We start from the raw sequence: 72,089 nt of genomic DNA on the forward strand, positions 1-72,089 counted from the left end.
TTCCTCTACCCTTGGCCCAAACACCAGCCCTTAATGCCCATTATTTAATCTTATAAAGGACTTGTGGTATACCCTCTCGTACACATGTTACATAGATTAACTTGCTTCATGTTAGGTCTGATGACAAGAAGATTAAGTTTACAAAGCAACAACTCCTTTGGCAAGTTGAAGATTTCTCTGACAATGTGCTCACTGTCAGCAATCACATTATTCTCAATCTGGCAAAGCTCACAAACGGAACTCAAAACCATAAAAGGTAAATAATTTGCGATGCAATAAATCAATAATGTTGTTATAATTGATCATTCCAAAACAAGTCTTTGTCAAAATTGAAATAATCCAGTTTCAGTACCTTTGGTAATATTTTTTAATGTCATTAGTCACAAACAGATTAGATAGAAGTTGGATTTTAAAAAGTAAAAACTAAATGTATGTTTTCCACCTAAAGTGGTGGTTGTAATGTACGTATAGACACCATACTTGTTTAGTTTACATTTCAAAATTACAGCTACAGTATGTACATTTCTGTATCGTCGAACCTAAAGGAAAAATAAGTTTATTTTGAATAAGGGAAAATTATGTTCTGTATTACCTTGTACATAAACTACGTCAGCCATCTGGTGAATATGTCTACAGTCATGTTCTCCGGATGGCTGAATCCATTCCACATACAGAAAAACAAGAAAGTAGACTGCACTGCAAAGATTTTCATCCATTATATAACAAGGTAAATACAATCAGTTACAACAGTTTTTATTTGTCATTTGATGGAACTAAGGTAAATTCACAAATTTTTATTGCAGGTTACAGAAGTGAACATGATCTGTATCTATTATTAATTTGCAATGAATGTAAATACAGTATTTGAATAGTAAAATAGTAAAAAAAAAAGGGGTTGGACGGTAGGGTTAGGAGGTTGGGGTAAGTGGAACTCTAGTCATGAATGTGTATTTACACTTTTATGTTACAGATATGACACATTCTGTGTAGAAGAAGGGGGCTTCAAATGCTAAGAAACAAGTGGCTCTTGACACTCTAGCAGAATCCTTGAAAAAAGATAGCACAACTTCTCAGGTGATCCACATCAAACTACTTCTAGTTGAGGCATACCAAAATCACCAAATTGTATTGAAAAGTGTTTTTTCCAGGCATATCTTGCATGACAAGATATATGAGTATGTATCCCTAAGAGTGATATCAGTCCCCTTCCTCAAACAAGTGATGAAACAATATGTGTGGACTGAGTGGTCTTATTTTCCATCTAGTCATGTCATCCAGAACCATGTTTACTTGGCACTACATATTCTGCCCTAGACCAGGAAAACCAAATGGTTACAGCATGTAAGTGGCAGATCTCAGTGCACATTTCTTTTTGAGAAAGTACGCTGAATCTCGAGATCGGGGACAAAACACAGTCCACGGAAAGGGGATTTCCTCAACCACTGGGATCAACTAAAGACAGCAGTTCCAGTGATGATGAGAAAGCACCTGCTCTTAAACAATGTACTCTGAACACCTCTCTGTTTGTTCATCAAAATACCAAACATAAGAACTCCAGCACTATTGGGCAATGGTCCTTCTCGAAGCCATGTATAGAACAAGCAAGTATGCTTTACCCCTATCCTTGGTTGTCATATGAACTAATGTGGAATATATGCCTGTTGCTGAGTTCATTTGTGAAAATGAAACCAGTGATGCCATTCAATGGAATGTGGGATGGAAGCCAAAAATTCTTCTTGCTGGACTACTCTGAAAAGGAATTCCAGCCACTTAAGTTGACCTTTCCTAATGCCCAGAAGTACCTCTGCTCCTTCCATCAGGAAGAAGTCTAGATTGAATTAACCAGGGAAAATATGAATCTATCTGTTTGTTTGATTAACCCTTTGCAGTCCTATATCGGACCAGGTCCAAAATTACAATTTTCCCTTTCCAGTCCGATATCATCAAAAAGACATAAAGCACAGATCGCCAGTCATTTTTTCTCCGGACAAAGCAGAGAAAACCTTTCAATGGCTGAGTGAGACCGATAGGAGCCGAATGAAGCTGAAAAGGACATATCTAACAGCCCCATGCACCACAGAGATAACACAGACATAAACAAAGGAGATAGCTGCTTCTGCATCCATCGCTCAAAGAATATCACAGAGATGTTATAGTAATAAAAAATGAGATGTTATAGTAATAAAAAAAAAATTACTTGGATCGCATTATTGAGGAGTTTGGTTTTAAAACGAGTGATCAGGAGAGGATTTATCAGTATGCACGTCTATAAAGAGGTATGTGAAAAATACAGCGAACAAGAGGTGGGTCTTGGCTGGAGATACAGTACTAAGTGTCCTTTTGAGATTCAGTGCCTTTTAAACCTGTTTTACTCTGAAAAATATATATTTTAAACACTGCATGTAAAATAAACGGCACATGTGAAAATAAATTGTGCATGACACACCTGACAAGTGCTGAATAAATGGAACACTAAGGGTTAAGTACACATTTCCTTACAATTGGTATAAACATCTAGTGGATGACAACTGGGTATGTACCCTCATACCATAAAAATAATGGTATTTGCAACTATCTTCTGTTTGTTAGACAATGGGCTGTTTTACATGCAAAAATTGCATTATTATTGTAAGACAGGTTTAGATAGCCTTACGAAAACAGGAGGCTCTTTAACTCTGCCTTCCAATATACTGGAGACAATGACAGCAATAAAATAAAAAAATAAATAAATAAATAAACTAGTAAACCAGTAAAATCCTTTTTTTGTTTTCCTCTTTGCATGCAGTCAAACATGTGATGTATTTTCCAATCTTCATAGTCAAAACATAACCATTTCCATTAGTATAACTTAGCACAATAATAAAATATAGTTAGACCATATTACAGGCAGTTTAGATCAGCATGCATCAAATAAATCAAAGAGTATTTAAAATATATCTTGAAAAATAAAATAAATATTGCACACTGTACCTTACTTTATAAATATGTTTATTAAAAATACACTTATACATACACTGTCATCGAGAAATACTGCATCACAACCCACATTTTCATATGCATTTTCTATAAACTGTTCTATCAACAAAAACACAGCATTTTTTTGCAACAAATATCCATCAAAGAGGTTTTAATCGTTGTTTATCAATTAATATCAAGAGAAATTAGCAATGGGTGACTATTTTTAACTGAATTAATCACAGATATAAGGGGACAGTAATTCTGTTTGTCTTACCTTCATAATCAAAACAAAAGTATTAACTTTTGATCTGTCACCTCATTACGATAGAAGGTAAGACATTTTCATCAGGGGTTTGCAATTAAAACAGCTCCCCCTGGTGACAGCTTAAAAACTGTCCTCCAGGCTACATCATTATGAATTTATTTATTTAGCAGGCGTCTTTATCCAAAGGGACTTGCATAGGACCTTGGTTTTCACGTCTCATCTGAAGGACGGAGCAGCACAAAGTGGGCAAGTGACTTGCTCAAGGGCACACAGTGAGTCAGTGCCAAAGCACACTGAATATAGTGTGAGGAAGGTATGGGCGCAAGAGAATGTGACTGTATGTAAACCAGCCCATTGTTAAAAAAAAAAAATTGAAAACTTGTTAACAATTCCCTAAGACTACTCTCTTCAGATAGAAAAGTATACCTAACGTTCGTATAATATTTACAAAAGCTAAATGAATAACATCTTGCATTTTTACAAAACTAATTAAAATAATTAACCCGCAGTCATTGACAAAGTCAGTTACTTGCAGACAAGAACCAAATGTGCATTAATGAACAAAGTGAACAGTTGGTTAGCTCTGTAAGATTTCATTTGCTTCCAATCAAGAAGCTTGTACTAAGGAGATTCAGAGTCTGAGGGTTAACAGTCTGTACAAATTGAAAGCAAGAGTCAGGAACTATGTTGAAAGCAGATGACTTGACATACACCAGGTAAGATAAATAATATACAGCACATGTATTCATAACCTGTATTTATCAAGTCATGGTAAAGGGAAACATTTGGAATCAAAAATACCTCATTGTTGTATGTCAGTGCTTGATGAAGCATGTATCATATTATTTTTGTATGGTATACAACAAATATGATTGCACACTTTGAAATTATCATAAGATACCACTTGATCATGTCATATGGCAAACACGTGGTTGTGAGCTAGTAAACATTTTTTATACTTTTATAATTTTATAATGAAATTATAATTAATGCTTATAATTTATAATTATGCTTTACAGTCGTCACAGCTTAGAATGGGCACGTTTGTTAACATGATTCACCCGAAGTAAGCGAAGGATGGTATAAACTTCTGCACAATAATCTGACATTCAAAATGTCCTCCAATCACCAAGCAAGCATGTATGCGGTTAAAATCTTTATTAATATGCTCATTACACTAATACAAATGATGTATTAAAATGTAATAAAAGTACAGTAATCTGTTGTGTATCCGACTGCGATGGGACCAGAGTAAGGGCGGATATGTAAAAAGACAGATAAATGAATCCTACTTTAAATACCATTATACACAGTTGTAATAATTATGTATTATAGTATTATTGTTTTGAGATTCAGCTTTTATTAGTGAGCTCCCCCAAAGCCCTTGTTTAGAAAGATACAGGGTATTAATGTATGTGACAGAGTAGGTATGTGGTGTGTAGACATGTGTATTCGCTGCTGAGTGACAGTCAGGGGATCGAGGCGGAGGTTGAAGTTTATACGCCCCACAGACGAAGACAATTTATTTACATATTATACACTAAGCTGCGAGGTTTCCAGGAAATAATGAGACAGACAAGTTGCGGTTTAAAGCAGTAGGAAACTTCTGTATTTATAATTTTTTTAGCTTTTAGTAAACAATGGATCTCATTCCACTGCTCTCACTCACGAAATCAACCTCAAACTCAAACTGTCATCTCCACATACACACCCAAGTCCCTGCCCTTTCTTCACTCATTGGATTAACACTTCCTATCTCTGACTGGTCATGTCAGACCTGCTCCCAACCCCCTCGGTGACACACTCACACGCAGGCAGTCTTTCAGCTCTAGTCACACAAGCACCAAAACACACAGAGAACGCTAACAGATCTAACAAGAATAACACAGTTTACAAGCACATTATTTACAAAGTACTCCCATTCCCTTCCCCAGTCCATAATCAGGTCCATTCCCACATTGTCCCCAGGTTTTTGAAGCAACGTTGCACTGTTTGCTAACTGACAGAGGACCAAGCATGCTTTAGAAAGCACACAGCATCTAACAGACATTTTATTTACACTGAATTTTGGTGCTGATGGTCATCTCTTTTCTCTTTCCAGCCATGCTTGCTTGCTGTTGCAGTTAGTGCTGTTTTTTCAAACTGTAAATAAACCTGACACTGTGTATAGAGATTAAATAGCCAAGCTAGAGTACAGGGGTAATCGCTCAGTAACTAGGTGAAAACAGCTGATTTGTGGATTAGTAAGAGCGATTACTACAGTATAAAAGCAGTGCATTTGTTATTTAAATCTGTGTGAATGGCACATAATGAGATCCAAACAGCTGAGTTTGCCCGGAATATACAGCATGTTTAACACAGTATAAACAATGCCTTTGTTATTGAAATCAGTGGGAATGGCAAATGACAAATGCTATTTGTCCAATATAAACGGCTGCCCAAAATAGCCCTGTTGGTGTAAGTGATGGTGTCTGTATGCTATTTTTCCTTGTCTTCATATAAGGCTCTTTGGATTTTCTTTCTGAGCACTTGCTGCTTTTTAAATTACTGTTCAGAGGTGGTGTAGAGTATGTGCACCAGAGGGTTTCAATGTCTCAGTCATCACCAACAATGGTGTAGAAGCAATGAACAAATCCTTGAAGAGCTTTTACCTCAAGATTAATGGTAGTGGTACAGTTTCTTCATTGGTGGACACTGCTGTTGTTGACTTTATACCAGATTTGCTCCTGTCACACACACACACACACACATGAACTACACTTACAGCAGTCAGTACAAGGCCTACAACAAGCTTGTGCCTGAGCATCTGCACAACCACCCCAGAAGTTTTGTTAAGCTGTGTCTGAAAAGGATTGTGTCAGCCTCTCACTACATTAAGAGTGACGCACATGAGCTAGGAGATGATCACATCCACATTTTTGTCACGCCTTTCTATCTAGCTCTCCTGTGGGATTCCGGTAAATGGCGCACCTGAATGTTCAAAAGGTGAATGACGGGTGTTATTTCACCCCTAAAAATAAAGACAATTCTCATAAAGTAATACAAATGCAATTTGATGTATGGTGAACACAAAATGAGGATGCCTTTCTCTGAAGCACATCGTGAGCTATTATGTTTATGAAAATAAAATATTTTATGAAATAATAGAATATTGTACTTGGAAGCATCCATTTTTGTGTGTAATTGTAGTCTTTTCATTTTATATTTCTGTCAATTATGTTTAGTGAGATTTGACCAGTATAACTAGTTGTATATGTTGGATGCATATTTTGTAATAAATCATTACATATTCCACAAATGGCAGTCTCAATGTTAGATTCCTTACCTGAAAACAACAGCATCAACTACATTGAAAAGTGTAGGTCCATAATATAAAAGATGTGCCTTGCTCTGGAAACAATTCTCACACTTACAAACCTTCGATATGATAGTAGCTGTCAGCTATTGTATAATGTATAATCCTATAATGTTTGAAGTCCTGCCTTTCCACAAGTATTTTGGGAGATTTACTGTACCCGCCTGTCCTAAAAAATAACGCTTTCAGCTATCCTGAAACAATTCAAATGAAATAAGACTGACTTTAAAGCAATAAGTTTTGCATAAAATTACAATCTCTGTGTCATTTATTTGTTCATAATTTTTTAGGAAGTATATGACCATACGTTCCCAGGAATTAACATCTGGCCAATCGTTTTCAACCAGGCAACAAGATTGCAACACGTGTGGAGGATTTGTGTTGCTGGTATTTTTTGCTCACCTTTTCCAGAGGTGGTGGCATCAAATAATTTGAAAGATATTTCGATGCTTAAGAGCTCAAACCATTCAAAAGATTTTTACCTAAATTGGCACATGCCCTCTACTCTCTGAGTTATCTCATTTGGAATACTTGACAATGTCACATGACCTCAGTGTGCAGAGTCCAACTGCAAAAAAGGAGAGATATTGTGTCCCATGGACCCCTTATTAAATATTACATGATGTGATATTAGCCTATGATTTGGTTCAGTTCAGACTGTGTTTTATGGCAAAGACAAATAGAAACATACCATATTTTCATCATTGTTATATATATATATAACTTGCAGCTGGTCTGCAAAAAGCCCAATAACCAATTTTATGAAATAAAAAAATGTAAACATATTGTGACATACATTCATTTAATATTGTCTAATTCCTATAAAACAGTTAAAAAAACAATATATTAAATTATACATAGCCAATTATAAAATTATGGTAAAGTAGCCATTTTATAAAAATGGGTTTTCAATGCCTTTTTTAAAGATAGAAAGATTCCCTGCTTTTCTAACTGAAGATGGTAGAGCATTCCACAATATTGGTGCTTTACAAAGGCGTGCATTAGCAAAGAGAATGGGTCTAAGTTTGACTATATTCCTCAAATGTTAAAAAAACACTTTCATATAATATGAGACTCAAAGTGACCCCCAAATTCCTTGTTTCCAGTTTTAGATTTGAAAAATGCTAATCCTTAACTCATGCAAGTCAATATTTTTTATTTAGTCCTGACAGCCCACAAGCATAACCTCTGTTTTGTCTGAATAGAACATTAAAACATTTTGAGACATCAAGCACTTTATGTCAGCCAGGCATGCAATCAATAGCGTCCCAGTAGAAGGGCTGCCTGGATTTACAGACAAGTACAGTTGTGTGTCATTGACGTCACAATGGAAGCTAACTCTGCGAATAATAATGGGAACATATATAAAGAAAATACCAAGGGATCTAAAGTAGAACCCTGAGGAACATCGCTGATAACTTCCAATAATACTGATTTATTTTCCCCGATGGAGACATACTGGAATCTGTTGGAAAGATATGACATAAACCATGATAGAACACTAGCTGAGAGCCACCAAGATTCCAAGATAATTTAATAAAATCAACAGCATCAAATGCAGCACCTAGATCAAGGAGAAATAAAATGGAGGGAACATCAGACTTAGAACATCTGGCCAAAAACTTTGAATCAGGCTCATGGAGTTGCAGTGAGAAGGTTTGTCATGGATAGCCTTATGTGTGGTGTGGTGCTGCCACCATCACAAAGAAGAATCTGTGATATGGTATGCTGTTGTAAACCTTGTCTGCAGTCATCTTGGGTGGCTTGTGATGTATGTGGACGGTGGTGCCACTAAGTGTGTGGATGTCACTAAAAATCCCACGGGTTACTGTGTTTGCCCGATATGCAAAGCCCAGTATGATTAACTTTCCTGGATGTGAAAATGAAGACCTGATTCTTACTTATTTTCTGCCAGACATTTAAAATGTATTAAGATTACTTTTCAATATCCTGACTACTGTCATGCAAGCTGACTTTGTTGATATGGCAGTCTGTTCCTTTAAGATAGAATAATCTATCCTTCACAGATGTCCTACATTTAGGGTGGCTTGTTCAAGCTGTATCGAGACACTGATAGCAGAAATTAAAATCACTTTTGGTACACTTGTCAAAATAACTATTTGTTATATTGTTATAAGTGTATATTGTTTAAGGGCATAGTCCACTAATGTTACATCGTTTATTTTAGACTGTCAAAGTGTAATATTGTAAGTGTTTATACCTACTTAACTAGTGGTAATACTTATAGTTTTTCATACAGTTAACCAAGCACATGCATTGTAACCTGGAGTAAACAGGCAGTAGCCCAGTCTGGTGTTAGGAATGCCAATGCTTTTAATACATTCCTGTACTAAAAAAAGGCAAAAGGATCATTCCCTGACAGAAAAAAATATGCCAAAATGAACATAGCACTTGCTAATGGTACCTCCAAAATGTGTTTAAATTTAAAGTAGGCTAAAAAATGCATGTTGGTAAAAACAGTTTTCAGAATGAATGATAAATAGTCATGTTCTTTTTAATTTGCTAGGCTGGTCCTGCTGGAATTCTTCCAAATTGTGCAATTCATCCATCCTACTCTCGTATCTTGTTAAGTGCTTTATGATGGTGGTCCACTATGAAAGGCGCTATATATATATATATATATATATATATATATATATATATATATAATATATATATAGTAAAAGATCCTCACACTCTCACGGTTCGTTGCCCCTTTAAAAGCAGACCCAGGAAACAGAAATTGATTTTTCTAGCGGTTACACACACTTTTAATAAACACAAATCAAAAATAAACAAAACAAACAAAACACCTAGTTCCTTCTTAAGCACTAACTAAGCACACGGGAACCTAACTACCTTACAGGACGGCTAAGCCGTTTACCTGTCACAAAACACAAACACCATACTTTGCTCTTGACTGCTTTGAAACAAAGCACACCTTCTGCTTCCTACCTCTCAGCAGCCCTAAGCAGTTTAGCTACCTCTCTTAAATACCCTGCACCTGGCTCTAATTTACAATTAACACCAGGTGCAGGGGATTACTAAACAATACAACAATTAAGTCAAGTTGCATTTTCACATGTTTTGGCAGGGAAGGATTTTAAACCCCTCCCTGCTGTATTACGATATATATATATATATATATATATATATATATATATATATATATATATATATATATATATATATAATATATATAAATATATAATATATAACATAAACATTATATTAAACATTATTATATTATATTTCTGATACATGTGTTTGGAACAAACACATGAATTTAGTTTTAATACTGTGCTCAAAACTTGGAATATTTTGTACAACACAAATATTACATATCCTGAAAAATAATATTTTGTTTGTCTTTTAATATTTCACTAACCACCAAGACTTGTACAGTATCATATCCTAAAACATGTTGCCTAATGGAACAAAACTTAAGCAGGCAAGGAGATATGATAGTTGATCAAAATATAATAGAGACTCAGGAAGTAGGAATTTTCTGTTTTCTTTTACGTAAACATCCTCAGTACATTGCAGTGCTATAAAATACCCTCCTGAAAAATGGTTTGATTCTTATGGTTACATTTTGATTTTGTTCATGGTTATTGCTATTTAAGTGCTAGAGGCCAGATACAGCTGAGCAATCTGTATGTGAGTCAGAGGTTATGCCTCCAACCAAGAGGTTAGCTGCTGCATCTCCTAATGTTATGGTTGCTTAATATCTGCCTGTTTGTTATAAAGCACTCGTGGAGGTGTATATTGTAATTAATCTCCAAGACACAAGGTTGTGAAATTTTTATTTTTAGTCATAGAGCCAGAGCAAGTGTTATAAAGAATATATTTTAATTGTGGCTGCAGTAATGTTTGTGCTTTTGTTTTTATAGGATTCTGATGTCTTCTTCAGAGTGATTTGTCTTCAATGTTTCCTTACTACTTAAATACACCGAACAAAAATAATGCAACATGCAACAATTTCAAAGATTTTACTAAGCTACAGTGAATATAAGGAAATCAGTCAATTGGAATAAATTAATTAGGCCCTAATGTATGGATTTCACATGACTGGGAATACAGATCTGCATCTGTTGGTCACAGATACCTTAAAAGAAGGTAGTGGTGTGGATCAGAAAACCAGTCAGTATCTGGTATGACCACCATTTGCCTCATGAAGCGCGACACATCTCCTTTGCATAGTTGATCGGCTATTGATTGTGGCCTGGGGAGTGTTGTCCCATTCCTCTTCAATGGTTGTGCGAAGTTGCTGGATATTGGTGGGAACTGGAACACTCTGTCATACACGTCGATCCAGAGCATCCCAAACATGCTCAGTGGGTGACATCTGGTGAGTATGCAGGCCATAGAAGAAATGGGACATTTTCAGCTTCCAGGAATTGTGTACAGATCCTTGCGACATGGGGCCATGCATTATCATGCTGAAACATGAGGTGATGGCAGCCGATGAATGGCACGACAGAGGGCCTAGGGATCTCATCACGGTATCTCTGTGCATTCAAACTGCCATTGATAAAATGCAATTGTGCTCGTTGTCCGTAGCTTGTGCCTGTCCATACCATAACCCCACTGCCACCATGGGACACTCTGTTCACAACGTTGACATCAGCAAACCGCTCGCCCACACGACGCCATACACGCTGTCTGCCATCTGCCCGGTACAGTTGAAACCGGGATTCAACCGTGAAGAGCACACTTCTCCAGCATGCCAGTGGCCATCGAAGGTGAGCATTTGCCCACTGAAGTCGGTTACAATGCAGAACTGCAGTCAGGTCAAGACCCTGGTGAGGATGACAAGCACGTAGTTGAGCTTCCCTGAGATGGTTTCTGACAGTTTGTGCAGAAATTCTTCGGTTGTACAAACCCACAGTTTCATCAGCTGTCCGGGTGGCTGATCTCAGACGATCCCACAGATGAAGAAGCCTGATGTGGAGGTCCTGGGCTGGTGTAGTTACACGTGGTCTGCGGTTGTGAGGCCGGTTGAAAATACTGCCAAATTCTCTAAAGTGACGTTGGAAGCGGCTTATGGTAGGGAAATGAACATTCAATTCTCTGGCAGCAGCTCTGGTGGGCATTCCTGCAATCAGCATGCCAATTGCACACTCCCTCAAAACTTGAGACATCTGTGGCATTGTGTTGTATGACAAAACTGCACATTTTAGAGTGGCCTTTTTTTGTCCACAGCACAAGGTGCATCTGTGTAATGATCATGCTGTTTAATCAACTTCTTGAGATGCCACAACTTTCAGGTGGATGGATTATCTTGGCAAAGGAGAAATGCTCACTAACAGGGATGTAAACAAATTTGTGCACAAAATTTGAGGGAAATAAGCTTTTTGTGCATATGGAATATTTCTGGGATCTTTTATTTCAGCTCATGAAACTTGGGACCAACACTTAACATGTTCCGTTTATATTTTTATTCAGTGTGTATACACACACACACACACACACACACACACACACACACAATGATACACAAAAGAAATGCAACACTGAGGTCTAATGGATTTAATCAAATATTTTAAACATAGATATCAAACAAAATCACTGAAAATGTGAACAAAAATACAGATCAAAGAATCATGATAAGTTTTCAGTATGAAACATAACACAATATCAAAATGAAAAAACATTACAAAGTTAGTATCGGGCATGACCTCCCTGAGCATTAACACAATCCTGGCAGCGTTGATGCATAGACCTGATTAGCCTCTGAATAGACTGCTGTGGGATGTCCCGCCACTCTTCCTGTGCAGCTGCAGCCAGCTGGCGGAGGTTGGCTGATCATGGTTGTCTCCTGTGGATGGCACTGGCGATTTGGTCCCACAGGTGTTCTATTGGATTCAGGTCAGGAGAAAAGGCTGGCCACGGCAAGACCTTGACATTGTTTTCTTGAAGTTGTGCAACTGTAATCTTGTGTGGTCTTGCATTGTCGTGCTGGAAAATCGACACATTCGGGTTGTCTTGCAGGAACGGAAAAACTGTTGCCTCAAGGACTACGTCAATGTATCACTGAGAAGTAATGATGCCCTCAATCTGCACTAAAGGTGTTCTTGTATTAAAGGAGATTCCTCACCACATTGTCACATTTCCACCACCCGACTGGTTGGCTTGAGCAACACAAAAGTCAGCATGACGCTCACCACGACGTCTCCACACACGTTGTCTTCCATCAGGCTTGTCAAAGGCAAAACAGCATTCAGTGGTGGATAAAATATTCAACCACTCTCTCTGCCGCCACCTCAGATGTTCTCTGGACCCACAGATGACAGCAATTTTGTCTCTCAGCTGTCAACATGTTACCCTTGAATGGCCTTTGAGCATGCAAATCATTTTCATGCAGACGGTGAGCTACAGTCATTCTGCTGCTGCGTAGGTTTTTTTTTCCTGGAATTTCTCGTGCTGTAGCCACTGCAGTCTGAAAACGATTACACAGATGGATCAGTTGGATGTGATGGTCTTGGGCTGGTGTGGTGACCCTCTGCCTTCTAGGGTGAGGCCTGTCCCTCACTGAGCTGGTTTCTTGGTTTCTCTGGACTAGTCTGCTGATTGTTGAAGCAGAATATCTAATTTTCCTTGGAGCAACTTCTCTAACAGACAGGCCGCCTTCAATTATGCCGATAGCAACCAGGCGATCTTCATTACTCAAGCAGGGCATGATCGTCTCTTTCGCTGTTTTTGCGTTAATTAAAATCATGTCTTTTCGAATGGCTATTTATACAGTTTGTTAATCATTTTGGCAATTTTAACAATTTTAAGCAAACTCTGAGCACCTGGCATTTTTATGAAATCACATGACTTGAGCTCAGTATTTTGTTATCCCAAGGAACAATATTACTCAAACTATCAACAAACTGCTCACTATTTAAAATTAAAAACTTTATGTATGCGCCCAGTGAGCTATTGATGTAAAACTTAGGCTTGTATGTTTTCATTGTGCATCAGTATATAAATTAATAATTTTTAGAAATTTTTCAAAAAATAATTTTAGGAAAAATATTTTGTAGCAAAAGTTTTACTTTTGTGGATGAGGAAAAACAGGTGTGTATTTTTCAGCATTTTTTTTTTTGCAAAACTCCAATAAAGCTAATTCAAAAGTATTCATACTCTTTGATGTTTAGATAGTGTTGTCTACAAGGTGCTAGAAACCTAATTCTAGAAAAGTCTAGAAAATGCTAGATTGTAGGTGAACATTCTTAGAGAGTATAAACAACAACAACAACTTTGATTTAAATATAGTGCCTTGTCATGTGCAAACCTACATATCTCAAGGTGCTTTACACAGTTAAAAAATACAATATCTAAAAGAGAAATAAACAAACCAATCATAAAATCAGGACATAAACATGAAAAGCAAACAGATAGCAGAGGACGAGAGATGTTCTTCTCAAAGGCCTTAACCAAATGCGAGACCGAACAGATAAGTCTTAACACCTTTTTTAAACCGATCAACTGACATTGGTTCCTGATGTCAACGAGATGGTGTGACAGAAATACAATGATTCTTGGCTGTAAATCTCCCTCCCGACCTGTGAGGGCGCTAAGCAGTGAGAACAGAGTTCCTTGGACCTGCTGGTCTGACAGGGAAGTCGGCCAGCCAGAAAGGGGGCAAAACTCAGTTGCAATAATGCATTGACCCGGAAGGGAAACAACGTGGCAGCCACAGATCGGAGAGGCGGTTGCACTCGTTTGTCAAGGGGTCATGAGTTACAGCATAAAAGGGAATGGAGAATCATAATCTGTTCCTTCACATTGGTTTGTGTTTGTGAACCAAGAAGGACTGTGAGAGACCCCGTAACCACTGTTTCAGTATCATGAGTGTTTTGTTTGTTTGTCTTTGTATATTTCGTCTTGTTTTGTAAATCACTAGATGGCTAACATGATTCCGGAGCTGGAGCTGTCGTCAAGGGCCAGCACTGCCGGAACAACACTGCACTACTGTCACAAAATAAACTGTATCACCCACCACGAGCATTACTGCAGGTACCCAGGACTGGCGACTGTGTCAGTATTATTGTGGGAATGATACGTGTTGTTTATTGTTTAGGGTCTAGAAGCCCATTATTGTCTACCCCACATTGTTGTGTATTGCCGGGGGATTATTGTTTATTGGTCATCACCTGGATAAAAATAAAGCACACTTTCCAAACTGGATTACAAGGCTCTGTCTGATTAATTACTGTACTGCATCACTCCTGCACCTGTTCCCACTCAGCTACTGTGCCACAGGCGGTAATTCCATAGCACAGGAGCCAGGTGGCTAAAGGAATGGCCTACGACACCAACCCGTTTCACATCAGGAACAACCAGCAGGCCAGCTGGGAGGATCGAAGGGTACAAACTGGTTAGTAAGGACAAAGTAATTCAGTAAGGTATGCAGTACCGGTAACATTGAGTGAGCAATAAGTCAGGAGTAGTTTAAAAGAGATTCGATACTTGATAGGAAGCCAGTGAAGTTTAGCCAGAATTGGTGTATAATGTGGTGGTACTTTTTCGTAACAGCCAAGATTCTGGCAGCTGTGTTCTGAATTATTTGTAATCTATCAATTGCTTTCGATGGAAGGCCTGCACATAGAGAGTTACAATAGTCAAGCCGAGAAGTTACACATGCATGGATCAAAATTTCAGCATCAGTGAGAGAGAGAAAAACGTCAAACTTTGACAATCTTCCATAATTTAAAAAATGAGGATTTGACAACCGAAGAAATATGTGCCTGTGACGGGGAACTCCCCGTCTATACGAATATGTTTGGAACTGGCAGGGAGGGGGTTAAATTTCTCCCTGCCAGAAAAATATGTGAGAATGTGTCTGGAGCTCTAATTGAATAATTATTGATTAATTGGGCTCCAGCCACAGGGGATAAAAGCCAGGGAGAGGGCCTGGCTGGGGGTGTGTGTGTGTTTTTCTGTTTGGAGTGTGTTCCTTTGTTTGGGAGTTTGTTTTTGTGTTTAGAATTAAAGGAGTATCTTTTAAAGACCTGGAACCTGACTGTTTACTTGTAAGTTCATTTTTGATTATTTCTGTTTGAACCTTGTTTTGTTGGCCCTTGTGCCTATTTATTTGATTATTTTTTGTTTAATAAATAATTTTATTTTTGCCTTTAATCTGTCTCTGAGCCTCAATCCACTCGCCAGCCTGTCACAGTACCTCAAAAGACATTGTGCCATCTAAGTGTACCTCAAGGCTCTTTATAAAAGCTCAAGGCTGCAGTAAATAGTTACCATAGAGCCAGTATTATTATTATTTCTTAGCAGTAAGCAGAATTTAAGTTTTACAAGTATTTTGCTGCAAAAAATTAGCAGACATCCAAGATTCAGTGTCTGGAAGACACTTGGTAAGCATTAATATATTAGAAGAAATGTTAGTATTCAGTTTAAGATCTAGCTGTGTGTCACCTGCATATGAATGAACCTGAATACAGTGGTTGACGGTATCAATGGCAGCTGTTAGGTCCAAAGCTAGCAACAGAGAGGGTGCACCCAAGAAAGAGGTAATTTAAGACACAAACTAAAGCCATCTCAGTGTTTAGGCCTAAAGCCAGATTGGAACAGCTCAGATATGTCGTTAGCAGTAAGATGGTCTTATAGTTGTTTGGCCACAATATGTTCTAATGTTTTAGACAAAAAAGATTTGAAGTGAGACGGAAGTTAAGACAGGATGCATCAAGGGAAGGCTTTCTTAGAACGGACAACTATTGCAGTCTTGAGAACAGAAGGAACGTGACCAAACGAGACAAACATATATATAGAGAGAGAGAGAGTGAGTAATACAAATATATTTCACCAATGCAACAAAATTTATAAGACAAAATACAATTTTGTTAAGTTATTTAAATTAATATATTGAGAGACCATACATGCACATTAAAAAGTTAAAATAAATAAATACATTTTACATGTATAAATAAATAAGCCCACTATGAATAATAGAACAACATTAATAGTTTAGTGTCAACCAAATATCTGACTATATGAGACCACAGCTTCAAGTATTTTTCTTCATTTTCCTCCAGAGCATAATATCTCTTTTCTAGTGTAATATCCAATAATGTTAAATTCTTCCACAATATAAGTGGTGGAGGTTCCTTCTCCTTCCAACAAATCATAACTGATTTTTTTGCTGTAAGTAACAGAGTCAGGATTAGCTGAGTTTGGGATTTATTGATATTAAGGTCATCAGTAAGACCTAACAAAGCCAAAGTAGGGGACTTATTTAAAGTTATATTTAATATCGAAGCTATATGATTTATCTATACATTGTATCCCAATATTAACATAATTTCTTGCAAGTCCAAAGCATGTGAAGAAGTGATCCATGTTCTTCACTGCATCTCCAACAAGTGGGAGATTCAAGAATAGTGCATTTATATAATTTCTCTGGACTATAATAGGTTCTGTTTATGGTTTTGAATGGAATTGTTCTTAATTTTGCATTAACTGATGCTTTTTTTAATACTTCCACAGATATTTGACTATTGCACTAAATAAGTAATCTTTAACTCTTTCTCTCCAACTTTTTAAAAAAATTTCTATCATTATGACTGTCTCTAACAAAAGCTTGCGTTTTAGATGCAGTATGCATATTGTTTTTGTTCTGAATCATAAATTGCACTAATTTTGTAACTCTAGGACAGTTACATTTATAGAAATTCCCTAACTAATTAAATGTATAGTATTAACTGCATGACAGTATAAACATTTTCATTAGCTATAATGCTATTTTGTTTAAGTAAGGTTAGTTTCCTTTTTGTGTTGTCAAACCTATAAGTCAATTGTTTTTAGGATACATTTATTTTTCTGGGGAAATACAAGTTTAAATGTTTCCTTGATAAAGCGTTCCTCTTCTTTCACCAACCTGTAGGTTACAGATTTGTTCTCATAAGTAGCTTTCAGCCAAGCAGGAAAACTTTGCCTCATAGAAATCTCGATAGGCAAGTACTCCATCCTCTTCTTCTGTAGGTCGGTAGAAAAGTCACCGTGAAAAAGAATCCTGATAGTGAAGAGGTGATTGTGAACATTTGTAGAGGTGACAACAATTCCGAACAATTGTAATCCAGTAGGAAAGTGGTTTTAATTGTAATCTGGGTCTGACCAACAAAAGAAAAACACTCCGGCAATACACAACAATGTGTAATGCGTGGAGCAAAACAAACGGGTTTATAGTCCCAAACAATAAACATTATCCACCCCACAATACTAAAACACGGTCACCAATCCTGGGTGCATGTAGTAGTGCTCGTGGTGGGTGATAACAGACTATTTTGTGACAGTTTGTGAAGTGCAGTTCCAGCTTGTGCTGGCCCAAAAGCAACAGCCCCGGAATGTGTTTAGCCGTCTAGTGATACAATAAACAAGACAATTACTAACACTCAAAACAAACAAACACTATCGAATATTCTTCGGCAGTTTCTACTGCAGCTCTCAGTCCTTCCAGGTTTAAAGCGCAAACCCCAAGCTAAGGAAAAGATTACCATTTCTCTGGCACTTTTTATGCTACCCCGCATGATCCCTTGGTAAACGATTTCAGCTGCGTCTATAGCTTGCAGCTGCTACCTCATTTACCTTCCAGGTCAATACATTCCTGCAACAGAGTCTCGCTTCCATCCAGGCTGACCGACTTCCCAACATTGGAAACGAACTGTCAGGCCAGTCCGTCCAGATACTTTTCCTTTCACTATTTAGCACCCTCACAGGTCGAGGGGGAGATTTATAACCAGAACTCATTGTATTTCTGTCACACAGACCCATGGTAGCTTGTCTGTCTTGAAAGCAAAGGATCTTTGCAATTACTGGTCTGAGAGAAGAACTGCTGGTGGAGTGTGTTGAAACAGTTTATTTAGTTTCTCTAAAACCTCTTTTACTTCAGTGTTTGATTTGATCAGTTTTCTTACTATTACCTGAATTTCTCGTAGTTCTCCCATTATCGAGTCGCCTATGACTTCAGAACTGGACACTGCTTCAGGTATCTCATGTTAGACGGTGCAAGTTTTCTTTTCTTTACCTACTGTTTTACTTTTCTGTAACCTTGACATTTTCAAAATTATCTTCTGTATATTTTACATTAGTAACAGATAGTATTACACAAATTATTTTATAATATAAATTTCCCTGAGAGCTCCCTATACCTACTGCCTCCTGCTGTTGCACATCATGTGACCCTTTTAATAATATTTAAGACTGCAGCAAGATCCTTCCCATAGTGCTGGGTCAATTTTGAATTCCATGGGTCAAGGGAACAGGTTGTGGGCTTAGTAATCAAGTCAAGAATCTCATCTGGGTTAGTATAGGATAATTGGATACACTTTGGTGTAGTAGGCAACACTGAGGAGGGAGGACAAGTGTAAGTTCCAAAATTAGAAAAGGAACGTATAATGGAGTCAACCTTTTCCTTGAAGGAGGAAACAAAGTTGGTAGCACTAAAAGAAGATGGTGTATTTGGGGCAGTATTTGAACCCAGGAGAACATTAAAGGTTTTAAATAGTGTTCCTGGATTGTTATGACCTTCCCTGATCATTCTAGAGTAGTAAAGTGATTGTGCCTCAGAAATGGCTAGAACACAGTTGTGTGTGTGTTCTGTCCACATTGCTTTACGGACCAAAAGACCAGTAGATCGCCATTTACGCTCAATGAGACGACCCTGGGCTTTTTACTTCACGAAGCTGAGGAGTAAACCAGGGGGAGTAATGATCAGAACAAATTAATCTAGATTGTAAAAGGTGCCAAAGTGTCCAAGATGTTTGTAAGAGAATTGTTATAAAGATCAACTGCATCACCTCCCAATACAGGAAGAGACCCAACTACAGAAGATGTAGAGATTAGATTAGTTGTACCGGCATCAAGGCAATGTTTAGAGCGGTATGAGACACATAAGTTGTTCTTGGAGGAGATGTACTTAGTTAGTAAAGATCAGTTGAAACAAGGTAGTGATCAGATACAGCAATGTCATTGACATGGAGGTCAAGAACAAGATCTAAAATATGGCCGTGGTAATTAATTGGGGATTGAACATGTTGATAAAGTCCAAAACAAATCAATGACACTGAGAAAAGAAGTAACAGGTTGGTAAGTGGGAGAGTCTATATGAAGATTGAAGTCTAGTGGTAAGCAAATAAAGCACAGCTAAAGAATTTGGGATAAGAAGTAGAATTAGCTTTAGGTGGATGATAAAAGTGCCACAAGAATAAAACATAATGAAAATGCAAATCTTATTGCAAGATATTCAAAAAAAGAATAGTTGTCAAAAGATAGGGCAGAAACAGTGTAGGAGGATTTAAAATGTACAATTCCACCACTCCTTCCTGAATTGTGAGGTTTGTCAAGAAAAGAGTAGTTAGGGAGGTGTAGCCAGACGCAAGGAGAAATCTCCAGGAGAGTGCCAAGTTTCAGTATTCAACTATTTTCTAACATATAGTGGTTAAGAAAAATAGCCTTGTTATTTAGGGAACAAGTATTTAAAGGGCTATTGCTGTCATTACCAATAAGTCAATATGGGAAAAAGTAAAGAGCTATCTGAAGACCTTAGACAGAAAATTATTTATTGTCATAAAGCTGGAAAAGGATACAAGATTTACAAGCATTTGAGTATCCCAATTTTAAGTACTGTTTCCATTATGAAGAAGTGCAAGACACATGGTACTGTCACAATGCTCTCTCAGTCTGAAAGAAAGAAGGTTCTTTCACCAAGAACAAGTAGAAGAATTGTAAGGAAGGTTAATAACAATTTGAGATTGACTGCCAAAGATATTCAAAGTGAATTGACTGCAAGTAGGACCGGGGTTTCCATTTCTCAGTGGTGAAGGTCTCAATGGTCGCAGGCCAAAAAAAAAAGCCACAAGGACAATCGGTTAAAGTTTTCAAAACGGCATTCAAATGATGGATGAGTTTTGATCATAGGTTTTGTGGTGTGATAAAACAAAAATCGAGCTATTTGGTCACGCTGATAGTGGTTACATTTGGAGAGAGTTTGGTGAAGAGTACAGAGAAAAGAACACCATACCTACAATCAAGCATAGAGGTGATAATATTCTGCTGGGCTGTTTTTCCTTTAATGGCACAGAGAATTTATTTCCAATACATGGTGAGCAGGGGGTGTAACGATAGGGCAGAAGAAACAGAAAGGAGCAGTTAGTAGGACAGAGTGCTGGCTAGAAAGGACCAGACTTAAGATAGAGGAGCGGGCAAGGCCCTGACTAGTAGCAGACCAGCAGAGCCGGACATGGAAACAGGATAGAAAGATGGTCACTGACTGAGGGCGACGATGTCGACACATCCCAGGGACAGAGGACCCAGCAACCAAAATATTATATAAATATGGTCACTGACGGAGGGAGATGATGCCGACACAACCCAGGGGCAAAGGACCCTGTAACCAAAAACACATGAGGGTTATGACTCCAGTAGCCGCCCCTTGGAGGAATTCGGTTCCGGTAGAATGGGACATGAAAGGAGACACAGAGAGAGAGAGAGAGAGAGAGGGATCCAGCATCTAAGACTTCTGTAAAGGTACGCTCGTTATACCCCCAATTGGCCGAGACTTCATGCTGCCTGGGACCTGAAATAAGGACAAGGCATAAAGGTTAGTATAGGATTGCTGAGGAAGTGCACCGTATTTTGATTAGATGGGGATTAGCATTAGCCTTGAATTTGGGAATGCGGCCACAATCTGCATATTGGAGGAAAGCTGGAGCATTGAAGGATCTGGAGAAGTGCAGTTGCAGATCTAAACAGTAAACTAAAGCAACTTTTGCATGCTGCAGTAGTGAGTAGATCTGAAGAGGGAGTGGAGATCTGCTGTAGTAAGGAGCGATTAACAGTAGAGGACAGGATCTGCTGAACAGAGCAGAGGTCTGAGGAAGAAAACGATGGAGTGCTGTCAGTAGTGTGCAGAGGCCCAGCTGTAGAGAGCAGAGATCTGCTGAAGTGGAGATCTGCAATAGTGAACGGAGGACTGCCATCGGTAGAGTGTGGTGGTCTGCTGTTAAGATTAGGGTTCTGCTGAATGCAGTACATATTGGTCTTTCAGTGTTAAGGCAGATTTAGATAGAGCCAGAGATGGGGCTGCTTTTGGGAGAGATGAAGAATGCAGAGATCTGAGACCACTGCAGAACCCGAGAGGATGAAGAATGTGTTGCTCCAAGGCATCTACAAAACCTATTGATTTGGTCAGTAGGAGGACATTGACTGAAACATTGATAATCGTACAACATGTTTCAGTGACTGACTGGCGGCTCATGTTGATGAAGTGATGACTTTGAAAGTTGAATAAGGTACCTTGATGAAGCAGGTCAGATTGGAGGAGCAGCGCCAGATGAGGAAACACGAATCTGGGAACAGGAATAAGTTACAGGAATGGATACCTGATGCAGGGAAGCTGGACATTACTGTGATGGTAGATTCTGATAGTCTCAAAAAGCAGCTGAGTGCGTTGCTTCATGACCTTGAACAGGGGAAGAGTTGAAATTGAAGAATGTCAGTTGATATAGGTAGGCAAAAGGTTGAGGAGGAGGGGAACTCCTGAGAATCCCTCTTAGTGACAACAAACTGCAGGAATGCATAGAAAAACTGGAGTGTGCAAGCTTCACAGTGATAGCAAACCAGCTTAAAGACTGTATAGAATTTGTGGTGTTATACTGCCACCTATACGTTATGATTGGAATTAACCATTGGGTTGTGTGAAACAGGGTAGAATACATTTGGTTATTGTGATTAAAATCCTTGTCAATGTAGAACAATTGTGTATTCTTTTAGATTTGAATATATTTGTTACATGTTTTAGGACAGTTAGTCATGTGTATGAATATGTTAACACAGTATTTAGATGTCACAACTCGACAAGTTGAACGAGCCCTCACAGGTTGTGAAAGTGCAGCAACAGGAAGCCAGAAGATTGCAGTACTGAGGCACGGCGCTCGCAGTGCTGGATGAAGCTGCCTAGTCACCATGGCAACTTACCACTCCCCACAGTCACTCAATGAGGGTGTTGCCGTGTGTGGCAATGTTGCCCCACCCCCATGTGTATTTCAGTGTTGTATGTTACGTGTAGTGTGTTAATGTTGGTGTACAGTCATTGGTATACGGGATATAAATGGGTCTGTGTAACAAGAGTGTTTTAAAATGTATATTTGTATTTAGGCATGAGGATTGCACAACACTGTAACATGTAATGTGCGAGCATGGGGAATTGCACTTTATTAATTCACATGCAGTTGTACTGAGACTCCAATTGAATGATTGATTAGCAATCGAGTCTCGGTACAGCTGCATAAAAGAAGCATGTTTTCACTCATTCGAGGTTGTGTGTTCGGTGAGTGGAGAACGGGATTGGAGACGGAGGTAATAATAAAGTAAATAATAGCAGCTATAATATTACTGTTTTCCTGTTTGTGTCTTGTATAGTTGGATTGTTTTATCTTTTCTTAATAAATCGAGACAACCGACTCTGTTTACAGCATGTCAGCATGTTTTTATTTATTTAAAGTGATTTTAATACTTGTTGTGTTTTTCATCTTTTTTATTACTTTAGCGGAGGTGCGGGTTCTTTCCCTGACCAGGAAGGGACCAGCCAGGCAGAACACCAGGAGGCAATCATTCATTCCAATGCCAACTGCAGGAGGAATGTATGTATGTAGGGTTGCCACAGTCAGAGAATTTGCATCTGTGTCCGTGTGGCAGGAATTAACAAACTGGGACACCCTAATGTCTGGTTTTAAGTGAAACGCAAAAGAAACATCAACCTTCCTTTAATATTTTCTTTGACATATCGTAAATTTATTTTGGCTTTATTGGCAGTTTGGATCGCCAATAATACTTCCACCAATCAGAGTGTGGTTTACAATGTGCGATCCCGCCCTCTGACAGACTGTGGTATGCAAAACAGGTTAAAGAAGCGTGCGCTGGACAAGGGAAAGAACGGGTGGGATGTCAAAGTGAATAGAAGAATGGCAGGGAGTGATGAAGTAAATTTGCTTAAAAAATTTAAAGCAGACCGGACATTTCCATAAACGGATTTAGGAAATCTGGAACGTATGATGCGATATGAAACTCTGAGGATGTGTAAACTGCACCTGCTACTCTGGTACCTGTAGGACTGTTCTTTTTCAGGTTAAGAGGTTTTGTGTTATTTTTTTGACAAGGGGTTAATTAAGTAGCAGCCAAATTGTTTATGCCAGACAATCTGTAACAATGGTGCAAACTTGCTTTGGATTGCTATTGTTGATACATGTAGATACTATTATTAAGACACCCCCATACAGTTATCGCAATGTCCCCAAAATAAATGAGTTCTGGATCGTATAAAAAAGCTGATTTTGCCAGTGCTTACTATTCTATTAACCAGTTTTAAATTTAAAGTGTTTTAGTTTAGGCATTATTGTTAAAGTTTTCACATGTCGCAATACTCTACTACAGTTACTAAATGATACTTTGATCATTCTATTGTGTTATATTAGTGATCCATAGCTAAGTTTTAAAACTGAGAGTTAGCAAATAGTGTACTCCAGTTAGTAATCCTTTCCAATTACTGGTATCTTAAAATTGAAGGGCAATATAACAATGACACATATTGTATTTATAGAAGGCCAAAATTTGTAGATGCTACAACTAGCTACTGTAAATGAGATACTGTTATCAGACACATTTCATTAAGTAAACAGGTGTTTGAATGTTTTTTAAATTAAAATTATAATTACAAATGGCATTTTTCTTTGTGAACATGCTAGTGATAAATGCCAATTAAAAAACTGTCAAAATCTACCAAGGTAGCAAATCTGCAAATTTTAAATACAGCATATATATATATATATATATATATATATATATATATATATATATATATATATATATATATATATATATATGTGTGTATATGTACAATATGCATTGCATATTTCATGGTAAACCAAAATCCAAAATCGAGTACATACTGACTCATTTTGTCTCTTTTTACTGACACACAATCGACAGTGCCGTCAATATTAACATTTGTTAATATTTATTTATTTTATTTTTTTCCAGTTAAAAAAAAAAAAAATAAAAAAAATAATTTTTTTTTTGTTTTCGGCCACCCTTTATGTTTTACAGTCGTAGAGCTCCACTTCAGAAATTGTACTGACTTGCCATGGCGTTACTCATCACCACAGCTACTTGTCTCGGGTAATATTAGCCTCTAACATACTATAGCTACTATTGCTGCTATAAATATCAATGGTACAATACTGTGTATATTGCATGATTATTGATTGTACGGAGATCTGGTGGTGTTGTGTTAAACTGTATTACAGTATACTGCAGTTCTGATAGACATAGGCTGAAAGAAATATGTCCGGGTTTGGTCTGTGGAAAAAGGTGGCAACCTTAAATGTATGAAAGTTGTATTATTATATATGTAAAACAAAGGACATGTTTAAAAGACAAAATCACAACATCGGTTCAGTATTTAAAATTAAAATACAACAAAGTGCTGTTAAAAGCGATCGTTGAGACGGGGTGGGGAATAAAACACAATCAACACACAAGTAAAAGAAACAGTAAAACCCTAATCTCCACCACTACGTGCAAACTCTAAAAACCCCCAATGTTTTTTTTTTTAAAAACAATGAAATCCTTAAACAAATAAAAGCAACACAAACAGAAGGAGCTTCGTCTGTAAACTTTGGCGCCTCCTTTCTTGTAATTTTTCTATTCTTTACCCCTCCGAATTGGATATCCGCTCCGCTGACTGCTTCCACTCTCAAGCTCCAGATTTGTCTATACAAAACAAACCATGTAAAATTAGTGTGGAAAAAGGAACAAATGTAAAAGAAACAAAGATCAAATGGTGAATTAATTTAAAATGTAAATAGCTAAATGAACGTGTATAAATAAACAATGAAGTGCCACGAGCACGCCAATACAGTTGTGTTACTGCAGATTTTTTAAACAGGTCTACACAAGTTGCCAGCCCATGCCATATTACGTTTTTGTGAAGAATCAAACAATGAGTAATAAGTTGTTTTTTTTCAGTAACGTGCCCAACTGTGTGTATTGGATAGGTTTATTAAGAGGAATGACCAAGGGGGTCGATCAGGCAACCCCCAGCTCCCAATTTCCACTCTAACCACTGCTGGGGCTGAATATTATTGACTTACTTTTTTATTTTTTTTACAAAATTACACACACACACACACACACACACAAACACACTTATAGATAGATAGATATGAAAAAAACTGCTCTAATTAACTACAGCATAATCACAATATCAACTGTAAGTAGTGACTCGCTTGGAACACTAATGATACTACATTTTACTGTTTACACTTCTTCTTATTGATTATTTGGCAGACGCCTTTATCCAAGGTGACAAATCCTCTGTTTAAGGCTGCTTAAGTTTTGTTGGCCAGTTTACTTGCACATCGTTTGCACAAATAATTCATAACTCTCTTTAGTCTGTCACTTTCTAATAGTCGACAGCCAACTACACACTACATATGCAGGCTTCTCATTGTTTTTGTTTTGTTTTTTTGCACAAGTAAATAATTAAGTGATACAAAATTGCTATTCATCCCCCAAATGGAAAAATTTTAATATTGTTCTTTATTGAACAGATGTTATTTAAAATGTGACTATTTCTAGAAAGTTTCGTACATGACATATTGACAACCTATGCTATAAACAGCTGTTTTGTTGGGTGGGTAGGCATGTATGTTGAAGTCACTCACTATTTTTGCAGTTTCTGTGGGGAAGTAGCCAAATTGTTTGTGTTAATTATATCTTTATGAGCTTTTCTCCAACATATTTAAAGCTGTAATTAACTTCAAAAACTGAAACCTGTGCAAAGCAGCTTTTATTTACTGCCTGTCTTAAACCACACATTAAAATATTCACAGCAAGACATCTTAACTTTTAAGCAAGATAAGATATACTTGCAATTAAACTCCGCTAGAATTAGTCTGGGAAGATGGAAGAGAAAAGAATAATAACGTTTTTATAATCTCATATACTTTTGCAACTAAAAATTGTCAAGACAGCTTTATTACAGGCACACCAATGCCCAGAATGACAAATAAGTATGTAAGCTGTTTCCATGAACACTGCTATTCAACTAACTGTTTATAGATATAATCAGTAGGATGATTTAACACCATTCTTAAACAAATGTATATTATATTAACTATTTAATATTGCATTTGTAGCAATCTATCCTCTATCACTTCTACATGCCCCCATTTTAATCTTGGACTGTTTCATTATAAATAATCAAAAGCCCAATTTGGAATGCTTCGTTATGGCGTTTGTTTTCCATGTTTCAATTAAGGATCCTGCTTGACTGGATGCAAAAACAGTTCACATTTGAATGTAAATCCAGAGTGGGCCTCACTCTGTGGCAGAATTGCATGAAATGCTATGGTAAATTGATTTTCACTTTAATAAGATAAATATATCCATGTTGCACTGAGCCCTTTCCCTGTGGTACATCAATTTAAGTTACAAAGAGACATTTCTACATCTTTTTACAAAAGTTTGCTGCCTTAGAATTTTTTTATTCTTGCTTTCTCTAAGTTATTGCTTCTAACCCCCCAGTAAACTGGACGTTCTCTCACTCACTCACCAGTCCTCCAGATCAATGAATAATCTCAGCGGATCCAATCGAACATCTATTCTCGCAGTATGCTTACACATGAATGTAGGAGCAGCCCTTATTTTCATTCCCCTTCAAGCTTGTGCTGGATTCATGAAAATCTACCTACCATGACAATAATTAACGGCTCCAGCCGTCAGTATAGAACTAGCCTCAAATGTGGCTCGCTCTGCAGTGTCAGTATGGAGTGGGCCTCTCAGAGTGGGGCTTGTGCTGCAGCCTGTAATGCCTTCCAGCCAAGACTCTCTACAGGATTCATGCCCAATGTTCAAGACATCATCACGTACGAATAAAACCCTTTTTCAAAGGCACACATTATGATCTAGCATTCAACCTAATGGCAAATTAGGTCCCTTACCCATTTATTAAAGACAAGCATGCAACATCCCCCTGCACTTTCTCCATCCACTGACTTGGTTGGAAGTATAAGGCAAAGCTGATTTTATTTTTCACTTTGACATTATTTACTTTTTTTGTGTTGATCGGTGGCAAAAACTCCTAATTAAATCCTTTTTGATTCCATGTTGTAACACAATAAAATGTGGAAAAGTCCAAGGGGGGTGAGTACTTTTGAGAGTCAATGCATATGCAGCACGTTCATTGTCATGTTATTTATCCCATCCAATCATTTATTTTATTAGTACCAATTCAAAACAAAGAAAACGTGCCTATTTGGGTCTAAAATTGTAACTGCATTTAAAAAGTAAGCAGCAGGTTGTCTGGAGCGAGGTGGCTTTGCTAGACTGTTCCTGTAGTACTGATTTAACAACAACCGACAGGAATACTTTTTGTCTCCCTCTGACTTTCCAGTTTGTTTTCTGAAAGCTGTTTATTTTACGTTCTGTTCAGCAGCCTCTGTAGTAGCCTTTCATTTAATGTGTGATTCTGAAGCTCAATAGCGATCAATTGTATTTTCTCCAAAGACACATTACAAGATACGCAAAACAATTACCTCCATCTGCATGTACAGTTTCTTTGGGAAATATCTTGACACGATCATCAGCCGAAATATACTTTGCTTTGTCGTCCATTTCTGGTATTTTACCTCCAATGCTGAAAACTAGATTTTAGCAACCTAAATCAAAACAATGCAGCACTGACTTTGTCCCACCCCCTACTGTACAGTACAGGTCACAGAAAAGCCAGTACAGACGCACTGATAGGCTGATTAAAACATTGTTGTCATTTGAACAGTAAACAAGAAAGTTAACCGCTTTGGAGTATTTTTTTGTGAATGTTATTTGTCTTTTTTTTTTACCTATGTGCAATGCACACAGGATGCTGAAGGAATAAAAAAAAAAGCCTATCTACAGAAGGAAGATATGTAGTTTGCGTCATTTGTGTTTTACACTAGTTCATTTAAACTATGTTTCTTTTTTTTTCTCTCCGTACTTGTCTGGTATGCATTGGCCCCTAAAAGCAAGGTAGACCACTAGTATTATGTATAATTATACTATGTTCACTCTTTCTTTTTATGCCTGGAGGGAGGGTTCACTATTTTTATGTGCATTCAACAAAATATGTAATGTGGTGTACGTGGTCATAATTATATATTGACAACTTGGTTTTGTTCACTAGGATGAGCACGTTGCACCAGTTTTTAGCAAACTAGAGATTCTCCAAATCTGTCAACCTCTCCTTTTTTTTTTTTGGGGGGGGGGGGGGGGGGTGTGTGTGTGGAGGGGTTAGGCGGAGACGGATTATAAAAAACAAAATGGTCCTACTTGTGTAAGATTATCTAAAGAATAAAATAAGAAACAAAAAGGGTCCACCGTGGTCCTACGAGGACTTCCTACTCTGATCACAAAGTTGAACAAAAAAAACTCTGTAAGATTTGGGATTATAATAAAGGTGGCTATTTAACGCAAGATTGTCCGGACTGAAAGAATATTTTTTATACAAAGATATGTTAAATAATTCAGTGTTTCATGACACAACTCTCATCTTATTACAGTGACAATTAGCTACTCTGTGTCTAGTCCAGTGTAAATTGTAGTTCTTCCATATCCTCAGTGAAAACTATAATTAACAAACTGAAATTGAATTCCATCCTTTACGCAGAAGGTACTCGTCTTTATCTCTTTAGAGATTAACAACCTGGCATTAATCTGCCAGATCTAATTTACCCAGCCTTCAAATGTGGGTGTATGGAGTTGAACTCTACCACCAGCCACCTCCTACATCAACACGACTGCAGCTGAACCTGTGACTTGGATATAGAAAAGTAACTCCTATCACTGTACTCACAGGCATACATTTAGAGACGGAAAAAGCGATTATTCCACACAATTGTGCATTCAGTGTTCTTCACTTTTTTTTAGGAATGATTTTTTCCAAAATCACCGGATTCTATATATAAATAATCTGACATGTTTTAGTTTTATCAGGCCCAATTGTGTTCCATCATTATAAAAGCATGTATATAAGCAAGGGGGGGAAATATTAAAGAACTTTAAAATGAGTGTGCTAAGTGTGAATACAAATACAAAAATAAAACAGCTTACAAACTGCAATTATATAACAATTATACAGTAATTATACAGTATGTTTAACAGCTCACTGTACAAGGGCTTTAAAGTTAGGGGTGAGCTCAGTAAGAGCAATAGGGTGGAGTCAGAACAAAATGCTGAAAATAATGTTAATAATATATATTCATCTAGGAGAACAAATTCCCCCATGCATAATGTAATCCAAAGATACTTCAGACACTCAAAATTGCAAGGCTGACTGGTCAAAAAAAAAAAGAGCATTATATTATATCTTTTAATGTATTTTCTAAACAATAATTAGACTGCACTGCCAACAGTTTCTATTATACCAGGGTAGAGCAGTGCACAATCACTTGTTTGTTTGGGGGATAACCACAAATTTAATATGCAGTATATAGATTTTAGTTACCACAAGGTTGGCTGTTAGGGCATGTCTGTACCAAAAATTTCGACAGATATTTCATGCTCATTCTGCTGTTGCACTGCCTCTGCTTCTCTGGGGCTTCAAAGTTGAATGTTAACAATGCATTTTCTTCTATTGCCAATAGGGATATCAGTAACCCATTGACTTTTAGTTTACTGTGGAGTTTTTTAGAATCAAGTAATCCTAGGCATTTTCAAAAGGATACAAGGCTTAATATATTGGGCTCCATGTATTAAATTAATAAGACATGGTGTGTTAAAGAATGGTGTCCTTTAAAAAAAGAAATACCACTGCCATCTTAGTGATTCAGATTGTGTCAAATGCATAACCTTTTTGAAACGAAAGTATAATTAATGGTAATCCAAATACTACTATATGGCAATACAATGATAATAGATCTCAATAGAAAAGTTCTGATATGCTCTCTGCATGTGCCAAAATATTGAGTCATCTGATTTCAGCTACTCAAAACTCGTTAGCATGACATGTCACCTGGGTGTCCAATAAAATGAGAAGCATGAGTGAGCACTAAACTCACTCCAAGATTCTGCTTAAGAACAACAAACATCACCTTGCTTTAATTACTTGTTTGGAATTATTCAGTCAAGTTTACACCATGAAGGATTGAAACTGAAACAAAAGTATAGTCACAGCCGGTTTACACAGTATGACCATGTGACAGATAAATAATACAATGTGTTAAGGTTTAAATGTATAGTATTGGTTATAAGGAATCTGTCTGTTCTCAGATTGTCGTCTCTTCCTAAACAGGAAAAGACCCCCCCCCCCCCCCCCCCCCCCCCCCCCCCCCCCCCTTATTCTGGCTTCATGCTGGAAGCAGGAGCTAGTTTTATTGTTTTGATTAAACCAAAATGGTCTGTTTACGACAATTAGTCTTTGGAGGATACTTCAAAGACTGGCCCACTTGTGGATTGAAGATATCTGTTGTCTTTAACATTTATAGTGATATTCTACTGTATAGTTAACAGACAATGGCGATCTGTGTACTTTCAAAGTAACCAATTAATTGGATATTATGAAGCTGTTAGTTCTTGGATGTAGCTATGCAAGGTTAGTCACAGACACGTGTGTGCTGAATTCACACATACTCTTTTTATTGATATATATATATGCTCTGAGCACACTCTTAAACTCAGGGGAGACTTTCAAGGAGGACATAAAGATGTTTCGGAGTCCTGTAAGTGGATTGTTCCAAAATGATTATTTGTAAGATAAACTCCTATCTTCTGTTATCCGAAAGGTATTTGCATTCGTTAATAGTAACGAGATAGCTCATTATAGAGAGGATCTTGGCTTTTAAATCGCTGACCATCAAAAATTCCTGCTTGTAAGAGTCAAAACCAATGAGTCATCTTTAACAATACCTGCACAACAAGCAGGTGAGAACAAGGTTACAACATTAGTTTATATTCTCTTATTAAGTTTACTGTTCCAGTTACACTTTATATTATTTTTTATTTTATTGTCTTGCTTATTTTAAATACAACATTATAATAGCTGTATTATTGTAATCTAAAAAAGATTTACTTCTAACTCAGGTGCTCCTTTTAGATCAATTCGTAATTATTTCACATAAAATACATGACTGCCCAGTCATTTAAATTATACATTTGTTTAGCTCCCAGAAATATAGCAGTAGTTCTAAGACTTTAAATTGTTAATTCAATTATTCTGTTTACATCACTTAGAATACTTGCTTTTGAATCAGAGACCGTCTTTAAATCAGACTCATTCCTTTTGTTAAATAAGAGGCTTGACTATAAGTCTGCTCTTTTAACCGGTTACCCTGTACACTCATTTTCTAAGTCTTTTTAGTTTTTCCATTACAAGATTTTTACTATTTTTCTATTTTAAATATCTACACTAACAGAACACGTATATATTTATCTCAAGGTATGTTTTTCCTTTTTTTACTTAGCTCAGCAGCTTTCTCCAGAAAGTTAGCTACCAAGGTCTGGCACCTAAGTCAAAGGGTTCTACTTCTGACAGGCGTCTGCCAAAAGCTGGTTAGCCTGACCTTCCTCTGCATGCTTTTACACAGACTGTACATAACAGCTACTTAATATTTTCTACCAAGTATACAGGTATATTTGAAACAGAGTACATACAGTATTAATATTAATTATTGACTAAGAGTATATCATATTATTTAAATCAATACATGTTCGTTTAGATCATCCAATTCATGTCTAACAAATCAGCCTGTTTCCAACAGAATTGGAACTCTGCGGCAGGCTCAACTCGGGATAGTTCTGCCAACACCACGACAGGCCTGTGCAGATCTGCTAAAAAACATTTTCTAAAACACATTACAGTCATTACAATATTAGTTGCAGTTTGACAAATATTCAATGTGTATCCCAATAACTTGCAAAAACTTAAATCTTGTTAGCTGGGCTCCCATTTTTACATTCTCATTCCCATTGTTAGTGTGTAAATCTTGGATCATCAAAGAACAGCACACCTTTGCAACGAAGGTCTTCCATGCAAAAGGATCTAATGACTTATAGCACAAAAGGGACATGCCAGAACCATCTGTGACAGTGCGCTTTCAATTCTCTTCAACTTCCTCCATATGCTGGCTGTCTCTTGCCTTTAACATCGGCTTGGAACAAACTCAGCTCTGCTGGCTATTCTGCACCTCAACCAGCCAAAAGGATGAGAGAACTTTGAAAGCTACAGCCTACATTAGAGTAACTACCACTGCAAGCTTCCAGCCTGACATCTGACCTGCTGAAAGAAATATTCATGCTTGTGTCCAACTTCCTACAAAAATAAAGCTTTATGCTTGTATCCAACAATCTAACAAGGCCATCACCAAGAATTAATTTATTTGAGGAAATCACAAACAAAATCAATCTTTGAACTTTGCAAAATCTTTGGAACCATGAGGAGTGAACACCTTTGTTACGAGACTCTTTTAAACCTATTTCTAAATGAAAGTTTAGTAACTATATGACAATTTATTACATTTCTTGGTGCATAGAATGTTTGTAACACTGAATTAAACAAAATCCATTTTACTTTTGGACTGAGTTATCTAATTTTATTGTTGGATGTTAAAAATATGATACCTATTACATTAATGGGTAATATTGTTTAAAATATGCTAGGATAGCAAAAAAATCAGCAAACAGAAAAGTAAGAGTATTGAAAGTAAATGCAGTTTAATGCTGTGGCAACAAGTATAATTTAATGTGGTCTGCGGTAGAACTGAAACTGAACTCAAAACACGCCACCTCTGAGTTTATGATCCCCAGTAAATATCTAACTTTTCTTTTTAATAAACAGCTTACTATTGTTGACTTGAAACCATTTAGCCTATAAACATTTGGGACAAATGTGTGGCATGGTTGTGTGGCATGGAGCATTGTCCTGCTGGAAAAAACAATCCTCAGAGTTGGGGAACATTGTCAGAGCAGAAGGAAGCAAGTTTTCTTCCAGGACAACCTTGTACTTGAGGTTTGGAATTGAAAAAAGGAAGGAAAAAGTATAAACTATTCCTGGAAAGTCCAGACGGCAGCAGGAAATTGAATGCTTAGTTAGAGAAAGGAGGCAGTTGAGGAAGCAATGGAGAAAAGCGGAACAAAGTCAGAAGGAGGGACTCCATCTGTTACAAATGGTCATAAAAGATAAGCTTGCAACATTGCACAGAGCTGAGTGCCTATGGAAACATTACAAAAAGAAAGAGCGTGTGAGGACTAACTGATGGAGTCTTTTTACCAAAAGAAAAGGATTCTACAAGCATCAGTCAGTTTCGTCCTATTTCCATATTAAACATAGAAGGCTAGATTTTCTTCAGCATTATTGCATAGAGATTGTCAACCTACCTATTAAAGAACTGCTTCATTGACACTTCAGTACAAAAAGCAGGCATTCCAGGTTTCCCAGGATGCTTAGAACACATCAGTGTAATCTGGCAATAAATTCAATCAGCAAAAAAGAGAGGAAGGAGCTCCATGTGACATTCCTGGATTTGGCTAATGCATATGGTTCACTGCCACACAAACTTCTTTGGGCAGCATTTGATTTTTTCAGCGTACTGATGACAATAACAAATTTAGTGAAAGCCTACTTTGGAGATTTGCAATTTAGTTTTTCAACTTCAGAATTCAGCACTACATGGTAATGCCTAGAAGTTGGAATAATGGCAGGATGTACCATTTTACATATTCCTTTAATTTATGGTAAAGGAATACTGCAGCTACCAATCTCTGCTCTAACTGAGCAGTTTAAGTGTGCCAAAGTCCGACTGGAAATGACATTAGTAGACTCATATGACAAATGTGTAAGGGAGGCACTGTGTTGAAAATTGGAAGAAAATGGATGGCAAAGAAAGCTGTGGAAGATGCTAAGGCTGCTCCTCGAATCGGAGATATTATGGGGCAAGTTCAGCATGGAAAAGGAGGTTTTGGTCTCAGTTCAGTTCCTCCTATATGGCACAAGGCTACCCCAGATCAACTGAGGAAGCTGGTACTCAGTGAGGTCCAAAAGCAGGAGGAAAGGATCAGGTGTGTAAAGGCCATTTCCCAGGCCAAGCAGGGAGAATGGATGAGATGGAAGAGTATGGAACAACGCAAGATCGGCTGGCAAGACCTGTGGACAATGGAACAGAGCCGGATCAGTTTCCTCATCAGATCAGCATGTGATGTTCTCCCATCACCACAGAACCTAAACCTCTGGGTGGGTGAGGATCCCTCATGTCCTTTGTGTTCATCACATGCGACATTAAGGCACATTATGACAGGATGTAAGGTGGGTCTTAGCCAAGGATGGTTTACTTGGTGCCATGTAAGGAGGGGAAACCATTGCTGTCTCCGGAGCCAGAGAAGGAGCCTCTGCCGTCTCTGGAACCACCAGCTGCAGTCAAGAGGGAGGAGGTGAGGAGCCTACCTCCACCACAGCCCCGACCACCTACCCTGCGATACAGTCCGGCGATACTGTGGGTGGTCCCTTGCCCTTTGCTACTGGATACTCTGCCGGTCTGCCTGGACCTCCCTGCGCTAGACCTGGAGCCCAGGAGTGTGCACCACCGGCCTCAGCTCTACCCCAGGTTCCCTACTCCGTTCTCCCCGAACAACCAGACGTTGCTGGGCTGCTGCCAGACGTCGCTGCTTCGCTCCCTTTGGGTGATCTGACATCTATGCGCCGGTCAAACGGTGAAGACCTCTGCAAGAGGGCGAAGATTAAAGAAATCGGATTTTAGGGTGGGTGGTCTTTTAAGGATGGAGGGAAGTGGCCTTGGAATGGCTGATCAGTTTTGTATACTTGAGGGGGAGGATTTGTAACATAGCAGGGAGGGGGTTAATATCTTCCCTGCAGAAAGCACGTGCAGATGCATGCTTTGTTTAATTATTTTATTGTTAATTATCCCCTGCGCCTGGCTATCATTGTAAATTAGAGCCAGGTGCAGGGTATGTAAGGAGAGCAGTCAGTCTGCTGGTGACTGCTGTGTAAAAGGCGGCAGAAGCTGTGCTCTGCTTCCGAGCAGTCAGTACAACAGTAAGTGCTGTGTAAAACTGTTTGTTTTGTTTTGACAGATAGACGGCTTAGCCATCCTGTGTGTTAGTCAGGGACCTGGTCAAGGTTTAGTTAGTGCTCGAAACAAGCTAGGTGTTTATTTTGTTGGTTTATTTCATTTTATTAAAAATAGTGTGTCAGTGTTTTAAAAATCCATTTCTGCGTGCTAAGTCATTTTTAAAGGGGCAAACGAATGCCGTGAGTGCTGACCAGTTACTATATCTATATCTATCTATCTATCTATCTATCTATCTATCTATCTATCTATCTATATATATATATATATATATATATATATATATATATATATATATATATATATATATATATATATATAAACCCCTACAAAAAAAGTGTACAAGGTGGTTGATTTTAAATTTGATTTAAAAGTTACAGTTGGTTCTGAGATGTTCCATCTACTGTCTACTAATGCAGCCTGCTAGAGCTGGAAGCTGATTGATTGGCTGTTGGCACTGTTTTCTAATTTATGTTGTCAAAACTAAATCTTTTTAAGCACAAAACATGTATTCCTTGTTCCGTTATCGAAAACCAGCACAGGCTGAGTAAGTGCTTTGTATTTGCACTTCTCGTTTATGTTTTTTTTTAAATTTTATTCTAAAACGTAGGCTATGTGTTGTGCTTTGTATTTGTATGTTCCTTTAAATATATTTACATTACTGTGTGGCTGTCACAGCGACGGCTGAAGTGGGCGGTGTCAGATTCAGGAAGGAATGAAATAAACAAAGACAGATGATGTGAAATGATGATGGTGCTTGCTTGCGCCGATTTATTGTAAATAAAAGTTTTAAACACCAAAACAGAAACACGGCACTCTACGCCAAAATAAAAGAGACAAACTAAAACAGACTATACTTAACAAAACGGTGCACGGACAGACACACTGATAAACACGGTGAGTTTCTAAATAAACAAGTATCGTGCTGGTCCCAGCAGCACACAGTAGCAATTGAAATTGTAACTCTCCTACTCTCTCTCCCGTTCTCCACTCACCGAACACCCAACCCTGAGTGGGTGAAAACTTGTTGTTTTTATGCAGCTGTACCAAGACTCGATTGCTATTCAATTGGAGTCTCGGTACAACTACACGTGAATTAATAAAGTGCAATTCCCCGTGCTCACATATTACTTTTTACTTGCACGTGAAGTGCTGTGCAATCCTCGTGGCTAAATACAAATATACATTTTAAACACTCATGTTACACAGACCCGTTTATATCCCGTGTACCAATGACTATACACCAACATTTAACACATCACACGCAACATATAACAGAAAATACACACAGGGTGGGCACTTCGCCACAGTGGCCTATTGTAAATTCAATAAGTCCGATAAGGACGCCTGCAGTAAATACATAATACTAACATGACATGAAGTATGCATTACGTTAAGCCCCACCAACCTTATTGTGTTTTTTTTATCTTAACATTTTACCAGTTTAAAAGTCATTACAATATTTAGAGGAGTACTGGAGACAGGGTTTTTGTCTTTAGATTGATATTTTTGTTTTTAGTGAGCCCCATTTTCGATCACATCAGCACTGATGGTTTTAATTATTTATTGTTTTAATAGCAATTAGTGCAAACCCAAGCCAAAGTCTGTGTATCCTAGACCTGTCCAATTTCTTAAATATAGTATCTGTGTTTTATAAAATGACATTATGTTGTGGTTTAGTTTATTTCTGATGCTGAGCCTGCCTGATGCCACCCTGTTTTGCTTTTTAGTAAGGACAACAGCGGCAGTTCCCAGTGCAACCTGTGAGGGTTTGTCTGATGCACAACAAGAGGCTGCAACGATTGTTACAATCATTGTTATTCTATTTATTTCACCAATTACTTTATCCCTGTTTTTTCCTCTCAGTTTGAAATAGCCAACTGTTTGTGCCTTTACTTGATGCGCCACTCAGTAGCCCACTGTTATTCATTTTAAATGATATCGAGCAACATTGTAAACATCTTACAGAAGTGATGGATTGGACTTTGTACCACCTGAAAAATTACTTTCATATCATTGCAATTTTCTATTTCAGTTTCACAACAATCAAAAATCCAATGGGCGCACAAGGCTATACTGCTTCTCAATGAGACTTTCCGAGACCACGAAGATGACTTTTTAGGAGAAGAAATTGGGGCAACCTTTTCAAGCATCAAGTAAATAGGCACAATTGGAAAGGTGCTGGGGCCCAACATTCCCACAATTGTTGCTTCTAACTTGGCTTACCTGCATGTTCTCCATGTGTCTTCCCAAAGCATATTTGTCTGCGCATGTGATGATGCCTCTCTCATTCCCTGTCTGTCTTTCTCTCTAGCATCTGCTAAGTGTGCTTTATTTGACAAAACTGACTGCAATCTAAAATGTCAGGGAGCAGAAAAGGCAATGGAGGAAAAATTTTAAAAAATAGTACTTAATTGCTATGTAGTGCTTCGAAATCTTTGCCAGATATTGACTTCTATCAAGCTGACTTGTTGATGGTCACTCTGCAACACTGGCAGAAGTTCTAATGTCTGCAGCATTATGTTAAACAAAACAATATCTAGCGACTCTTCCAGTCTATCTTCAAATGACATGCACTTCAATCTGGAATTAATCGTGTTGCTTTCATCTGCACTCTCTCCAATGCCTTAATGTCTTTCTTATGATATGGGGACCAGAACTGTACACAATACTCTAGGTGTGGTCGTACCACTGCATTGCATAATTTTAACATAACTGCTCTGTTTTGGCTATATAACATAATTTTTTTCTAGTCTAGTTGGCTTAAGAGATTCATCCACTACTGGTATATAGTCCAAGTCCTTTTTGTACATAGCCTCCTCTATTTTTAGGGCCCTATCCATTTCACGGCCTTGAAAAACATGACACTTCATTGGTTCTTCACTGCAAAATCTGGTCTATTTTGTGTTCTTTTACTATTGTTTCAATTTAAAAAAGAAAGCTGATTGTGAATTGGACAGGATTTATTGATTGACACTTGACAACAGCCAATAACTGGGCTCTACTCACTGATTGGTAGACACGGGCATCCGGGGCCAGTTTAGTATGACCTACGGATCTCAACTGGTAGTACCGTCAGGCAGGTCAAGTTATACCTATATTTTAAAATGAGTGCCTAAAATAAATCAAAAGTGCTACAATCATTACTGCAGCGGATCATGTAAAATATTTTGGAAGCCAAGTATATACGTAGTAGTAGTAGCAGCAGAAAAATACATTAAATGCACCACAGGACAAAAAAATAAATAAAATAAATATGTCAGTAATTTCAGAGACTTCACGTTTATATTTTGTAGCCTCTTGATATATTGTGCAGCTACAGACCCGTCCCTAGTTATCCGGGCATTGCTTCACCACTTGAGTGGGGCGTGGTCTGTGACAAGATCGAATGAATGTCATAGCAGGTAGTATCGTAAAGAGTGCAGTCCTTTTAATGGCAAAACACTTCTTTTTTACTATGGAGTAGTTGCGCTCCCGGGGGAGGGTCTTTTTACTGAGGTGCATGATGGGGTGTTCTACTCCATCTTCCTTTTGGGACAAGACCATCCTCAAACCAACATCCAAAGCGTTGTTGTGGAGGATGAATCTCTTGTTAAAATCCAATGTGATGAGGGTGGGGGTCTGGCAAAGTCTCTGCTTGATCGTGTCAAATGCCCCCTGACATCCACCTGACCATTTAATTAAATTTGGAGCGCTCTTTCTTGTGAGGTTGAAGGGATTGACCTCCGTGGCATTCTCGGGGATGAATCTTTGGTAATAACTGGCTAACTCCAGTAGAGACCTCATCTGAGCCTTGGTTTTGGGGAATGCTGCATCCATGAAAGCCCGGACTTTGGTGACAATGTGTTTCACTTGTCCATTTCCCACAATAAATCCGAAATATTGAGTTCCTGTTTTGGCAAACGCACATTTTCTCAAGTTGGCTGTCATCCGAGCCAGGTCTAGCTGTAAATAACCACATTGTCAGTTTATGCTGCTGCATACTCACAATGTGGGCGTAAGACCTGGTCTATCAGTCTCTGAAAGGCAGCTGGCTCACTATATAGCCCAAATGGCATGGTTATAAAGTGAACAGACCATCAGGAGTAGAAAATGTAGTTTTCTCTCTAGAATTGCAGGTTAAGTGGATCTGCCAGTATCCCTTCGTCAGGTCCAAAGTAGAGATGAACCTAACCATTCCCACTCTGTCGAGAAACTCATTGACCAGAGGCATGGGATAGGCATTGAACTTGGCAATAGCGTTTACCTTACAGAAATCAATGCAGAAGCGGTTGGTATCTACCTTTTTGGCGACTATCACAATCGGACTGCACCACTCGCTCCTGGAAGGTTAAATCACTCCAAGTTACAGCATCACCACCTCGTCAACTTTCTGGGATCCAGTAAGGCCCCTCTCGCATTGTAACACCTGGAGAATTGAAATAGCATAATTAACAAGTTTAGTTCTACCGGGCAAGTCAGAAAAATATAATTGAATTCAATTATCTTACACAGCTCTCTTTGCTGATCTGGAAATAACTGTTCCCCCACTGGAATGTCTCTGGTGCTAGAGGTCTCTAGACCGAGGCCTAAATCATTCTTTACTTCACCTGGGGCTATAAATAAGGCATCCCTTGCCTGCCAGGGCTTCAACAAATGAACATGGCAAATTCTGCATTCATTTTGGTGATCGACTGCTTAATTTCATAATTTACATTTGCTATAGCCCGAATCACCTCATATGGCCCCTGCAATTTAGCACACAGTTTCGTTTCTGATGTGGGAAACAGAAACAGCACTTTGTCTCCTGGCCAAAAGTTTCGAATGCATACATTTTTATTGTACGGCTGCTCTTGCTGGTGCTGAGCCGATTTTAAATTGTCCTGTGCCAATCGACCAACCAAATCTAGGCGATCTCTGAGTAGGAGCACATGCTTCACTTGATTTGTGGAGGGGCCTTTGTGCCGTACAAGAGCTGGAAAGGAGAGAACCCTATCAAACTCTGCGGCACCTCTCTCACAGCAAAATTGAGGTAGGGAAGAAGCATTACCCAATGTTTTTGCTCTTGAATCACAAAACATCTCAGTATCTAATTTAACCCTTAGTGGTCCATTTATTCAGTGCTTGTCAGGCGCGTCAGGTCTAGTTTATTTTCACATGCACTGTTTATTTATTTATTTTTCTGAGTAAAACAGGTTTAAAAGGCACTGCATAGGAAACGGACATCAGTACGGACATCATCTCTAGCCAGTCCCCACCCCTTGTTTGCTGTATTATTCACATACCTCTTCATAGTCATGCATACTGATAAATTCTCTCCTGATCACTCGGTTTATCACCAAACTCCTCAATAATGCGATCCAAGTCATTATTTTATTACTATAACATCTCAAAAAGTTTTGCAAATGTCAGTGATATTCTTTGAGCGCTGGATGCAGAAGCAGCTATCTTCTTTGTTTATGTCCTTGTTATCTCTGTGGTGCAGGGGCTATGTATTGCTCAGATCTGCCCCCCTTTATTTTTCGGCTTCTCTCAGCTCCTATCGGTCTCACTTGGCCATTGAAAGGTTTTCTAGGCCAGAGAAAAATGACTAGAGACCTGTGCTTGACATCTTTTTGATGATGTCAGACAGGGTCCGACATCGGACTGGAAAGGGAAAATTGTAATGTTGGATCTGGTCTGACATAGGACCGCAAAGGGTTAAAGTCTGATTGAAGCGTTCTACCAAACCATCTGTCTGTGGATGATAAACAGAGGTTCAGATGGGACGTATTTTAAGTATTTTGTATACTTGCTATAATCTTTGAGACAAGAAGTTTGTTCCATTATCAGTCAATATCTCTTTGGGGATCCCTACTCTGGCTATAATCTGCACTAGTTCTTTAGCTAGTGCAGATGCACTAGTGACCTCAATGGAATTGCTTCTGGGTACCGCGTTGCATAATCTATCACCACTAATATATGCGTATACCCGGAATCAGAAATAGCAAGAGGCCTACAATGTCCATCGCAATGCATCCAAAGGGGGTGTAAATAATTGGCAGTGAGACTAAAGTGGCGGGGTGCACTCGACACATCACTATAAAGTCATACTCAATAAAATCGAGCAAATATGCGTTCCCTAGTTTTATCGAGTATGAGGTTTCCCAAAAAAGGGATATCATGCACAAGCCTCATGACCTCGGACCGATAAGACTGGGGAATCATTAATTGTGCTTCAGGTTGTCCTGTGCCCGTGGCAGGGTTCACCCTATATAACAGTTGCCCTTTTATAATGAAGTGTGGATACAATAGTCGCCCAGCACCTTCAATAGACCAGACCTGCCCCCAAGTGTGCACCAGTGTGGAATCATTTTTCTAGTCCCACACTAGGTCTGCGCTTGAGTCCCACATGTCTGGTAAATTGAGAGGAGCTAGAGTAGCCTCTGCCCTGGATGGTCCAGTAACCTTGCTCGCTTGGTCACACTGTGTACCAATCCCCTTTAAATGGTGTTTGTTACAAGGCCCGTCTACAAATCAAGTGAAGCATGTGCTCCTACTCAGAGATCGCCTAGATTTGGTTGGTCGATTGGCACAGGATAATTTAAAATCGGCTCCCACCAGACCCTAGCCTCATCTCACTGATGCTCCTTCCCATTTTTCGATCCGTCTCTCTCTTGTAAGAAATATGAAACTGATAAACAATATTATTGACATTAAATATATGTTTATTGGTACAGCTCAGAATAGAATAATTTGAATGAACGTCGCAGCACTCCGGGCTACAGTGATTGAGAACTGAGCACCGGACAATGCAATCACTTTAGTTTTGTAGATTTCAAAACACACCCTTGTAATGATGTCAAGTATGACCTCGCTTTCCTATACCTATGTACTCGTGGCAGATTTCCAAGCCTAACAAACATTCATTTTGAATCAGTTATCTATGAGATTCACCCAGGCCCCCTTTCTCCTTACATTCCTGAGCTCAAATAACACACCCAGCTTCTCAGTTCAGTTTGTTACAGAAAATAACATATTATAAAAGAATAATTAGTTCCAATATAAAAACTGTTACAAAATTCCCTACAGTGTTTTTGTTTTTCTAGGACAGAAAGTGGGGAAAAACATATCATTTACAAAGGGGAAAATCTCACCAATTTGTTCCACTTTCTCCTTTTCTGCCACGTTTATGTGTATGACTGGCATTGCCATTAATTTCACCAATTCCTTATAGTTTGGCCAGTCATGGCCCAGAATTACTGAGAGTGGTAGCCTTTCCTCCACCCTTACTACCAGGCAACGTTTGATCGGATCTACCGATAAATCTACTTTTAGTACGGGGTATGTAGTCATGTCTCCATGGATACAGGAGACAGCCACAGGACCTTATAGCTGCCACGACACACCACCCAAGACAGCCATTTAAATTAAGGTCTGCTCACACCCTGTGTCCACTAATACGTGGATTTTCACTTTCCCTATGACAACAACAAGGCCCTCCAGACATTTTCCCCATTGCTTACCCGCTTCTGATGCCAAATAACATGCCACCACGTCACACTCCATTGTCAATGGGCATGACCTGGCGAGGTGTTTTGACTGTTGGCACCAGAAACAAATAGGAGGGGCAGAGGGAAATGAAGTTAAAGTATCTGTCCTGTTGCTGATAAGGCAATGGGGCAGGGGCAGCAAATCTATCCCAGCTGGGGGTCAACCTTTGCCTCCATGGTGGAGAGGTAAGGTTTCCCATTGGGGTCGGTGGTCTAGGAGGTCTCGGTCCAGGCCCAGGTAGTGGTGGAGCTGGGAGAGGAGGCGGTGCTCAGCTGCTCTATGTTAAGGGAGCGGTAAGTAGGCCGTTCTTGGCGGAGATCATGGAGTCCTTGAAATCCTCTACCAGTTTCACTGCAGCTTCCAGGGTGTTGGAATTGTGGCGCCGTATCCATGTGTGGGTTTCGGCGCCTATCACATGGCAAAACTGCTTGATGACAATAGCCTTGCCCGTTTGTATCCGTCTTCTGGGTGGGGCTTAGCCAGTGCACCTTGTGGTCACACAATTGCTGCGCGACTACCCTGGGGTGTGTCTCCAGCGATCTCTGGTACTCCCTGAATCATACCGTGTTTCCCCTGTGATGTTCAGGCAGCGGAGAATGGCTTGCTTCACCAGGTCATATTGGGAGGCTTCGGCGTCCGTCATGGCCTGGTAGGCTGCTTGGGCCTTCTTGATCAGGCAGGGCCCTAGCTGGCTAGCCCAGAACTCCTTTGGCCATGATGTGGTGGTAGCCAACAGCTCAAACGTGACCAGGTATGCCTCCAGATCATCCTCCGCCGTCATCTTCTGTGCCCAAGCCTTTGGGGCCGTAACTCTGGCCCCTTTCTAGATGGCCGACTCCCACTTTTTCCCTGGAATTAATTGTCAGACCATCCAGTCTGGGGCACTCTGTTCCCTTTGCACAGCGCCTGCACAGGTCGGGATATTTATAACCAAGATTCATTCTTTCTCTGTCAGAGTATGTTAAATAGTAACTGTATTGAGCCCGACAATGCTTGTATAACTAACGCATGATATTAGCCTATTTCTTGCCAAGTGCTTGTCCTGTTTTGATGAAGGTATGGCATTTATAAGATACTTTCTACAAGGATGTAGGTCATGGTGACTTCATATTTTATGATAATGATATAGTACTTATAGTAATGTGCTATCCTTGGCAGGAGAAATATATTACCTTTGTTTTGCAATTAAAGTGACTGTACTTTTTAAAGATAGGCCTATTTGGGATTGTCAATCATTATCTACATATAAAAATACATTTTGCGTTCAAATGTCCTTTTGCTTTAAGGTATATAGTGCACAAGTATTACAGAGATGCAAGGTCTGATGCTCTCAAACAGTGAGCCTTTTTACTGAGCTGTTTAGCACTGAATATCAATATCCAATAGTACTGAACCAAAATAAATAGTACACAACTGTCTATTGATGGGTCTTGCAATGCCCCTCCCCCCATCTATGACTTTACTCTAATTATTGTAATTACATTGTGTGCTTGCTTAAAGTTAAACTACTACAGCATATTCATAGTTTTAAAGTTTAGTGTCTGCTGCACTTCTCACACATACAACAAAAAACTGAATTTATAATTTATATAATATCTCCAATAAAAATACACCACTACCTAATTATAATACTACTAATATTACTACGACTAATAATGCAGTAAAGCTCAATATATTCTTACTGTAGCTTTAAGCAAACGTATTAATAATATACCCATTATTCATTCTCCATGTCAGAAACGTTTTATATGTTTTGAAGTACTGGAAATACTTGGCTGCAGCTAGATCAGCCCTACACTGCCAAATAAACATGCATCAGTAACGAAAAATCTTATCAGTAACGAGATCCAAAACTAGTAAAGAGGAAAACCAAGTTGATGTTCATGAGATGCCATAGGGACATAATTCATACTTGCGTATGCACAGTCATCATATATTTGAAAGCATACATTATATACTGAAAGGCATACACTCGCTAGTGAAATTATATATGCACTTGTGGCAGGAAATGGTGTTGCGGTGACGTCAGACCAGAAGAAGGAAGCACACACAGGTCAGGTAGCTGCATAAATGAAACAGATAAACAAACAAATTACAAACACAAAATACTCAAGGTCCGGTTGGGCAGTAGCCTTCACGGTTCCTTTAAGTTTCACTTTCATTTTAAATGAACCTCTCCCTCTCCCTCTGTACAGCCACCCGGAGTACAGAGCGCAGCAGGTATTTATACAGGTGACCATCTCCTGATTAGCAACAAATTAATCACTTAATTTGGGAGATGGCCACCTTCTGCACAAGTTTTAAATGTGGATGGGGCTTCCCATACACGCTGCAAAACAATACAAAACAAAACGCACAGAGGTTCGACGTCATCTATAAATATACACAAATACACACAATAAACAAAATACAGAATAACATGGGCAGAGGGGGAGACCCTGTTCTAAAAATAAACAAACAATACGATCAAACAGCAGGGCTTTCTTACCGCCCTGCTACAACACTATATACTGTAATACATACACTCCTTGGAGAAATTTCAAATACACTGTACTGCAACATATACACTATCTACTGAAGCACATACAGTCACTACTGAAGTTAAAATGCATGCATTGTAGGGTTTGGTAACTTCATTCATAATTAAACATTATAATTATTCAAATTACACAGTTTATTGATTGATGAAAGATTATTCTTAACAGATGATTATAGCCAATACATGACTATACTTGTTTACATGCATTAGTTATTCAAGATACAGAAACCTCACAATTATTACAACCCCTTCTAGTCAAATAATGGTAGTCACCTAACTTGCAGCCAAACTTTAATTAGCCATTACCTTCAACTAGGAACACCCTATCAGAACAGGTCCGGAAGTCCATTTCAACCCGAGTAATTCACTGAAATATAGTCTCCCCTAAGCTTATAGAACTTTGCATTTCATTTGGCTCTGAACATGTGCAGCCTTAATCCCATAGAATTCCATACATCTCTTTTCTGAGTTTTGAATTGGATGTAAGCAGTGATAGGGAGCCAGAGTAGAAAGCGGAGCAGCGGTGTAGCATGGGATAAACGGGGAAAGGAGAGGTCAAGGCGAGCAACAGAGTTTTGGATGAGCAGATGTGTGCCTTTTGCATAAACCCTAACCCTAACCCTACTGCTAACCCATTGTTACAAATATCATCACCATTAATTTCCCTGCATTAATTTTAGACATATTAAACGCTACAGTAAATCATTAAAATTTACATTGTCTGCACAAATGTCCACAGTAGGTGACAATATTATCCCACTGTCAGGCATCAGTTTTCAATGGTCCTGTTGTCGGAGAGTGAAAAGTTCTGTATGGTCAGCCAGCTGGTTGTCCCTGTTGCCAGCTGAATGTCCCTGTTGTCAGCTGCATGTCCCTCTTGCCAGCTGGATGTTCCTCTTGCCAGCTGGATGTCCCTGTTGTCAGCACAGTTCCTTTGTTGTCTCTGCCCAGGTCCTGGTTCCCAACACTTGAATCACTATCAGAAATCAGCAACAACTTCATTTCAGAACAAACCTTGAAGAAAATCAAGTGGAGTATTTATTATTCTTTTGATAGCATCTGATTTCACTTAGACTTCAGTGGTTCTTCTCCTTTATAACCACCAGAATGTCTGCTTAGTTCTGCCTTGGCTTTTTTCAGAGCTTATGTCCTCCCATATTGTGAACATAGTATAAAATATCAATTTTCAACACTTATGGCACAATTCAAAGTGGACCTGTAGGAGAAGACAATGCCTCAGGCCTGTGTCTGTACTCAGAGAGTAACTCTAAAGATTGTTCTCTATATGGGTGTGATTAGCATCATTCCTTTTTCTGTAACGTCAGGCAGCTGCTTGCACAGTGGCTTGTTTTATCTTTAAAGGTTTATAAAAGCTCACAAAGCCTCTACTGTGAGTGCTGCTTACCTTTTACAAATTGCATATAGGATGCATGTGTTTCTCCGTTGGCAAAACACCTCTCTCATTGCTCTCAATAAACACAGTAAATTAGCTGCTCCACTGCATTTCTGTTCTCCAGCTGGCTTGCTTGTCAGGGTAGCCATAGTAACAGTCAGTCTCTCTCTAACTCTTTATCTCTGTTGTGGCAAGAGTTTAAAAGCACATACAAAGTACATACATACAAAGTAGAAAAGAAAAGGTACAAGTGTTTAAAGGAAAATTATTCAGAAGTTCATGTTTCTTCAATAGCACTCATAGAAATGCAAATACTAACTACCTTGACTGCAGTTACTAACAGCATGTAATTTACCAGATCAGCTACAATACAGTATGGCTCTATAAGTCTGGATCTATTATAGAAATAGTCTGGTAATAAAAAGAAAGTGTGTATATGTGCCAAGCGTGAGAGAAACAGGCTTATTAGGAGCAGCAAGGTTGTGTGTGTGCATGCAGCTCCACTATTTGTTACCTTGCACTATGTGTAATACACTTTCTCTTAGTTATCAGCAGCCTTAATGGCTCCCTGTGCATCATTTGCTCTTTCAATTTGGAATGTTCCCTTCTTAATACTTCATTATCTCTTACCAACAACTTACTATCCCATTTACAAGACGCTGCCGTTGTTACGACTGCCCGTAATACAGACAAGTCTTTTTCCTATTCCTCAACTTTCTTTAATTCATCACATCATCAGTGCAAACTTTAATTTCTGTGCATTGTTTGTACCAGCTTTCCTGATTTTTCTCAGCACAAATGTGCACTGCATAGTCACTCAACAGTTTGCCTTCTTTGTTATTCTAATTCTGTTTTCAACATACAGGTTGAGACTGTGTTTAATAACCTGCACTAATTAATCGATACCCTTCGCTCAGGCCACTTTTTAAAAAAATGCCAAATGAGTGTCAATATTTAATGCTGCCTCCGAGTGATTCTTTTTTATTCCCTCTGTCAGATTTTTAACATTGTCTTGTAACCGGTTATTTTGTTGTTTAAGCTTGTGTCCATTCTCTTGCCATGAACTTCACTTTTTTTTATCTGCACTTTGTGAGTTATATGCAAGCCCAGCAGTGTGGTAGCTATTTTTCTTTTTTTTTTTTTTCTCTCAATTTGGAGCTGAACCCAATCGTTCAGATTGTTTCTGTGCTCCACGCCCAAAAGAAGTATACTTTTGTTTCTAAGTATACTTTGCTATAATTTCTCCCATTTTCCTTTATGGCAAAGAGCAACTATGGCTAATTTTTGGGACTCCACTATCAAGCCCCCGTACCCTCAGATTAAGTTGTGGACTACGTACTATGTCCAGACACTGTCTGTTGTTCAGGCCCTTTTTAGACTTTTTACATTCCAGGTCCCTTTGTGGAGGCTAATTTTCTAATTTAAAGCTTACTATCCAATTCATGCAACACAAATGAAATAAAACCACATCTGGCTTCATGTATAATCATTACCAATACACTTCAATAACACATTTAAATTTTCCTTAAATAGTTTTTAACAGAATAACACTGATGTACAATTATCTTTTAGCTAAAATTATTTACCGTCTATTTTTCATGTAATCTATACCCCAAATATGTATTCACCTGTATCTTAAAAAATAAAACTCGCAAAAATAAACAAACACTTTCTTTTACTCATGAAAATATAACCGGGTACATATCTTATTTTGTGACAGATCTATAAATCTCCTAAAAATATTCCCTCTTTCTAAAACTTTTTCAAACATGCTCCACCCTCTCTATCTCTATCATTGTTCAGCTAAGCATCGCTCTTAATAGAAAACAGCTCTTTTTTTCTTAATTTTGCAGCAGCTTGTAACATATTTTAAACATATTATTGCAATGCCCATGGTTTATACTTAAAACAGCCAAAGAAAAAATAATTTGGTTCAACTGGCTAGATTTCTTTCTAAAAAAAACAAAGCCTTTCTCTCCATGCCCATATATGGTCATGCTCACTTTTTTCTTCCTCTCTGAATCTGCAACTAATGAGACAAGAGACCCTGCGTAGGTTCCCTGAAAATATTACCGACACTTTCTTTTCGAGGTCATTTTCTTGATGTAAACCCTCTGTCAGGAAGACACAGATGTTCCCCATGTTTATCAATATAATCCTGAACATGCTTTCCCATTGTTGCTTTGTATATTTGTGCTTGCATTCTAGGTCAAAGGTTGGCCACCCTTTTTATTCAAACACAATACAAACAACTCATTTATTACTTTTTATTTGACCCAACTTTCTTTTTGCCTTTATATTTTTCTAAGATGGTTCTAAGAAAACAACAAAAAAAAAAGATATGCTTTATATGTAAAAGATCTGTATACCACTTTGTTTTGGACATGTGCGCATGTAGTCATACCTGGGCTTATATTGAATTGCCCTTTTTCTTAATTGGTCAATTAATTATCTGGGTCCAATGGAGCTTATATTCAATCACTCTTTGTTATTAAATTTTATATACATGTGTAACTATGGCTTATATTCCATTGCCTTTATCCTGGGCGAGTTTGTCTCCTCCAGTGTTGCTGCACTTATCCAATCATCCTTTATTAGTAGACAGTATTTGGTCAGTGTCTCTTTTTCGTCCCAGAGTTTATATTCAATTACTCCCTTTAGTCATGCTAGCTAGTTTAAGGAATTGTCCCAGTGCCCCAATCAGCAGTGCATTTCACTGTACCAAGCCTTTCTAAACTATCAGCTTAACTTGCAACGCCTTTCGTTGCCTACTGTGTTTTCCTGTACGGTTTGCTGGGGCTTTCTAGCTAGACAATCAGTTAGAATTTAAAATCCCCCTCTGGTTTGGGTTAGTTAGTCAATACCGCCTTGACAAACTCCTATGTTATTTCCACTGCTGACTGTCTTAACCAGTATCTATTAAAACACATACACTCACTGCTGAAATGAGTCATCAGTCATGTGTTTTGGAGACTTGGCCCACCTACACAGTTACTGCCAGTCATTCTAATTTAGGGGAGTGGGTAAAAGCCAGACCAAGACAAAACTGCCCGGACGGGGCATTAAAATATTGAGAAACGTCTTAAAACCTATACCACACAATACCTCTTTAAAAACAATTATTATATGACACTTCAATATTTTTTTGACAAAAGTAAAAAAAAAAAGACAGAAGTGCCTGGACAGGGATGTAAAAGGGGTCTGATCATCTTATACCCTACACCAAATGATTTCTCCTTCCCTACAGTCTACATATTAAAAAGAATGGTCATTATAACAGTTCTTTTTTTTAATTAGCAAAAATGCTTCCGGAATGAGATAAAAGTGATCTAACTGGCCATTAAAAGTGGTCTGATTGTCTAAAACACATCAAAGTATTACCTACTCCTCATACATAGTCCACATATAATAATAACCATCATTATAGGAGTTTTAACCCTGTAAACCCCAGAACGCCCGTGACTGCCCGTCCTGTAAATTACTAGAACACCCGCCAGCAGCCGTGTTGTTTTTCAGGTGTTGCAATTATCATTATCGCATCAACATATTCAAAACACTCTTCCATATACACAGAAGGGATTCACCTATGACATGTTCACATTTGAACTTTTGATTGAAAAGTCTATGTTTGAAGTATACCAAAACAAAGATGGCTGCGTCTAAGAGATGAAAAGTTTCTGAGATGGTTTCAGAAATGTATTCTGATGAAGAAAATGATCCTGAATTGTTCTCATCTGCCTCAGACATGGATTTAGATGAGCTACAAGTTTCAAGTCAGTAAAACATCGCTGGCATTCTGAATTTATATCCCAAAAGAACACTGTAGAATGCACTGTTTACAAATAATTGAATCATGTGCTAAAAACAAAGTCAAATTTTGTTCTGCTTGATATTTTATTTATAAACACTGGCAAGTATGTACCAGCTTTACACACAGTGTCGGAGTGATTTTGGCCCATTCTTCTTGGCAGATTTGCTCCAGGTTGTTCAGGTTGGTTGGACGACGCTTGTGGACCGCAATTTTCAAATAGTGCCACAGATTCTCAATGGGATTGAGATCAGGACTTTGACTGGGCCACTGAAGAACATTCACCTTTTTGTTCTTGAGCCATTCCAATGTTGCTCTGGCCTTGTGCTTGGGATCATTGTCCTGCTGAAAGGTGAATTTCCTCCCAAGCTTCAGTTTTTTAGCGGACTGAAGCAGATTCTCTTGCAGTATTTTCCTGTATTTTGCTCCATCCATTCGTCCTTCAATTGTAACAAGATGCCCAGTCCCTGCTGATGAGAAGCATCCCTACAGCATGATGCTGCCACCACCATACTTCACTGTAGGGTTAGTGTGTCTTGAGGCATGGGAAGTGTTAGGTTTGCGCCACACATAGCGCTTTGAGTTTTGGCCAGAAAACTCTATCTTGGTCTCATCTGACCATAAAACCTTTTCACACATTGCAGCTGGGTCACTCTCATGCTTTCTGGCAAACTCCAAACGTGCTTTCAGATGGTACTTTTTGAGTAACGGCTTCTTTCTTGCCACCCTCCCATACAGGCCAGTGTTATACAGATCTCTTGATATGGTTGACTGGTGCAGCATTACTCCACCCCCAGCCATTGAACTCTGTACCTCCTTCAAAGTGATTGTTGGCCTCTCTGTGGCTTCTCTCACAAGTCTCCTTCTTGTTTGAGCGCTGAGTTTTGAGGGATGGCCTTTTCTTGGCAGTGCCTGGGTGGTGTGATGCAGCTTCCACTTCCTGATTATTGATCCAACTGTGCTCACTGGGATATCCAAACACTTGGATATTATTTTGTACCCTTTCCCGAATCTATGCATTTGTATTACTTTATCTCTAATTTCTGTAGAATTCTCTTTGGTCTTCATTTTCCTTCAGATTCACAGCTTTACCAATGATCCTTCAGCAGTGGGGTTTTTATCCAGAAAATATGACAGCAACTTTAATGGTTCACAGGTGGAGGCCAATGGTAAGGTAATTGTGTCCTCGTTAGGGCAATTTCTTTCATCGGTGTGTGTGTGTGTGTGTGTGTGTGTGTGTGTGTGTATATATATATATATATATATAGATATGCCCACTAGAGGAATGCAGGTCCCAACCACATGCCCACGGTAGTGCCTGCTAGACAAATAGTTAGTATATAGCAAAGATATTGACAGCAATCAAAGATATTCTGTTATTATAAAATTTGTTTGGCTCATTTCTGAGTAGGAGCAGTCGCACTCAGAACTACGTTCGTGGCTTGTTCCATTACAGAAGAATATGTAAGGTAAAAATTCTTAACATTATTACACATGAGGTTGGGTGCTGGAGATTAAAAAATGAATATATTTTAAGAAAAATGTTTTTTGAGTTTTTGTGAGGCTAAAACTCTTGCTGGCGCCAGGCACTGAAACTTCTAATAAGGGATAAGGGATAAATGAGATGGGTTAATATTTCTTAATCTCAACCCATCTCATTTATCCCTTATACCTAAGGGGATAAAAATAATTTAATTAAAATGTATTTATTTTAAGGCAGTTTAGCCAGTCATTGTCTTCCTCACTCATTTAGATCCATAATTATCCGAGGAAAAATCCCTATTAATTAATGTTTTTTTAAGCCCACAGATTTTCAATTCATGGCATGCTTAATGATTTAGAACATGTTTCAAAAGTTGTTTTAGGCTTTTCTTTTATGCATTATACATCATAGAACTGATTATAAAATTAAAATACCTATACATATATTTACGTACTAAAATAAATTTCAGTTATTTTAACTATAGCCAAATATAGTATATATATATATATATATATATATATATATATATATATATATATATATATATATATATATATATATATATGCTTATTGGAAAACGTAATGGCAGCTGGCAAACCACTATTTGTAACAAAGGTGCGGAATGCAATGAACCAAAATTAAAAATGGTGCACCTGTTCTCTGGTTATTGTAGGGGAATAATTGCATAGAACCATTCCTGTACCTGTTTGTTGCTACCCTGTACTACATTTATTCACTGAGTCATATGTTTTAAAATATTCTGAGTTTGTGATCTATTAAATTTATAGAGATAAAGTAAATGTATTAAACTGCAGACATGTGTAGCTGGGAACCAAACTGTGGGTGGTGGGACAAAAGAAACATGACATTCCACCTAAACTTTTATTGCATTACCATCTACTGAGTTGACTTCTCACTACCTTGTAAAAAGCTGTTCCCCCTTTTTCTGTAAAGGTATAAAAACTGTACGCTAACTCTGTGTTTTAGAACACTGCTCGGGTTTCCTAGCACTGATGTGCTGAGCTGTTCTCGTTTGCACAAACTAATAAAGCTTTATATCTCTGAACACCTGGTGCAGTTGGCTCTTTTAGTTGCGGACCTGAAAAGTTTCACGACATTATATTAACCACTTCAACACCATGATGTATGCATGTATGTCAAATGAAAACCCACTTACAGTACCATGCCATACTTGCGTACATCAGGTTTCCCCATTCTATTCTATCAGCGGTTTCTCAGTCTAGCGTTTCAGGTTTCATTCCCTAAGGTGCTACTACTGTGGAATGTACAATGAAACTTGGGGAAGGGTCAGGTGACATTTATATCCAATTGCGTGTCGTGTAGAGATTCCAGTCTACCTGTGGGCGTTTAGAAGACTATATTGCGGGAAGCCATTCAACTTTTACAACTACAGTGGCTTGCAAAAGTATTCAGACCCCTGACCAATTCTCTCATATTACTGAATTACAAATGGTACATTGAAATTTCGTTCTGTTTGATATTTTATTTTTAAACACTGAAACTCAGAATCAATTATTGCAATGTTTAAGAAAAATAAAAAACGGAAATATCTTGCTTGCATAAGTATTCAACCCCTGTGCTGTGGAAGCTCCCAGTTTGCACCGATGAAAGAAATTGCCCTAATGAGGACACAATTACTTTACCATTGGCCTCCACCTGTGAACCATTAAAGTTGCTGTCACATTTTCTGGATAAAAACCCCACTGTTGAAGGATCATTGGTAAGGCTGTGAATCTGAAGGAAAATGAAGACCAAAGAGCATTCTACAGAAGATAGAGATAAAGTAATACAAATGCATAGATTCGGGAAAGGGTACAAAACAATATCCAAGTGTTTGGATATCCCAGTGAGCACAGTTGGATCAATAATCAGGAAGTGGAAGCTGCATCACAACACCCAGGCACTGCCAAGAAAAGGCCGTCCCTCAAAACTCAGCACTCAAACAAGGAGACTTGTGAGAGAAGCCACAGAGAGGCCAATAATCACTTTGAAGGAGCTACAGAGTTCAGTGGCTGGGAGTGGAGTAATGGTGCACCAGTCAACCATATCAAGAGCTCTGCATAACACTGGCCTGTATGGGAGGGTGACAAGAAAGAAGCCGTTACTCAAAAAGTACCATCTGAAAGCACGTCTGGAGTTTGCCAGAAAGCACGAGAGTGACTCAGCTGCGATGAGGGAAACGGTTGTGGTCAGATGAGACCAAGATTGAGCTTTTTGGCCAAAACTCAAAGCGCTATGTGTGGCGCAAACCTAGCACTGCCCATGCCTCAAGACACACCATCCCTACAGTGAAGTATGGTGGCGGCAGCATCAAGCTGTGGGGAAGCTTCTCATCAGCAGGGACTGGGCATCTTGTTACAACTGAAGGAAGAATGGATGGAGCAAAATACAGGAAAATACTGCAAGAGAATCTGCTTCAGTCTGCTAAAAAACTGAAGCTTGGGAGGAAATTCACCTTTCAGCAGGACAATGATCCCAAGCACAAGGCCAAAGCAACAATGGAATGGCTCAAGAACAAAAAGGTGAATGTCCTACAGTGGCCCAGTCAAAGTCCTGGTCTCAATCCCATTGAGAATCTGTGGCACTATTTGAAAATTGCAGTCTGCAAGTGTCGTCCAACCAACCTGAACAACCTGGAGCAAATCTGCCAAGAAGAATGGGCCAAAATCACTCCGACACTATGTGCAAAGCTGGTACATACTTACCCCAAAAGACTTAAAGCTGTTATTGCAGCAAAAGGTGGCTCTACCAAATATTAATATGTGGGGGTTGAATACTTATGCAAGCAAGATATTTCAGTTTTTTTATTTTTCTTAAAAATATTTCCCAACATAAAACCAATGTCACCTTACAATAATTGATTTTGAGTTTAAGTGTTTTAAAAAAAAAATATCGAACAGAATGAAATTTCAATGTACCATTTGTAATTCAGTAATATGAGAGAATTGGTCAGGGTCTGAATACTTTTGCAAGGCACTGTATATATACAGTGTCTATAGAAAGTCTACACCCTCTTTCAAAATGTTCACCTTTTGTTGCCTTATAGGCTGGAATTAAAATGTATTAAAATAGATTTTTTTTTTTCATTTATCTACATATCCTACCCCACAACTTCCAAGTGAAAAAAATATTCTAGAAATTTGTAGAAAATTAATTAAAAATAAAAACTGAAATAGCTTGGTTGGATAAACGTCCACCCCCCTTGTAATAGCCATCCTAAATTAGCTCAGGTGTAACCAATTGCCTTCAAAATCACACAGCAAGTTAACTGGCCTCCACTTGTGTTAAATTGTAGTGATTCACATGATTTCAGGATAAATTCAGCAGTTCCTGTAGGTTCCCTCTGCTGGGAAGTGCATTTCAAAGAAAAGACTCAACCATGAATACCAAGGAGCTTTCAAAAGAATTCCGGGACAAAGCTGTTGAAAGGCACAGATCAGGGGATGGGTTTAAAAAAATATCAAAGGCCCTGAATATCCCTTGGAGCATGGTCAAGACGATTATTAAGAAGTGGAAGGTGTATGGCACCATTAAGACCCTGCCTAAATCAGGCCGTCCCTCCAAAATGGATGAACGAGCAAGAAGGAGACTGATCAGAGAGGCTACCAAGAGGCAAATGGCAACTTTGCAAGAGCTACAGGCTTTTATGGCCAAGACTGGTCAAAGTGTGCATGTGACAGCAATATCCCAAGCACTCCACAAATCTGGCCTGTATGGTAGAGTGGCAAGAAGGAATCCATTACTCAAGAAAGCCCACCTTGAATCCCATTTAAAGTATGCAAAAAAACACTCAGGAGATTCTGTAGCCATGTGACAAAAAGTTTTCTGGTCTGACGAAACTAAAATGAGCCAAGAACAGCAGGGGACTGGGTGTTTATTACTGATCCCTACCATGATGGCAGTCCTCTATCATTTGATTTTTCACCTGTTTACACAGATGTGCACCCCGTCATGGAACTTGAGAGTTTGTGTTCTCCATTCTGAAATTAACAAAATTGAAGCAATAAAGAGTGAAATACTAAAAAAGTAAAACACTTGGGCTGTCAGTTTTAATGATCAGCACAAACAAATAATATTGACTGGAAAACTGCATCTAAGACTAAAATAAATACAGTTAAGAAGTTTCTTTGCTGTGAGGACATCAGCTGGCACACAGTATTCAGTTAGCAGCTACACAAGCTTGCAAGCTGGCCTGAATCCCTGAATCGTTTTTTAAATTCTCCCACAGTGGGATGATCTATAAACCTAAGCTCAGTGTGTAAAGGGTGGCTGGACATACAGCTAAACATGGCCAGACATGGCAGAGAGCGGATCAGAGAAATCAGAGCTCATTCACAATAAAGCAAGATGAAGATGGGGTAGAACATGTGATGTTACAGTATAACGAAGCCACAAAAAATCACAAGCCTCACACAAAGGCAAACAAGGAACAGCACCGAGGTTTCATGTACGCCTTACCGGAAGACCCGATGTGTCCAGTGTCATCATTTAAAAAAATACTTTTCAAAACTGCCCCCAGGTGCGCCTGCTTTTTATCTATATCCCAGGCATCACCTACAAGAATACCTTGACATCCAGGATGTGTGGTACACATTGGAGCCCATTGGTATTAACTATTTTTCCAAGTCACTCTTAATAAGGAAGCCAATCTATTGTGTACTTACACTAATCGTTGTGTATGTGCCACTGCAGTTCAGCTGCTATCTAGTGCTTCTCTAAAGGCTAGAGAAATAATGACAGTCACTGGACACAAAAATTAAGGCAGTTTAAGCAGCTATTGGGCACCAGCTGAGAAAGACAGGAAGTCCTGGAGTTACATGCTCTCTGGAGTACCGTCAACAAACCATAAACAAAAGGCTAAAACAAACTCCCCTACTCAACAAACAGTGCCACCTACTCAGTGGCACTGGAACAATTTTTAAAGTGGGGGTGCTGAAAGCCATTGAACAAAACTGTAACCGCTGTATATAATGGAAGCCATGCAAAGCCAAGGGGTGCTGCCGCACCAGCACCCCTAGATCCAGCATCCTTGCACCTGTGTAACCAGCCATTTAATTTAGAAAACTGCACCTTACCTGGTTTGAGTCAACTTCATTAATTACTCAAAAAAATGTATAAAATATTTAATTGGAGTAAGGCCTCGTGTCTTACTACGCTCCCAGGGTGTGTGGTTATTCTAACACAACCAACACTCTGTCGTGTCTTATTGCTTACTTAAGGGTCTCAGTCTCCCAAGTTTGGAATTGAGGTTAGTACCTGCCATATCCCTTGTCCCAATGTAAAATAAATGTGTAAATATTATTTTGGTTAATATTTGATACAAACATATGATTTATAATACATTGATACGTATTATAAATTATAAACTTATCATTTATAATACATATTAATTTATTACAAATTATAAGTTTTCTGAAGCGATCGCAATACTTTTGGATGGAAATTTGTATTTTAATCGGTATTGTGAAAATTGTCCCTGTATATATACCAGTAGCTATTATTTTATTTTTATTTTAAATCTATATAAATTCGAAACTTTTGTAACCACAGGTACAATAATGCAGTTGAAGTGGGTCTTCCGAAATAGTTTTTGTAGTTATTTACTGCACAATTCTGCAGACATTTCTTTTGGCCCAGTCTCAGCCCTCCTGGCAGTATTCCACGGTCACACCCAGGTAAGTCATGTCTCCTACACTCCCCACTATGTGTAATTGTGGCAAAGTGCTCCGCCCCCGGGCTATTTATTTGTGTTGTATGTTGCGTGTAGTGTGTTAATGTTGGTGTATTGTAGTTGGTACACAGGAAATAATATGGGTTATGAACACAAGTGATTTAAAATGCATATTTGTATTTAAGCACGAGGATTGCACAGCCATTCACGTGCAGGTAAAATGTAACAATATGTGAGCACGGGGAATTGCACTTTATTAATTCACGTGCAGTTGTACAGAGATTCCAATTGAATGACTGATTAGCAAACTAGTCTCGGTACAGCTGCATAAAAGCAGCATGTTTTCATTCACTCAGAGTGAGTGGAGAACGAGTGTGGAGAGGAGAAAGTAAAAAAGTAAAGTAAATTCAATTCAAGCACATAATTGCTATTTTGTGCTGGAAGGACCAGCACGATACTTGTGTGTTTGTTCTGACTCACCGTGTTTTGTTCGTCTGCTGTTTTGTTAGTGTTAATCTTTTGTTTGTCTATTTATTTTGGCCTCAAGTGCCATGTCCGGTGTTTTGTTTCTCTTTCAAACCTTTTATTTTCTGCTCTGTTTTTAAATGCTGAGCGCAACGAAGCGTTCAGCTTCACCAAACTCCACGTCACTGTCTGTTCTGTGTTGGTCCTTGTTTCTAGTCTGACGTCACTCAATACAGCTGTGTTTGTGACACATGGTGTTATTGGTGGGATAACAGCGCCTCCTGGACTCAGGCCAGAGCAGGTACTGCATGGGGATATTTCTCCTGGATTAAAAAAAAATGGGAAAGAACAGCAGAAGGCAGCAGCCAAAACACCAGTCGGAGGAGCAGCAACTCAGGTGTTACTGCTGCGCTGGGCCGGGGCATTCCAGCACCAATTGACCCTGGTACCCCCTCGGACAGCGACCCCAACTATGCCCCATCTGCAGAGGTGAGCACTCCGTGGCCTGCTGCCCTGTCCATCAGGAGATGGAGGAGCAGGGGTCGCCTCAGTCTCTACAACCAGCAGGGGGTAATAGTCTGCTGCTCCCATTGCCCCAGCAGCAACAGCCACAGCGGCCAGAGGAGTGCACCTGGTGCGGAAAGGAGGATCACCACTGGAGGGACTGCTCTGAGGTGCCACCGAGCTGGTGCAGGCGATGTGAGGAATGGGGACACGACTGGTCAGGATGCCCCTATGCCAGCTTGCCAATGAGCGTCCAGCGCCCAGGCGGGGGGGACTGCAAGAGACCAGCGCCCAAATGGGGGGACCACGAGAGTCCAGCGCCCAGACGGGGGGACCGCGAGAGTCCAGCGCCCAGATGGGGAGACCACGGGAGTCCGAAGCCCGGGAGGCAGCTGTTCCCATATCCACCAGCAGAGGAAGAATGCCTGCAGGTTTCACCTCCGCAGCCTGAGTGGAAGGAGGCCGAACATCCACAGCCCAAGAGGGAGTAGTCAGTGCGTCCACAGCCCGCAAAGGTGGAGTCGGAGCGTTCATAGCCCGTCTCCACCAGCAGAGGGAGAGTGCCTGCTGGTTCCACCTCCAGCGTTGGTGGGAGAAACCCTGCTTGCTCAAAGGCCACCACCGAGGGAGATCTGGGACTGGCTGAAGGACCCTGAAGGGGCCTGAAAAGAGACCTCCTGAAGGTGATTAACGTGCTGTGGGCCCGAGATGGAAAGCGTTGGGAAACCTGGGAACAGCAACATCACCCAGTGTCCCTCCGAGACATCGCAGCCATGCTGCTCAAGTTCCTGGCTGCAGATACGGGAGGGGTCCCGCTATCTCTGGTCTCATCAGGAAAAGCCCACCAACTGTCTCCAGCACCCACCTCCGTCGCCAGGAGGCTACACGCCACTCCCACCTCCGTCAGCAGGAGGCTACACGCCACTCCCACCTCCGTCTCCAGGAGGCTACACGCTGCCGCTACAGCTGCCTCTGCCTCCGCCACCTCCACCAGTATATATATATATATATATATATATATATATATATATATATATATATATATATATATATATATATATATATAGATGGGCTTCAGTGAGTTACAGGAAAATAATTTCATCTAGGGTTTCTGTGACATCATAAATTACAAGACTGAAGGTTGAGTAATTTATAAACTGTCACAGAAACCCGAGATGGAATTGTTTTTCTGTAACTCATTGAAGAGGCCCATCTATTATTTTGTATAATACATGGATACCCTTGTGATACTAAGTTCAGCAGTACAGTTGTTTTTTTCTAAACGTGGTGTTTCAGTGCTGTACAGACGTTCTATGTTGTTATCCGATGATTTTCTTTACCTTTTTAAATTTCCTGTTCCTCTCCAGTTTCTCTGAGATATGAATGTACCAGTTTTACGTCTTCTTTTTAATGTATTCTCATTTTGTTGATCATTAATTAATATTTCTGTACTGCGGGTGTTGTTGAGTGATTGAAAACAAGTCATTTTGTGTTTGAATTGAAAGTGATGGTCTCGAGGAGTCGAATGGGTCAAAGTTCATCTAGAGGTATTATCACTTTTTGACGTCACTACTGAGGTATTATGCCTTTTTTTTTTTTTAGAATGGCTCAGCATGCAAATATAGCCTTCATCCATGTATAATATATATATATATATATATATATATATATATATATATATATATATATATATATATATATATATATATGATTGGTTAAACAGCATCACATGACACATGACCGTGCGTACATATAGCGTATACCATGGCTTGCATACTAATGAGCCGCTTCACACTGAATAAATCACTATCACCACAACATTTTAAATTCCATGACAAACTGCCATTTTATTTGTTATTAGTTACAAAACCACAGCCAAAAATGAGTGGCATTTCACATATTTCCTTTAATGTATATGGGGATGAAACTCCACATGACCAGTACAACACTGACTTTCTGAGGGAAGACAACAGTCCATCTGAAAATATTATTATTATTATTATTATTATTATTATTATTATTATTATTATTATTATTATTATTATTATTATATTATAATAATAATAATAATAATAATAATAATAATAATAAGTGCACCAGCAAGAGTAGTCACATAACAGTAGATGAGGAACAGCTAAATGAAATAGAAGAAAACAAAGATTGAAAAACCACAAATAATAATAAAAAAAAAACTACAGCATGGACTGCTTAATGTACTTAAAGAAAAAAATATGGACATTCATTTTATGGAAATAAGTCCAAAAAATCTCACTGTCATAAGGGGACTTTATGCCAGTGCAAGAAGTTCAACTGAAGACCAGTATTCAGTCTCCAGTTTTATAGCGTGAGCTGGACTAAATACATATTTTAACAGTAGAAGTTTTAACATATCTGCTGACAGCGAGTTTAAAACCAGCAACAATGTATTCCTGTCAGTCAGGAAATATCTTAGAATAGCAGGTAACGACAAATCCAGACTAGACCCCTCGAACTGCCAGCCTGGAATTTAAGCATCTGCGGGAAACTGAGGTATTGTTCCTGACACCGCGGTCGGATTGGTGCGCAAAGTCTGGTTCGATCGTCAACTTAAACTGGCACAACTTGGACGCGAGGGTGTCCGACAACTAACAAAAACATATTTTGCGATCCAAAAGGCTGAAAACGTACTAGAATATGTGTGCCTCGTACATAACGAGTTTACAAACTCACCTAAAGATCCTGCTTCTGTCTCCATCGCAGCTGCTCTCCTTACTTCATTAATATCATTTGAAACTCCGCCCATCGTCACAATTTGTATCGAGTCCTCCAGTTTCTACTGAGATGGCACTTTCGTTGCAGAAATTCGCAATAAACTAACGTGTGCAATTTATTTTTTAATAAGCAAACAATGAATTAAATTAAATTAAATTTGGGACTATATTACACTGTGGATGTTTACCCAATAAAAGTTTCTAGTTTTATTCATAATTTAAATGTGTTTTAATTATTTTAATTATTTTTCTTCACACAAATGACAGGTAGCTGTGTTATAAGCGGTATAAACCACTTTTGGCCATGCGGTTCCGATGATATACCACTTCTGGGGAGGTATATAGCATGGGAACCGCACTTCCCATTATGGTTTATACCTTACATATACAGTGCCTATAGAAAGTCTACACCCCCTAGAACTTTTTCACATTTTGTTGTGTCAGTGCCTCAGAGTTTCATGTATTTAACTGAGGATTTTCCACTTATCTACACACCATACTCCACACTGTTAATGGGAAAAAAGTTTTTATTGAGAACAAAATGAATATTAAAAATACAAAACTGAAAGATCATAATTGAATAAGTCTCCACCCCCCTGAGTTACTACTTGGTGAAAGCGCATTTAGCAGCAATTACAGCTGTGATTCTGTTGGAATAGGTCTCTACCAACTTTGCACACCTAGATTTGGCAATATTTAGCCATTCTTTGCAAAACTGTTCAAGCTCTGTCAAATTCCTTGGGGAGCGTTGATGGACAGCAAGTTTCAAGTCATGTCACAAATTTTCGACTGGATTTAATTTGGGGCTCTGACTGGCCCACTCAAGGACATTCACCTTTTTGTTTCTTAGCCACTCCAGTGTAGCTTTGGCTGTATGCTTTGGGTCGTTGTCATGCTGAAAAGTGAACTTCCATCCCAATTTCAGCTTTCTTGCAGAGGGCAGCAGGTTTTCCTCAAGGACTTCTCTGTACATTTTCCCTGCTATCCTGACAAATGCCCCAGTCCCTGCTGAGGAGAAACATCCCCATAACATGATACTGCCACCTTGATCAGTCTTCTTCTTGCTCAGTCATCCAGTTTGGAGGGATACATCTTCCACTTCTTAATAATCATCTTGACCGTGCTCCAAGGGATTTGACTCATCTGTCCCTATAACATTGTTCCAGAACTCTTGAGGATCATCCAGGTGCTTTTAAGCAAACTTGAGACGAGCATTCATGTTCTTCTTAGTGAGCAGTGGTTTCCGCCTTGCTACTCTGCCATGAATTCTATTTTTGCCAAGTGTCTGATGGTGGAGTCCTGATCACTGACCTTAGCCGAGGCGAGAGAGGCCTGAAGAACCTAGATGTTGTTCTAGGGTTCTTTGTGACTTCTTGGACGATTGTACGCCTTGCTCTTGGACAGATTTTGGCAGGACAGCCACTCCCGGGAAGATTCACTACTGTCCCAAACTTTCTCCATTTGCACAGTATGGCTTTGACTGTGGTTTGGTGGAGCCCCAGATCCTTAGAAATGGCTTTGTAACCCTTTCCAGACTGATAGGCATCAACAACTTTTTTTTCTGGAAGTTTTCAGGAATTTCTTTTGATCTTGGCATGATATGCCCCTAGAACCTGTGTGCTGGCAACTTGACTCTGAGGGTAAGGGCCACAGTTAGTCAGATTTATATTGGGCAGGGCAGGCCCAAATCAGGTCTGATTATTAACCAAAGTAATCAAACAGCTGACTCTAATTATCCCTTTAATTGGGTTGCGTTAACTAGGGGGCAATAACTTTTTCACACCTGAAGATTGCATGTTTGATTGCCTTGCACACCAAGAAAATGAAAGAAGCACCAAACTTTGATGTCATTTTTTTCTCTCAGATTCCCTCTATATACGACTACTACCCACAAAAAGATCTGACCAAATTCAATGTGAAAAATGTGCAAAAATGCAGAAAACGGGGGGGGGGGGGCAAATATTTTTTCACAGCATATATATATATATATATATATATATATATATATATATATATATATATATATTATATTGATATATATATATATATATATTGATATTTTAGTACGTAATTTTTATAATCTTAATTAACTCTAAAATCAATATCCGATGCTCCTCTGCCTAATCATTTTTGTTCACTGGGATGAACACGTTGCATAGATTTATTATTTTATTGTTTTATATTGTATTTTATTGTCATTTATCAGGCTGCATCGAGATGCTCCAACTATTTTTATTTACCCATTGCTTGGGTTCAGTGTTTATGGAAAGTTCTAAGATTTTGTATTATAATACAAGTGATTCTTTTTCCTGACTGTGTTCTTGGTTTTTGAGTTATTTTATTTGGATTAAACAAGCAAAAATCTATTTTTTTGCCAAAATTACAAGGAATCTACAGAAGGGTTCTATAATTATTCTGGGGTCTAAAGGGTTAAAAACATGTTAATGCTTCCAGACCAGTGTTGTAGAACAGTGTTGCCGTAGCCACACCTGTGACATGTCAGTGATTTCTATTGGCCAACACTGATATGTAATTTGCAAAAAAAAAAAAAAAATTGTTAATGCATCAGTTAGGGTTACAAGAAGCAGAATGTGCAAGGCAACACAAGCAACCATAAATAGTCATCATCATGTAAAATGAACAACATTAATCTCTCTGCAGATAACACTAGAGACATCCATCATCATGGTCCACTAGGTGTATGTTCACTGCCGTGCCAGTGTGTTCTCCTTAGAGACCTACGAGTAGTCTTGGAGGATGGACACTTGAAAACTCTTGGTTGATCTGTATTATTGGTGCTGCCCTCTCAAACTAACATAAGACATCACATTCCATTCGCCCATGTAAATAAAATTTCATAACAGTGGACCCCACACACCTCCATTTTGCTGGTGCCAATATCACTTGTGTCATGCATTTGTTACATGGGTGTCCTGTTTTTGAAGGGCTCGATTCCCCCCTTTCCATGTTACTAACTAAGCATCAGTCAGTGTTAAAGTCTCAACAGCAGACTGACATCCTGAAACAGCGTCCAGTGACTAGATAGTTTTCTCCAAAAAACCAGTGGAAGACCAGAGGGATTCTCAATGAATTATACAATGCATAAAGGCAGTTATTGCTTTACTTAAAAACAACCTGCAAGGTCAATGCTACAGTCCAAATGAAATTATGCAAGTGCTCAATGTGACCTGATAAGGTTAAAATATATGCTCAATATATATTACACTCAATACTTCATAATAATAATAATAATAATAGTAAAACTAATGCTTACTTAGTGTTGTAAACACCAAAAAAAAAAATGGAACCAGCGCTAGTGAAGGAGAACATCTTTCAAGATATGACGCCACATTGTGGCAAAATACAAGTTCACCAAATGGCACTATAATGTACATCTTACAATTGCAAAGCAACCACTCAGAAGTATGCACACAACTAAGTGGGATATGCCCGTCAATGGCAGATAGCTGGTATGAACAAGTATGCAGAAGTATATGATAGAACAATCTCTCAGAGGTAGTCCAACATGTACTCACCCCTGTAAAAAGGAGTTCCAGACACCACAAGCTCAGAACATCAGAATATTGCTTATGAAAATACGTTTCCCTGGTTAACAGAGAAGTGGTAACAAACAAGGTAAGCAGCACCATCTACTGCACAGCTATTTTTTTTATGTTGCTGACAAATATTAAGACACCAGACTTGTTTGCTATGACTGAATGGTTGAGTTATTTATAAAACATTAGATGCAGACAGTGTTGTTATTTCATCACAAACAAAAATATACAAAACAATTAAAAACAAAGCATTAATATCATACTGTTATCATATACACACACATTGCACAATAACACAAAGCAAATTAAATAACACAATGCAAAGCAAGTTTTCGCATTTTGTCCACAACACAACCAGGTTAAGCGATCTTTGAGCAAGAACCCATCACCTTAACCACAACACAAAAACAGACCCGGTCATTAAAAATGGCAGAGATTGAAAATGTTTACGCAGCTGTTGTGAGTGTTATTGATGAACCAATAGGTTGGTCATGTATGTAACAGTGACTAATGTCATAGATATGTCTGTCAGAAGTTCTATATCAATAAATCAGGCAAAATATAGCTCTAAACATCTCTAGGCATCTATAGGTAGTTTGTTCAAAGTGCTTTTATTGTATTTCACGACAGTAATGTGAAACCTTTTATTAATAATAATACTACTAAAAATAATACAAACTATGATCAACATCTACTTTGAGCAAACAAATTGTATATGTTATGTTGTTTTTAGCAATAATGAAATAGAATAGTTTCAGGTATCCTGGTGCCAATTTAATTTCTTAAACCAAAACAATATTTACATTTATAGTTGAGTACTGTATATGATACAAATAGTTTAAAACAATTACAAAAAAACAAGCATGTCCTGGTTTAATTTTTACAGATAACTCTAAATCAGGGTTGTGCACTTCTTAAAAAGAAACTTGCCCAAGGTACAGAATGATAGAAAAATCTATTTGTCCTTCTTAACAACCTACTTTCCCCATCCCCATCGCACAATACAGACATATAAAAAGTAAAATATACCTTGTAGAATTTTTGTTTTATTTAACATTGAATACAGTTAATCAGTTAGTGATTAACAGGGAGGGATCTAGAATGATGGGTTCACTAAATTTTTCAAGATACACAAAAGGTTCCCTGTGACCCGACCTCACATCAACAAATTTATAACATACTTTAAGAAAATGTTCCTTTCAATGCAGTTTGGAATAGAACTAGTAAATTTAAGTAACATACTAAGAGTAAACTATAAAAGGTTAGGAGTTATTCAAATACAAAAATAGCTTCTGTCTGGTTTTTTCCACTCTTTGTCCATAAGCTGAATCCAGCTCCTGATGTACAGGTGTTTTAGTTTGTTGAATCACAGATACAAAAACATTGCCAACTGTGACTGCTGCTTTGTGGCATTCTGATTTTTCTTGACTTCTTTCAGTTTTGTAACTGCTGAACGCCCTGTCAAGTTGCTTTGCATAAATTCATGCAATATTTACGTTCTGCAAATACAAAACATGCTTTTTTTAAATTTTTATTTCTATTAAATATACTTATTTTAAACAGTATACAACATTTTACAGCTTTTTTCCTCATCTAACATCGTGTCCCATGATGGCTAACTGGAACACTGTTGAAGCAGGGTTATCCCGGTTCCCTTTCAATGGAATGACAACCATTACCAAATGGGAAGAGCCCTCTTTGACCGTCAATCGCTGAGCATATATAAAAAAAGCTGCCCTATCAGGGCTCTGCTGTGAGGAGAAAGTCCCTCCCACCTCCTGCTGAAGAGGGTCATCCTCACAGTAGCATATCGCCATTTTCTCTTTCACTTCACTGAGACAGGTCACAAATTGCCTTGTGCTTTCTTTGTCCGAATTTGGCTGATTTGTTGGTTTTTAAACCTTCAAATTACTTTGTATACGGTAATATTATGCTTTTGAGCATTGATTGAGAGTGCTCCTGCCTTATTTTCACCTCTTTGAAATTGGCAATTGGCCATTACTCTACCTACCATTACCTTTTGTAGTTTTTCGTCCGTGTTTTGAGCTGTTGTGGTGCTGTAGGGTGTTCTGTGCGGTACCGACCTCGACGTCGATAGACTCGGCACCAATAGACTCAGCACCGACCTCGGCACCGATTGACTTGGCACCGACCGTGGTCGCTCTTGGACCGACCGCGTGTTCGACGCCGAAGCCGATATACTTGCCGCTTATTATCAGCCCAGCTTTGTCCACGCTCTCTGGGCACCAACACCGATCAGTGCACCCTCGACGCTGACACAGACGCCGATTAATCAGCGCCAGTTAACAACACTCGGCACCGACACGTCACTCGGCACAGACATCCTGCACCATGTCAGTGCGCTCCACTGGGTCTTCCGCTGGCTTCCACCTATGCAACCAGTGTGTGGCGAAGCTGCCCAAGCAGGACGAGTATTCGACCTGCGCCAGATGACTAGGGACAGAATTCGCGGCCAGGGTGCTGGTGAGCGAGCTGGACTGGTCTCCCTGCCACAAGTTCTCAAGAAGAACTAAGCGCAGGAGGGCAGCTCTTTCATCAGCAGAGTCTCTCCCCAGAGCAGGGGAGAATGAGACCAGTGGTTCATGGCCCCACGCAAAGGTCCCCAAGAACCTCGCCTGCCATGGTGACCAGGGACACTCCTGGATCACCTTCACCCTCTCCGCCACAGGTGCAGAGGTGCAGACATCCATCCATAGAGGAGAGATGGTCGCCCCACAGATGACACCACTTAAGGGGACGTTCCCCAGGAGGTAGGAGGTGACTGAAGAGGTAACGCTCTCCTTCCCCATGAAGGCGCAGGCGCTGTCCGTCGGGGTCACCATAGAAACACCATAGCTCGGCTGAGCAGCATTTCCAGGAGCTGGCAGACACAGTGAGGGCTCAGTAGACCTTGCTGGAAACCCTGTTAAAATCTCAGGGCAGACGGTCCCATACCACCGGGCAGCCCCAACCACCTCAGTCCCGATCGCCATCTCCAGCACACAGACCTAAGAGCCCAGGCGAGCTGTCTTTCATAGCTTCAGGGTTGGACATGTCTGAACCTGCTACATCAGTTGGGCAGGCTACAGTGGGGGGCTCTATACCGACCCTTCCACAAGTATCACATAGGGAGGAGTTCCGGGCATTGATGCAGCGTACATCTGCTGCCATGGATGTTCCATGGCCAGCTGAGCAGGAGGGAAAGGGGAATCGCTTCCTAAAACAGAAGGGTCACCCACAGCATGCCCTCCCCTTGTGCCAGGACTTTCTTGAGCTAGTGCATTCATCCTGGAGCAACCCAGCATCCGCCCCCTCAGCCTCTAAAACAGCAGAGGCCCTGCTATATACTGCAGGAGCCCAAGAAGGTAGTCTAGACATGTTCCCCACCATTGGGGACACACTCACAGTACTGGTGCAGGGGTCTACCTTCACCAAAGGGGACAAAGACCCGACCTGCCCATCCAAGCCGTGCAGAACAACAGACACAATGCTGAGAAAGGTATATATATCAGCGGCACTCAACCAAAGCGGCCAATGCTATATCCATACTGGTCTTGTACCAGACATAGCTGGCTGAGAGGCTGCAAGAGAGGGCAATGGGGATGGACACAGGGGAGCTATTTGCGGTAACAAGACTGATGACCGACTGTGATGAGTCAAAGGGATTTCGGTCTGTGATTCAGCCTCCCGACAGCAGATGGCATCAAACCAACTCAGGACTTCCCTTACCAAGATCTCGTGACCATGGCAAAAGTCATCTTTTGAGGGGCGGCACCTTGGTGAGGGGCTGAAGTACGAGTATGTAAATTCCAGCCACTGGAGTCAAGTGAAGGATAAGGACACTTGTCAGTTGGGGATTGGTGTTCCACTGACTACAGAGGCGGGACATTACATACTAAAGGGAACATACTACTGTGTTCGGGGTTGGTCCGAAAGTAAAATAGGAGGAGTAACGGGTGGAGGGAGAGACTAGTTTGGTGCAGCGGGATTTTAAAAAAAAAACACTAACATTTCTTTTGTCTTTTTTTGTTTATGTATGGTTTACCACGAAGATGATTAAAGACGAGTTATCACGATCGGTTTTGGATTTCACCCCTGCACTCCTTCCCTCACACCATTTTGTTTTCTTTTGTTATTTAATTATTTTGTTGTGTATAGATAATAAAAATAAATTATTTTATTTCTGTACACATAAATTACTGTCTGGACATTCCATTTAATACAGTCTCGCCTCACACCGACCTAGAGACGCTGGTAGCCACCCGAACACCTGTGGCTAACTCAGGCCAAAGTGATAGAGACTGAGAAGGTAGTGTTATTGGATTACACTGGGGCAAATGTTTGGGGCGACCATTGATGTGAGCCTTGAGAGGTCCCACAAGGCCACGGAGGTCGCTTCCACATTTTCGCGCCTTCCAGCTTACCACCAGCACCAAAGGTGGCCTTCACAGCCTGCAGGGGCAACTGGACCTGAGCACCACCCTCCACTCCAGAACAAACAAGCAAGCAGAGGAAGAGCCGGTGGCAAGGGACCGTTGCCGGCAAAGTGTAACCAGTTCTCTGGCTGGAGACCGAAGCCGGGGCCTAAGAAAGACCCGCCCCCTCCCAAGCCTAAGAGAGACCACCCCTGAGGGGCCCCAGCTGCCACCAACCCCCCTCACAACCAGACTGACCAAAGGACACGACCCATGGCAAGGCTGCACCCAAGTCTCCTGGGTGCTATACAATGAGACACGGATACGCTCTCAATTCCGCTTAGGTCCGCCACCCTTCAAGGGTGTGCTCCTTACCAACATAGAACCAGCAAGCATGATAGTCCTTGAACAGGAGATCGCCAATCTTCAACAGAAGAGCGCTGTGTGCATGGTAAACCATAGTGATGCCCTCAGAGGCTTCTACTCCAGGTACTTCCTGGTGCCCAAGAGGGATGGTGGTTTCAGACCTATTTTGGACCTCAGGGTCCTCAATGTCTTCCTCAAACAAAAAAGTTCAACATGTTGACAGCACAGCGTATCCTCCAGTCCGTCCAGCCGGGCGACTGGTTCACTCGATCAATTGACCTGCAAGACACCTACTTCCATGTCCCGATCTGACCCGCGCACAGAAAGTATCTGCGCTTCACCTTTCAAGGCAATGCCTACGAATTCTACATGCTGTTGTTTGGTCTCTTGCTGGTGCTCCACACTTTTTCAAAGTGCATGTATGCAGCCCTGGCTCCACTCAGGCTGCGGGTTATTTGGATCCTGAACAATCTGGATGATTGTCTAGTTTGCGCGTGTTCCAAAGCATGCGCTGAGGCGCACACAAAACAGGTCATAGATCATGCGACTAAGCTAAGGCTCTCTATACATCAACAGAAGAGCAACTTCGTACCGTCTCAATCCACAGTGTTCCTGGGCATCAAACTAAACTCTGTGAGCATGCTTGCCTCATTGTCGGAAGACAGGATTCGGTCATTGGAAGCCACACTTCAGAGAGGATGCTCTCCTACAGGTCAGAATATATCAAAGGTTGTTGGGGCTGATGGCAGCCGCCTCGAGAATCCTTCAACTAGGGCTGCTGAGAATGTGCCCGCTTCAAGCTTATGTAAACACGTTCAAGGTGCACCCGGTCCGCAATCAGTACCGGCTGGTGCGAGTGTCCAGATTATGCCAGAAGACACTGGAGTGGTGGCTCTGTCCCAGCAATCATGACCTCAGATCTCCCCTCGGATCCCCTCACAAAAGAGAAGTGGGAGCGAAAAGCAAAAGCAAAAGAGTGGGAGCGGTCTGGAATGGGAGAGGAATAAAAGGTCAGTGGAAGGGACATTGGCAGCAAGCGCACATAAATGCCCAAGAGCTGCAAGCAGTAACCCTGGCGTTATTTCATTTTCGCCAGCAGTTAGCACACAAACATGTGCTGGTCCCGACAGATAATACTACAGTGGTAGCCTACATAAACCACCAAGGCGCCCTGCGCTCGGCGGGCCTTGACCACGCAACGCACAGACTCCTGTCCTGGACGCACAGAAACTTGCGTTCCATCAGGGCGGTTCACCTCTCCGGTGTGGACAACAAGGCAGCAGACGTCCTGTCCAGAAGAGCTCCAGACAGCTCGGAATGGAGACTGCATCCTCAAGTGGTGAATCAGATCTGGGAGAGGTTTCGTACTGCATGAGTCAACCTCTTTAAGCCCCAGCCAAGTCCACTCATTGCTCCCTATGGTTCTCCATGAAGAGAGAGGGGGCACCTTGGGAGTAGACGCGCTAGCCCACAACTGGTCACAGGGAAACTGGAAAACTTCAAATAATCGTCAGTCTCCAGTACTCGCTGGTCTCTAATAAGCACCGGAGCTGCTGGGAAATATGATCAATAGATGCCGGGTCTCTTTTAAACACCGGGTTATGAATAATAATATAGTGCATGTCATAATGAATGTTCCAGCCAATACACATGGCTGAACAGCGAGCTTATAAATTTGTTTTTCAACAGCTATGATGAGACCCTGAGGCTCAGGATGATTGATAAGAAAACTGAATTTAATTTATTTTAAAAGGTACACAATGCATACAGTTTTTTTTTATGACATTATTCATTTTAAAATCAGTTGTGAAACTTTTTTGAGCATGCTAAAAGTAAGTAAAATATTAAGACATTAACAGGGCTGTTTTGTGTATCTGTACATGTTTTTTTTTTTTTTTTTTTTTTTTTTTTTTTTT

The sequence above is a fragment of the Polyodon spathula genome, chromosome 3 (assembly GCF_017654505.1).
Source record: "Polyodon spathula isolate WHYD16114869_AA chromosome 3, ASM1765450v1, whole genome shotgun sequence".
In the NCBI taxonomy this organism is placed as follows: Eukaryota; Metazoa; Chordata; class Actinopteri; order Acipenseriformes; family Polyodontidae; genus Polyodon; species Polyodon spathula.